At 40.2% G+C, this 56,713-nt stretch overlaps 5 protein-coding genes across 5 annotated transcripts; 1 reads left to right on the forward strand and 4 right to left on the reverse strand.

Moving 5' to 3' along the window:
- Nucleotides 1-299: 299 nt before the first annotated feature.
- Nucleotides 300-2,248, reverse strand: cox6a2 (cytochrome c oxidase subunit 6A2). Its single transcript, XM_030736173.1, has 4 exons — nt 2,109-2,248; nt 1,700-1,766; nt 1,303-1,445; nt 300-1,207 (listed from the first exon to the last, which is right to left on the reverse strand). Exons 2-4 carry the CDS (start codon nt 1,764-1,766, stop codon nt 1,118-1,120), a joined length of 300 nt encoding a protein of 99 aa, XP_030592033.1. The 5' UTR covers nt 2,109-2,248; the 3' UTR covers nt 300-1,117.
- A 3,427-nt stretch (nt 2,249-5,675) lies between these two features.
- On the forward strand, nt 5,676-34,006 carry LOC115784858 (fibroin heavy chain). The gene is made up of 27 exons (XM_030736223.1): nt 5,676-5,830; nt 7,290-7,456; nt 9,331-9,431; nt 14,116-14,195; nt 15,602-15,649; nt 16,106-16,132; nt 16,755-16,814; nt 16,907-16,939; nt 17,087-17,161; nt 17,269-17,346; nt 18,791-18,820; nt 19,086-19,127; nt 20,507-21,550; nt 24,132-24,194; nt 24,303-24,350; nt 24,475-24,531; nt 26,813-26,866; nt 27,153-27,182; nt 27,285-27,344; nt 27,654-27,698; nt 27,982-28,023; nt 28,227-28,286; nt 30,370-30,444; nt 30,710-30,742; nt 31,019-31,057; nt 31,591-31,647; nt 33,745-34,006. The coding sequence occupies exons 3-27, from the start codon at nt 9,421-9,423 to the stop codon at nt 33,747-33,749; spliced, it is 2,196 nt and encodes a 731-aa protein (XP_030592083.1). The 5' UTR covers nt 5,676-5,830; nt 7,290-7,456; nt 9,331-9,420; the 3' UTR covers nt 33,750-34,006.
- A 591-nt stretch (nt 34,007-34,597) lies between these two features.
- LOC115784905 (perforin-1-like) lies at nt 34,598-41,689 on the reverse strand. The gene is made up of 6 exons (XM_030736309.1): nt 41,596-41,689; nt 36,614-37,165; nt 36,383-36,521; nt 36,075-36,286; nt 34,869-35,755; nt 34,598-34,774 (listed from the first exon to the last, which is right to left on the reverse strand). The coding sequence occupies exons 2-5, from the start codon at nt 37,144-37,146 to the stop codon at nt 34,876-34,878; spliced, it is 1,764 nt and encodes a 587-aa protein (XP_030592169.1). The 5' UTR covers nt 37,147-37,165; nt 41,596-41,689; the 3' UTR covers nt 34,598-34,774; nt 34,869-34,875.
- Nucleotides 41,690-42,783: 1,094 nt separating this feature from the next.
- On the reverse strand, nt 42,784-45,055 carry LOC115784983 (perforin-1-like). The gene is made up of 4 exons (XM_030736398.1): nt 44,490-45,055; nt 44,256-44,394; nt 43,935-44,146; nt 42,784-43,666 (listed from the first exon to the last, which is right to left on the reverse strand). Exons 1-4 carry the CDS (start codon nt 45,020-45,022, stop codon nt 42,784-42,786), a joined length of 1,767 nt encoding a protein of 588 aa, XP_030592258.1. The 5' UTR covers nt 45,023-45,055.
- A 5,321-nt stretch (nt 45,056-50,376) lies between these two features.
- Nucleotides 50,377-53,219, reverse strand: LOC115784797 (perforin-1-like). Its single transcript, XM_030736147.1, has 5 exons — nt 53,200-53,219; nt 52,317-52,899; nt 52,083-52,221; nt 51,762-51,973; nt 50,377-51,493 (listed from the first exon to the last, which is right to left on the reverse strand). The coding sequence occupies exons 2-5, from the start codon at nt 52,847-52,849 to the stop codon at nt 50,611-50,613; spliced, it is 1,767 nt and encodes a 588-aa protein (XP_030592007.1). The 5' UTR covers nt 52,850-52,899; nt 53,200-53,219; the 3' UTR covers nt 50,377-50,610.
- Between the last annotated feature and the right edge of the window lie 3,494 nt (nt 53,220-56,713).

The following is a 56,713-nucleotide window of genomic DNA, read 5'->3' on the forward strand; positions in this document are numbered from 1 at the left end:
GCTGTTTTCTTTTAGAAAATTTGATGTTTTTTCATAAAGTACTGTCTAATAGTCAAATTATCCACCATCCAGGCATGCAAACATACCGAATTATAAAAAAATGTATAAATGGGCAATACTTTTTTATATTGTCAAAAGATCAAACCATCAGTCAGCTTGTCACTCGGTATATTTCAGCTGTAGGCTCAAACCCATTTTAAAGATGCATTAGAGTGCAGTCATGCAGTAGCACAGACAGAGCAGCAGGAGAGAGGACGGTTAGAGTTTATTTCCCACCTCAACCAGGAGAAAACAGTAATGTGTATCTATATCAGGACCAAATCAGTTAATGAATGACTTAGACCACTCTATTATATCTACTGAATAGGTAAAACTGTGTTCTTAAAACATTTTTGCCTGATTTTTAATTCCTTTTTCAATGTCTTTAGGGTTTTTATTTGTAGAAAACACTTAACCAGATCAGCTAGGCTAACAAGACATTTACTAAATGAACAGCTGTGGCCAGGCTGGCAGAAACCCTGCATGCTGTATCTTTAAAAACTGGTCTTGCATAAAAGCTTTCAGTTTGGGAAATGGCAGCCAGTAATGTGATGTGGGCTCGAGTAAGTATGAAGCAACATGTCAGTCCAGTGGTCTGGATAGTTCTTGGAAAACAATGCGTCTTTGTGACAAAGTGGAATTTGCGGTTTACATATGATATTTGATGCTTCTCATGGTTTGACAATAGGAAAATATAGATCATTAACAGTCATATTTTCATATTTAAAGCCTGTATATGCTGGATTTTAATGTTTCTGACTTTGGCAACCCTCAGCTGTCACCATGGAAAAACTTAATGCCATCTGCAGTCACACTTGAAATAATTGGCCTATAATAATGAGATGTAAATACGCTTTCATCTCAGCAACACACACATACACACTTATTTTGAGTATTGATTAAATTGAGCAGTACTCTAATTTAAAAAATGAAATAGCACTCATGGTTATACAGCACAAAGTGGTTTTATTCCTGGCCGTCTGCTTGGCCCCTCGGCCGCTATAATTAAGCCAAGTAGACTGCAGACTGGAGGTTGAAGCATGCAGCAGGACAGAGCTGAGAAATATGACTGATCCGCTCAGTGATGAGAGCTCTCGTAGCCTTCGGGGAGAGGATTGGTGTGGGAGTTGTGGAACAGAGTGTGGTTTCCATCTCCCCAGGGAAATTTCTGGAAGGTGACACGTTTTTAGGAGAATGACATTGAAAGAGTAGGTGTTTATAGTTGTAGATGGCTGTTAATTAACACTTGAACCTGAGACTTGCCTTGGTGCGGATGCGCAGATGATGATAAGGCACAAATTCTAGCTGTTCATGTGAGTGCGCCCGAGCCTTCATGTAGGCATTGGCCATGCAGACACCAACGCCAGGAATAGCCAGAACGATGGTCAGCATCTTCCAGGTCTTTGCTGTCCAAAACAACAGAAATACACAAATTAAGCACTTATTAAAGCATGAGGCACCGCAGGAGTAAATCACAGGAGCTGCCTCACTATTGCTCAGTTCCTGTTTATTTGCCAGAGGATGGCTGCCAGCTTTGCAGGCATTACAGTTAATATTCAACTAAAAAGTAAATGTCCCCTCGTTGTAATCTTTCATGGAGGGGCTGGAAATTTGGAGGCTTTGAACCATTATGGTGTTTAGTTATAAAAGACGCGCTGACCTCCTCCTTCTTTGCTTGAATGTGACGCAGCAGCAAGCACTCGACGAGCGGCTAAGGCGGCAGACATCTGCACAGGTGGAACGAGAGGAGTTCAAGAACAACTGCAGATATAAATAATGCACCTTTCACACACCAGTGCACCTAGTAGCACATTGAAGCTGATCATTTGAATTTTCTGTGAAATTTAAGAAGTAAAAATATGCAAAATCTCTATTTTAATATTAAAGAAGCATTCAAATATCAGCTGGAAACAACATACAGTTACATGGTTATTTAAACATGCTTCTTGTGCTCCAGTAGTAACAAACTACAGAGCAGGTTGAGGCAAGGCCTACTACTGTTACTGTATGACCAGAATTATGACAGCCCTGGTCCAGTTAAAATACAGTAAAATCTGGTAAAAACTTACTGTTACTCAGGTAGACAGTGCTCAGTAGTCTGTTTTGTCCTCTTATTTTTATGTTAAATCAGTCCTCCTTCCTCCCTGTTTGTCCTTCAGTCTGTCCTAAAATGAACTCTGCGTCGGACTCCTCCCCATTTCAGTCTGTCACCGGGCCAAGAAACTTTTCTATTTGGGCAAGTGCAAAGGCGGGCTCATATATATGACGGAGGGGATGTGGAGGAGGTGCAGTAGAGGACACTTGACCTGTGTTAAAAAGGCTCAGGGTTTTGATATAAATAGTGTGTTTACTTTCATTTTTTAATTTCCGCCAGAGCACAGCGGTGAAAGTCAGAGAGACACCGGTTCATCTGTGGATCAAAGGCTTAAAGTAGTCTGCAGTTTATTTACAGTCAGTTCACAGCCTTATTCTCCATAGAGATTAGATGAACACTGAGCTGAAATACAGTTGTGGTCAGAAGTTTAGAGACACTCATCATGGGCATGAATGTCATGGTAATTCTGAGCTTTTAATGATTTCTTTGAACTGTTCTTTTTCCAAGGTGGAATGATTGTACAGCACACATCGTTAATGGCTCTAAGAAACAAGAATTGGGTGCACAAGTTTGAATTCATCTATTTAATAACAGTGCTATGAAAAAAATATTTGCCTCCATCCTGAATTCTTAATTTTTTGCATATTTATCACAGTTAAATGTTTCAGATCGTTAGACAAAGATAATACAAAATGCAGATTTTCTAATATTGCTGTTGTGCAAAAACCTCAGCATTTCAGGGACTAAGACCATTAGGTTTCACATGATACTGTTGACCATGCATTTCTAAAATTTTAGCAGGCCGTAAATAGTATGGAGCCAATGAGAATCAACATGAGCCTTCTTTCCACACAAACCCTGATAAATCTCTGCACTAGAATAGCAAGTTTTTTGTGAAGCAGCATCAAGTAAAACTTGTATTTAACAATGCCTAATTGGTAAAAAAAAAAAAAAATCACAGCACCTTCATTAACTGTGTTATGCAACTGCAACATTTAGGTCTATTAACAAAGATGAGAACAATTACAGTCTCATACTGCTATAAAACAGATCCAGGTGCAAGCTGGAAATCACCTGACCTAGCTAATTAGTATTGGCTTGCCATGCTAACAAAGGGCTACTTGTGAATAAAGTTACTATTTGGTGCAGAGATGAGGAACCTTGCAATTGCATTATTTATCCACCAGGTGGTTCCAACTATTCATATGCAACAAACATCAATTTTGAAGCAATTCATAACATAGATTTTTTTTTTTTTTTTAAACTCTGTTACACAAAACCCAAGCGTGCTGGAGCTTCAGAGCTTGAACTGATGGCCGGACATTCTGCTTCAGGATTTTGTGGTAGAGAGAGCAGAATTCATGGTTCCATCAATTACAGCGAGTCATCCATGTCCTGAAGCAGCAAAGCAGCCCCAACCATCACACTACCACCACCACCGTGTTTGACTGTTGGTATGATGTTCTTTTTATGAAATGCTGTGTTAGTTTTACATCAGATGTAATGGGACTCAAGCCTTCCAAAAAGTTCAGCTTTTGTCTCATCAGTCCACAGATCCACAGATATCCACACATCTTAAAGACCACATAGTACCATATCACCCCAATAGAGTACTTTGCTTTTAGACTGCTGGCTTACTTGTGGTTCCTAGGGTATTTAAAAGTAGAAAGAGAGGCAGAGCCTTCAGCTTTCAGGCCCCTGTTCTGTGGAACCAGCTCCCACTTTGGATTCAGGAGACAGACACCTTCTCTGCCTTTAAGATTAGGAAGATTAGGCTTAAAAACTTTCCTTTTTGATCAAACTTATAGTTAGTGCTGGATTAGGTGACCGTGAACCATCCCTAAGTTATGCTGCAATAGGCCTGGGCTGCTGGGGGGTTCCCATAATGCACTGAGTATTTCTGCTTCACGCACCTATTTTCACTCTTTGTGTTTATACACCACTCTGCATTTAATCATTAGTTATTATTAATCTGGTTCTCTTCCGCAGCATGTCTTTTGTCCTGTCTCCCTCCCCTCACCGCTAACTGGTCGCAGCAGATGACTGCCCCTCCCTGGGCCTGGTTCTGCTGGAGGTTTCTTCCTGTTAAAAGGGAGTTTTTCCTTCCCACTGTCACCAAGTGCTGCTCATAGGGGGTCGTTTTGACTGTTGGAGTTTTGTGCTATATAAATAAAATGTAAGAATAAAATTGAAGGCCTCTCAAAGTCCAGCACCCTGAGGCTCTATGAGCAAAAGAAATGGGGAGGATGAGGATTAGTGAGTGTCAGAGTCCAGGAGAGAAAACAGAGCATCCATCAAGAAGATGCCCCCCCAGAAGTGAGCTGCTCCAAGAATGCCTCATTTAGCTGAAGACAGAGCAAGAAGAGAAGGAACTATCATGGAAGACCAAACCTGCATTGGATGTACCACTGACAGATAGAGGAAGTGACTGACATCAAGAAATCCTACCAGTGGCTAGAAAATGCCAGCCTAAAAGACAGCACAGGGGCTCTGATCATGGCAGCACAAGAACAGGCTCTCAACACCAGATCCATAGAGGCAGAAGTAAGAGGGTGAGCAAGATATTTTGTTCACATATATAATTCTGTTCTTTTGGTGTTATTACATTGCTGCCTTTGACATGTAATGACTCAGATGTGCGTTTTTTGTAGAAGCAGACCTGAGAAAACAGCACAAATGTCATCCTAAATCCAAATGTACCCAAACCAGATCTTATATACATACATATACATATAGAGTTTAATTTTGGCCCTAATCTACTTGTAAAACCCTTCATTAATGTGTTAGGTCTTAATTGGTTCATCAGAACTTAAGTATTAAAGGTCAAGAATTGTCATTAGGAGTTGCTGATGAAACGTCCACAGCTTAATAAATCCTCTGAGTCTTCAAAGCTTGCCGTGACACTGAACAACCATTGAGTTGAGCCTCTGATTGAGGATCTGTTAATCAAGCTAATTAATGCCTTCAAAAGCAGGCTATAAAAAGATATTAAGATGCTTTCACTTTGTAATTTCCGCTGTCCAAAATGTCATTAAGAAATGCAGTTAAGGAAGCGGTGTGGAAGTCAAGACAAGATCTTAATGATGAAGAGAACTTTGAGATAAAACTGCACATTTGCTGAAAAGAAAAAAGAAAAAAGCAAAGCAAAAAGCCCATAATGCTGCAAGCCAGGCGTAGGATCTCACACAAGTGGTGGCACACTGATGATTACGCAGAGTCCACGTGGGAGAGTCATCAATAGAAAACCTTAACCTGTGACCTCATCACAAAGGTCAGCTTCTCTAGTCATCACAACAACATCTGGATAAGCCAGAATGGACAGATGGAGTTTAAATCAAGGTCTTTGGCCACAATTAAGAAACATTTGATGAAAAAGAACACCTATTCTGCTGTGAGATGCTTGGCAGCAATGGTACAGAGAAAAAGAATAGACTGTCCACCAGATGGAGTTGTGCTGCTATAAAAAGCAAATTGTCCTTAAACACTCCTTTAAGTCTTCTGTGCTGTTGCTCAGTGGTGGTATACAGTCTCGTTTCAGCACTGGAGGCTCCGTCCTCCTGCTTAGAGTTCATCAGTTTCATTAGAGTTTATTAGACTGCTGGAAGCTTCGTCATGTGTTTGGATTTTGGCTGATTTACCTGCAAACAGCTTGGATGTTGAGTGGTGTTAATTGAGTCTGTTTTACACCTTTGACAGGTAAAATTATCTTTTATTTATTTATTTATTTTTTTTTTTAAATAAAAATATCTCCACAAAAAGGTAGTGTCTCCAGTTTGAATTCTCCCCTCCATGAGTGTTAATTTCACACTCAGTAATAGCTTTGTTGTCTCTGTTTGGACGGCTTCAGGCTGCAGAGCAAACAGCAGCGAGAGCCAGCAGTGATGTCAGCCAGACATGCAAGCATCCTGTCTGAACGTCTAGCACTTGTGTTATTTTGGGCAGAGTTTAGGCGCCATCTCACTGCACACACAGATAGACACAGAGGGTTGCATGTGCTGCAGCTGTGCTGAAGCTCGAGAGGCCAAAACTGCAGTTCCTTCAACCTCAAGAGATGTTATTTAAATCACCCATGGACCTATCAAAACTCCACTTTAATAAATATCTGTAAAGAGGTATTCAAATAGAAACAGAATGTATGCATTATTGAAGTTTATAGATCCAGAAGGGTCTACTGTTGCAGTCATCTTGGCCTCGGCATAACAAAACAGGCCCAAACCAGGATACTAACACCACCCTGGTTCAAATATGGCTTATTCTGGGATGCATTGAAACCAAAGACCTCTAGTTGGTCTCATCCATCCACAAACATGTTCAGATTGCCTTCTTAATTGTTGCTATCCCTATGATATTTAGCAAGGTGCAGAGAAAAGTATTCTTTTTGAAGAATACTCCCCGTGTGAGAGGGGCCTTCACATACATCGCTATGATTGTTGGTCAACCACTCCTGAGGAGGACAGCAATGATCCTGAATTACACAGTCTGTCTGATTGTGGATTGTGGAGTTCAAACTCTCTAGGGATGGTTCTGTAACATTTCTCATCAACAACTCTTCTTCTGATGTTAGAAGTAATTTGCTCATGTCATTGTTCACTTCCTCAAATATGCAAATTTGTAACTGAGCTGTATTTTTTATTTCACTTTCAAATTTGAGGGTCGCACATTTTTTCCCATCACAGATCTGAAATATTAATAATTTCTACCAATAAATATTATAAATCTATTTTATAATATTTGAAATCTAAAAGTCAGGTGTTATTCTGACTGAATTATTTTTACCCACTTATAGGTTTTATTAAAAAAAAATCTCAAAGTGTTCACAAACATTTTTCTGCAGTTCTGTATTTTTCTGGTTTAAAACCATGGAAGTGACTCTAAAGATGTAGAGCTCAGTTTCTCAGCTGGTCCAGAATGAGCTAAAATCCCAACATGAACCAAAAACACTCAATAGTATCACAAAAACAAAACAAAACCCTGGGAGCATGACAGTTTGGCAGATTTTGGTAATGTTCCTCATATTCATTTATATTTTCCTCTACTGCCATCATAAGGTTGATAACTTCAAAGTAGTAATAATGCCATTAGCCGTAACTGCACTAATGGTCAGAATTAGCCAAGTGTCTCTCCAGCATTAAACAGCATCTTTTTCTGTTTGCAGGAGAAAGAACAGCTGCAGCAGAATGAACCAATTCAACAGGTTTTCTGCAGGAGCCCGAGGAAAAGCGCTTTTCAGTACTGTGTGTGGAAACACGGCAGACTAAAAGTGCACAAGACAAACATTTAGAGGGATGTGTAAATAAAAAAATATGAGTAAACATCATAGAGGTAATAGTTTGGCTGACTGAATCCTCTTGTTAATCAGTAGGATTCCACTTATACATGTTTTGCATTTTCACAACAAATGGTTTCAAACCTCCTTGAAACCATTCTGCAAATAAAAAAAAGCCATGCAAACTAAATTCAGGTGTTTTTGACCCTTCCCGACATCCCTTAACACCCACACAGCTCAGTCTGTGGATATTTCCTGCCAAGAGAAAGCCAACTGTTGATTGTATGCAATGCAATAAGTGTGTGTGATGTTGGACTGAAGTGAAGAGAACCCCCGCCAGTCTGTCTCCTCTTTCCCTTGCAAAGCTGTGGGTCTCTTTCTAAGGACTCCTGCGTTCACATGAGAGCGACTCACACCTAAGCTCTTTATTGAATTAAGAACTTCAAGGCTACCATTTGTATCATTAAGCAGGCCAACTCATGAAGTCGCAGGTAGGCAGGCAGAGAATCCAAATCAGGCTTACAAATGATTTTGGACTGGCAATTTTCACCTTTGATTATTGATTATCTTTATGCTGAAAGTATAGAAGTAATAAAATAGGGAATGAGAGATAGAAATGCACCCAAGCATTTCATTGAGGTTAATCAAAATAATTCAAAGTTGAATGCAGCTCACCACTGGAGTTGTATGTAATGGTGATCTATCCCTTTTTCTGACCTGCGGGTGTCTCTGTGCCGAGTTATAAAAGCAGGTAATAAATGTTGATAAAGACAAATGATAGCTTAAGCTTCAGGGTTCTGCTACTGTAGAAGAAACTGAAAGTGTGGAAACACTGCTGGAGAAAGACCAGCTGTTGAATTATTTGGATGAAAGAAGAAACAAACATTAGGTAGCAACTGAACAAGTAAACATACATTTACAGTTCACAATAATTTAAAAGATTAATTAAGAAAAAACAACACTGACATGATTTGCTTTGATTGATTTGCTTTGGATTTAATCAGTAATATTTTATTTTATTTTATTTTATTCACCACCACTACTAGAAAATGTGTTTTGGCAAATTGCAAATCGGATAAAAAATATTGACAATGGGTCAGTAAAGTTCCTCCAGGTAAAATCCTTTGTTCGGTCTGAAAACAGCAGATCTTTCATTGATGCCTCGCCTTTAACAAGACACTGTATTCTTCTTCTTCTGTTTCCATCTCCTGCTGTCCTTTGCATCTTTCTTTGTCAGTCCAACCACCTGCACGCTCCCTCTCATCCCATCTGTAGTTTGTTTTCCTCTTGCCTTGTAGCTCCATCTTTAACATCCTTCTCCCAGTATATCCTGTATCTCTTCTCTGCATATGTTCATACCTACTCAGTCGCACCTCTCTTACTTTATCCCTGAACTCAGGCTGGACAGTTGGCACTCATTCCTAATCCTTTCTATTCTTGTCGCTCCCAATGCAACTCTCAGCAGTCTTGCATTTAATTAAAACTGAAGGCTTAAATGTGAGCGTTCTGATTTGGGGATGGGCGACTTGCTTTCAGTGTGTACCCACAGTTTAATATTATTGTCCCAGTTTCTGGTTGCATAATTCTTCTTTGTAGGCCTTTAGATAATGAAAAAATACAAGCAAAGACTTTGTTTTTTGTGTGTGAAACTCCAAGAGTGAATATGGAATGCAGTCCTCTTAGATTCATACAATTTTATTATGTTTTCCTATTTTAATCATAACTTTGATCAGCACCTAACACGGTTGCTTTATACTGTGCAAAGTACAACAACTGAGGTCTAATATGAGCTAATCTGCTGAGGGGAAATACAGTGCAACCTTTCTCTTATGGGATGAATATGACTGAGACAGGATTGTAGAGTGACTGGATGCTGACATTTGAGCAAACCATGAGAAGCCAGAATTAACCATCAATATTGTCCCGCTAGGACTGAGACAGCAGGGGATTCAGAGTGATGTGAGCAGTGTTTCTTCACAGTGGAAACTTCCATACAACACCCATCACATCAGCAGGTCCCATGTGGACAGAGTGAGTGGAAGGAAAGTTTGTGTGTCTATTATCTGCTGTGTGGATGTTTTCCTACAGTCGGACATAACATGCACACTTACAGCATGAACCATGCAGGTTTTACTATATAAGACTTGCTCAAGGTACATTTTAATTTCACCTACAAGTGGAAATGTCGATGCTAGTAGTCAGTTTTACCTTTTGAGAACCAGCCACATTTTGACAGCCTTGACAACTAAATATTAAATGGCATTATGTAGTAAATTTTGCAGTAATTTACAATAATAACTATTGTTATGTTTCCTGTGATTACCCTCTCACTGACAACAGTGGCTCCAAATCTAGACGTAATAGGTTTGTGGCAGTAAGCCAGTTCCAGCTTTTTTGGCTTTAACATCAAACTAGTTTTGGTGGAAATGTGCCGAAACCGAGCTAGATTAAGGTCAGTTTCCTGATACCTAACAACTTCCTGTCCCCAAACACTTATTTTGAAAAAGTGTGGGAGCTGTATTCCATCATAGACTCACTGATTGAATACATTTTGTGAATGCAATGGGCAGTTTTGGCCCTCCACAATCACTGACCAAACTTTTAACTGAGACACCAGCACAGTCATTCTGTAGGTCTTTGTGTTCTTCTCTTCATGCTACATTGAGCTGAACACTAATATTAAGGAGGTGGCCCACAGTGCTTCACAAGCTGAATGAAGAAGAGCATAAAACCTCCAATAAACAGTGCTGTTCCAAACTGCCATAGCTAAAGTCTATGAAGAGTAAATATACTTCACCAAGGCAAAGGTGTTCATTTCACAAGTATGAGTCATGAAACAGTTAAAGACATCAAATTCAGCTAAGGGGTACACGCTACGTAGACAACCCTTCTGATGATTGATACAGACTTTATTAACCAGGTTAAATAATTGTATGTTTGTATTTACACGTAAAACCACCAAGTTGTGTATCTAATTGGCTGTAATTGTAAAGACTTAATGTCAGAAGTGACTTTAATCTTGTTCAGGTGTTTTTGACTGCATGTGCTCATGCTCCATTGTGTCCCAATCTGTGCTCATGTTTGGTTTCATAGAGAAAATGGAGCAGTGGAGAATACTGGAACAGCAACTGCTTTCCTAAATGCTATGTGACTGCATTTTATTGGGGAACATGTGTCATACGTGCATTTTAATTGCAGCAAATAGTGAAATGGAGACCAAAATTATAACTTTGGGTCTTATAGTGATAGAAGATTGCTGTTTTCATCTGCAGGCAGAGCAGGCATCTATGGCATCAAAAGACGGCATTGATTAAAGTGAAGATTATTTCCTGTTGTGGACACAGACATGGGCAGCTACAGACACAAGTCTTTTTAAAGTCCGCCTGAAGGGCGCATGTGTAGTTGCTGCCTTGTAATATAATGTTTCTGTGGATGTCTGCACGGAGCCTCGCTCTTATTGTCAGATGACGAAAGTTACACCACTTGGACCAGAGTGGATCGTAGCAGACTTGCAGAAACTGTAAGACGCCCACAAGTCATAAAGAGTCTGTAAAAGAGGATTATGGCGGAGGAGGGTGGGGGTTGCAAAGCAGCTTGTAGAGGCATCAGCAAAAGTCAGTAGGCTAAAGTGACTTAAGTAATGGACCCTGTATGGGATTTGCCTAATGGGTGTGTAATAGGATATCAGCTGATCGACCATAATTAAGATAAGACAAATAAAATAAAATGAGTCCTGAATTCAAATCTCAACCAAAGTAGCAACCATTAAAAAGCCAATTGTACAGGCCACTCTTACTTTAGAGATTTTCTTTCTCCTCTTTTGTCCATTAAGAACACATGAGGACAACACATGGGACATTATATGTATATACTGGGGAGCACAGTGTTTTACAGACCACATTGAAAATGCCGTCCAGATGTGTCTCTCCCAACTGAAGTTATATTACTCTTCTCTCAGTTAATGAGCCAAAGCACTTTGCACCACTCGCTCTTCTTTTCAAAGCCTTGACTTCTCCTTGTGATAAACTCATGCTCTTTATAAATGCATTGTTTTAAAGGCACCTCTCAACTATGTAGACAGATAAATATTTGGAGGTGAATCATGGATGAATGAGTCATGAGTCAGACGTGGCTTATGTTATTGTCTTATGCTCGGTACCACCAGGGGAGACGATGTGGTGGTCTGCACATGTGACTTCAGTTTTCCTCCTGTGGCATCTTTTAAAGCAAAACCATCACATGAGGTTCTTCAGTCCAGTCAGATGTTTGCATTGAGTGCTGCCGTGCCTGAGGTTAAGACATAAACTTAAACATTACATTAAAAAAGAAAAAGGCCATCATGCAAGGGACCTCACACACTATATATGATCCCGAGCTTGGCGTTGATATTGCCATGGGTTAATGCTTCTTGTGCACAGTCTCAACAGACTGTAGCAGCACACGCTGCTGTCTATGTTGTCCCAGCGATGGCAGCTGACAGCCTGTTTTAAGCGATTACAATGCTCTTTTGTAGAAGACTACTTAAAATTATACTTTAATTGAGGTTAATTTACAGCAGTACAGTGTGCACACAAATATAATAATGTTGTCATATGTTAACACTGCAATTTCAAGTTTCTTTTTTTAACCAGGATATTTAAACTAGAGGAACAGATTCTGCGTGTGTGCTCCTTTTTCCCTCTTTTTATTAGGAGGTGCAGTATTTGTTCTATAATAACTGACACACTGTTCGACAGTATTTGGCCCAGCTGCGTTTGTGTGGAAAAGGAATGACTTCAGATGTGTCATAATTATCTGGAAATCTTCACTTTCATATATAAATGTTTTCCAGAACAACTGTGCTGTATTTCATTTCAGGCACAAACTACATCTGAATGGTCGCGTGTGTAAGCTATCAGCTTTTTTTCATAGCTGTTCCTCACACATTATGGTGAAAAGTCATTATGGTGAAAACACTGTTTTATGTGTTTCACTGGCCTTCTTCTGAGGTGTTTTGAAAAGCATCCAAACAAAAAGGCATCACCAGCTGGTTTTGGGAGCCTGTTTCCTGGACCTTAGAGCCCAAGAGAGTGGTGGAGAAGGTGCAGAATCAGAGATAGTGAGATTATGAAGCATCCCACCTCCTCAGGCCAATAGACTACAGCCTCGGTATCCTGCAATTGGCAGAGAGGATCCAAATGAAGGACAAAGAGGCAGGTTAAAAAAGAAGGGTGAGCCTTTATATGGTAAAACCGGAGATGAACAAAGAAAAGAAACAACAGCAGAACAAATGCGAAGTACACAGGTGGACTGACAGAAGGAGAAGACCATACACAGAATGGACACGGGAATAGGCAGTCACAAAGGAGGGAAATCAAAGGAAACAAAAACACCTCAGATGCACAAAGAACCACATTAACAAAACAAAACAAAATGAGAAGGAAGGAAGACAAAGAAATGGAAGCAAAGATGAGAAAATATGGAAGCATGTCAATAAAGAAAACAGGACAGCGTATGTGTTCAGGGAAACGCAGTAAAACAAATTCTGTCCGCTCTGCTGTGCACAGCCTGGCTTGGCATATAATGCCCTATATATTTGCATATATTACACACACACACACACACACACACACACACACACACACACACACACACACACACACACACACACACACACACACACACACACAAAAGAAAAGCAAACAGACAAAAAACCAAAACAAAAACAGGTTTAATTTTCAGGCCATGGCGGCAGGAAAAACATCTCAAAAGGGCAAATAGGAAAAATTCAGAAATGCAGAGAGCCAGCAGGAGAAAATAAGAGGCATGCAAGACACAAACTAAGAAGGGAAGAGTAACAAAGAATCGGTGAACTTAATCAGACGCCAAAGAAGGTGGCAAAAGAACAAATAAGGGAAATAAAACAGTCAAAAATTGTGTGAGGATTTAGGCATCAAAATAAAACATAAAGTAAGCTTAAAGAAGGACATGGCACAAACTTGAATAGAGAGAGACCCACACAGAGGGGACCACTGAAAAAAACAACAAAATAACAACTAAGGGTACTGAAAATCCAAGAATCAATATCCAACCTCACAAAAGAAGAAGAAGAAGAAGAAAACAAGGATAATAACAATAAAACCACAGATATTAAAAAGAACATGACAATATTGAGGACTTATACTCCTAAGATTGTCTTTTTAGAATAACCTTATTGCACCACATTGGATTACATCATGCTTTTCATTATTAGTGCAAATGTGTGAGAGATCACTGACTCTTTGGCTCCTTGTGCAAGTTTACAGTAAAAACAGCAGAAAAGTCAGACAGGGTGTTGCCCCTTCAGTCAGAAACAGTTTTTTTTTTTTGCTCGCCTTTATAGACACACTATGTCAGAAAATATTTGATTTTCACTCAGAAAACCAGCCATAGATAGGTGGTGGTAAGTGGGAAAAATCTAAAGGCACAAGTTAGACAATGTATACATTGTCTAACTTGTGTGTGTGTGTGTGTGTGTTTGCGCACACGCACAAATGTGTACATTCTCAAGTAAAGGAAATGGAGCAAAATGGGCCTTTGGCTTTGCCCATTTAGACCGATATGTGTGTTCGGAGGGCAGGACTGTGGGAGTGTATAAAAGCATATAAAAGCGGCTGTGGTGCTTTAAGCTGCAGTTTTGCACCCGTCTTTCTGTAAATCTGTTGCTTCTCTTTAAGTGCTGCTGGTTTTTGCACAGTCCCTCGTCCATCATGCTGGTTCGAGCTCTGCTCCAGACTTCGCTGGTTCTCTGGCTGGCTCAGCAATCTCTGCAAGGCGGTAAGAAACCCTCAGGACAGAGTGCAAGTTTTAACGCTTTAAGAACTATTTTTCTTTTTTTACAATAAAGTTTATAGATTTGTATGGATTTAGATCCATCAGCTTCAATGCAAAAAATCCAAATTTATGTCTTAATTATTGGCTTTGCTGCTTTAAAAAAACAAAAATCACCCCATTCCTTTTAATTTCTCAGTATTTCTTGCAAATAAGTGTTATGCATAAGAATTGCAAAAAGATCAGGCTTACCTAGTGTGACTGATCCAAATTGAACTGTTATAATTCAACTTTGTGAAAGAAATGATTGAATTTAGTTGGAAGAAAAGAAAAAAAATGCTGTACAAACATGCATGCAATTAAATTATTTTTGTCCATAGCTGTCAGGATAAGTTTTATCTTTAGCTGACAAAATAATTAGATCAAAGATTGTATTGTACTTTGGTCCAAGTTAGGCTCCTGATGGATTGGCATCTTTTGTGAGTCCCTGTTACTCACTTGTTAAATATCATGTCTATGAGACTGAGGGAGGAATGTATGGACTTTGGGCTCCAACAGCAGAGTCACTGCCAAGTTGCTTTGGTTCATATGATCTAATTTCACTGATTCAAAGGATGCAATGAAAAGGTGGCAGAGGCAGGTAAAATGTCGCATCCAATTGTGAGAAGAACCAACAGGCTCCACACAGGTGCTGCATTTTTATCTCATCCTCTGGTCCCATCAAATGATATCTATTTGTCTGGCACCTTGCAGTCCAATCAGGTTCAACTAGTCATGAAATCTTCATCTGACATCTGAACTGCAGTTCTCACAAGTTTGACGTCATCTGTTGAGTCTCTATCCCAGTGAGAGTATCAGCATAAAATCCAGCCATCATGTTTAAATTATCTGCATTTTTTAATCATTTGCATACAATGAATTAGGGGTTTGAAAATAAATGCAGAAACCATGATATTTAAAGGTGAAATATCAACATCTTGTCAATAATGCACATAATGTATTAAGTAATCGCTCTTTTTTGCATATTTTTGTACAGATATGGCTGCAGACTCTCACCACCTTCATGCTCTTTTATTTTGAGTAGCTGAATTAGAATTATAGATTTAATTAATTCTTAATTATGATGACTAACAGCATTATTGCTAATATTGCAGTTTTACACAAAAGTATTCTGTAGGTACCGCAGTGATATTGTTATCATGATTTAGTGAAACTCTGATATTGTGAAAGCCCTGTATTGGATACAGGGTCAGGATATTGGTACTCTACTCTGTATAGCAGGTATATCTGTGTAATTAGTATTTAATGCAGTTATATTTTTTCTTTGACCAGCAGTATAGTTTGAGTGTTTGATAGGCTGTAAGGATGGTAAGTATGAAAAACAAAATGTTAACATGTTTTCAATGTTTCAGGAGTTAACCCTCAAAGTGTATCCTGGGGGAGAGTGCTTCCAGCCAGAGGTATTTCATTATACTTATAAAATGTTTATGGTTAGATCAGTGTTTTACCTTAATAATCATAGACTGAATATAAAAGATGGACATAGGCATTGTGACATCACTCAGTGGTTATGGAATCCACGTTTCAAAGCCCCACCATTAGCGTGTTGGCTGCTGGGATGTTAGTTTTTTAGAGCTAGAAGTGACCATGTTTGGAAGAGCGGGTGGAGTGCTGATTTAGCTGAGGCCCATCAGACAGCTACTTATCATTGGGCACCACAGCCCTACCTCCAGCATCCAGCTGGATGATTTATAAAAAGTTCACATCACTCTGTTACAAAGGGGGAAACTATCAGCCGTGACTGAAACTATTTTTCATACCAGGTCAAATAAACTGTTTCTTTAAACTGTCAAATTTGGTCCCATGCCTTTAACTGTTTCTCAGTTGTGTGTCTGTTTTTGTTTTATTTTGTTGAGGTGTGGGCATTGGAGTTAAACCTGGAGGTAAGTCTTTCAAATGGTGTACATTAAATAGCTGGCACACAGTGCAACACAGATTAGCAACATTCTGGCTGATTTATGTTTGGGGATGCACAAATGTCCACATTGTATTTGCACACATTATTTAAATACATATCTGTCTACAAATTGTCACATGTCAGAATATATCAAAATTATTTATGCTACTTAGTGCTTCAGAGGGGCATTTATCCCATGAGTGACGAGAGCTGCTAAATCATGGCAAAAGTCATAATAACAGTTATTTTGGTCAAAATTTCAGTTAACATGATTACTCACTGACTTTGTGAACAACATGCACTGGGTGATATTAAAAAATTATAACATATAATTGCCTTTAAATGTATATAATCATGATGATTTTAATAATGGTTATAATAATGATCAATGGTAAATGGACTAGTTCTTATATAGTGCTTTTCTACTCTGTCTGAGCACTCAAAGCGCTTGATTATCAATGATGATCAATAACCCAAAACAAAATAATACACTCCTGTACAAATGCTGAAAGCACTGCCGTGACCTACTGAAAATTCTTAAACATATATTCAGTATTTTGTTAAACATATAAAGTCAAAAGTGTAAAATAATTGATGTTTCTTCTCAGTTACTGGTGCACTTGGAGCACTGGGGAGCCGATATGGCAACAAAGCAATGAAGACTGGAAGTAGGTTTGATCCACCTAATCTTCTGTCAGCAGCATTCTCTTTAACTTCAGAGAAGTGATATTTATATGTTTATCTTTTTTTAATGTTTCAGTTGGACGTTATTCTGGGGCTCAGCTTGGTGCTGGTGAGCAAATCAAACCTGCAAAAACAATCTCTAGTGTTGACATTATAATGAAATTAGTTGGGATGTAGTAATGCACAGAGTTTGTTTAAAATCTGAATGAACATTCAAAGAAAGTGAATAGTTTTCTTATCTTTATTGTGCCCACAGGAGGTTATAGGTCGCTTGGATTAGGGGGAAGAGCAGGTCTAAAGCAAGGTGGATATGGAAACCAGGGAGCCTATGGTACACTGTTAAACTTTTTTTTTTTTCTCTTGGATTTGGTCAGTCTAGATCATTAAATTAATATCAGTTTATTGGAAATGTACGATTAATCTTTCTTGTGATTTTAGGTGCTAGTCTGGGCACAGGAATGGGGCTGGGGGCTGGACTTACAAATGGACTGGGACTGGGCCAGGCAGGAAAACGTGGTAAGACTTATATAAAAAGAAGGACTTCAAGTAGCAGTGGATACTTTGTATAGAATTTGGCAGTGAATAAAAATGTTTAATATGTGTAGAATCATATTTGACCCTGAAAAGCAAAAATAAAAAGTCACCAGAAGGATATGGGATTCTTGCAAGTTGTTAAAAAGTTGGCAAAAAACTAAAATTAAAATGAAAAAAAAAAGAAAAAAAAAGGAGCTGTTAAAATTTTGTATATTAGCCTAAAATTTTTTGCAGGTATTAAATTTGCAGGCGGTGTTTTTGGTTGACAATGATTTTTTTTTAAGTCACTGGCTCCAATTTTAATGTCAGCATTTTCGTCCTTTGTTATTACACATTTATTCATTCACATTATAGTTGTATAGCTTGTTTATAAAAGTCAGGGCACATAACACATTTTTATTAATTGAGGTCTTTAAAGGGTCTTAAAAAATTATTTTAATTTTTGAAATGGTGAAAGAACGCAGAGGACAGCCCTCTAGTTTAGCTATTTATTTAGGCCTTTACGTGTATGAAAATATCAATATAGGCAGCTATGAGTGAATGTTAGTGGCATCCAGACCCACTGAACACATTTTTATAACATAAAAACTTGATTTAAAAAAAAAATCTCTTCTTAACATTCCTACACTCACACTTAAAAATGCTGAGTTACTGGTATTTAAATGTCTTTATAAAATGTCAGATATATGGATACATAACCAGACCACTCTGAACACTCGGTTTTCTCACTCTTAATGCTGTCTAATGACAGTGAGACTGGAGATCCCTAATATGATTATCTCAGACATGTAGCTGTTAGCACTAAAGCCCCACTCACCTGCTGTTTATGAGAGGCAGCCAATCAGAAGAATGCTGGCTTAAAAAGCTTGTTTCAGCCAGTGAGCAAACTGAGGGGCTGCACCAAGGCCCAGCATAATTTTTGCATAATCACATTATTAATGCAGCCTGTTGTTTGTTTGTTTTTTTTTTTTCTCTTTATCTACAATGATTACCTCAAGCTTTTCCAGAAGTGCTACAGATATTAAGTCATGTTCTCAAGGGCTTTTAACTTCCCAATGTGGTGTGGTGCAAGATTGGAGTTATTTTTAGTTGTGTTCACACCTAGCAGCAGAAAGCCTGGCAGCTTATGTTGCATGCAAATCTTGGCAGAATACCAAGAAGGCTAAGATGCAACGAGATTTATGAAAGGTTGAACTGCTACAACTCACCCCATATTTTTACATCTTTGATAAGAAGTATCTGTGAAGCCTTGCACAGTATCTTCCTGCTTATGAATCTCTGTCAGCAATTTTACTCTGAGCCAACAAGTATTCACTACTATCAAATATTGTACAGCAAGTACCAGGATGAATCTAGCAGACAGTTGCTATCAGTTGCAGGGATCTTTGTAAATAAATATTAACTCTCTGTTTTTGTGACTTTCCAGCTTATGGTGCTGGCCTGGGCACATATCCAGGTAAATAATAAGAATATATTTCCTTGTGCTGTATGCATAAATGAGAGTATTTTCAGTGATTTACACTCACTGCTTGTTTGTTTGATAAATCTGCGCTAAGTGGGACCCTGACAATGTGTCAGTGAACATGATTTATTGGGCAGATTGCATCTCAGCTAATGGATTATGTGTCCTTGTGGTATTGAGAGAAACCCAGGGCATTAGTGATATAACCCCAGTCCTTGATTTATTTAAATATGAGTTGGTCTCTTTATGTCCTTGCCAGGATACGGATCTTTAGGAGGCATTGGCTATCCTGCACGACCAGGTGAGTGAGGTCCCGTTCGTTTAGCACTGAACTGAATGCTTTAGTCCTGTTGCTCTTGCCACAAACCCCATGCTAAGGCTTGATGCAGAGGCATGTATAAACATCAAGCTTATCAGGCTGATCAGAAAGATCAGAGATTGTTTCTCACAAACTGTCTTGCTAAGACATGCCCACATCTTTGATGTAACCACTTTGCAGAGGTTGTGTCTTTGCCAAAAAGAAAAAAAAAAGAACTCTCTGTTACATGCTGGCCTGTGTTGCTGTTGGTCTCCCTTGTGAGTCATGTTTAGTAAAACCAGTGACATTTGCTTTATGGGTTTTACCTGGGCATGTGTCCAAGGAGAAACTGAGTAAAATCTGTGGTATTTTTTTGTGTCTGTCTGTTTCCGTCTCTGTTGTCTTGTGATTCACTGATATTGAGTTCATATTTTTATTTGTCTATCAGTGTTTCATCTATGCTGCATGTTGCATGACTTCCTGGCTCTTTCAGCCTCATCTACAATCTGTAAGTGATTGAGAGTGAACATATGCGCGATCGTTGAGGCAGGCAACTCGAAGTGCGCTGCATTATACATGCCAACGTGCCTCAGTCTCCTCTTGCCACATACCAAACATATCTTCCTAATTTAGCTATTTAAACAGCAATATTTCCCATCTCCCCCTTTGATGTGTCAGTGCCATAGCATAAAAGGTAGATACAACCATTGTAATGTCACCCACTGGTTACTGGCTTCACGTTTCATACCCAGAAGCCGCACTCTTCTTTTCTGCTATTTTTCCAAACAAATTAAGAAATTATTCACACTCATAATTCATTAGTTTTTTTGCCTGTGAGATATAATTTGGTGACACTGGTTCTGGTTCATAGTAACTGTATTATAGTGTCTGCAGTATAAACAGCTATTATGAGTAAAACCTCACTGTATGAATCAGAGATATTTTAGTCCCTTGGGAAATGTTTTTCACTTTTATAGCTTTTGCTGTGGACTGTAGACTTCTGCTCTGGAGCTCCCTCAGCTTAGATCATCAATTTTCTGTCACACACAGATGCTGTGTGAGTCAGGGCATCCTTTTGTCTTGTGCTTGTGCTGCTGTTTTTATGACATTTCAGATTTTGTGACGGAAACAATGTGCTGTCATGTCATATTTTATGTGCCATTACTCTGAATGAATGAGCAGTGCTCTGTGTTTGCATCTGAAGTGTCAGTTTTGTGGATGTTCCCATTTATATTAGAAACTTCAAAGCAAGACTTGAATGAAAATACACAACAGCATCATTTTGCCACTGGCTACTACAGTGTGCTGTTGGACCTCAAAGAAACACTGTTGTCTCTAAGCCAAGAAGAAGTTGTGAATGCATGATGATATCTCTCTGCTAGGTGTGCCTGCAGAACATTTGGTTGGACCTGAGATGGCCAGTCAGGGCCAAGCTGTTCAAGATCTTAACCGAGAAAAGAGCAGAGGTCTAGACTTGTATGGAAAACAGGACAGAATGCACGGACCTGAAATGCCAGACATGAGGAGCAGCAATATAAATGGTCCCATTGCACCTGAACTGCATGCAGGAAGAGAGGTCAAAAGGCTTGATCCAACAGTTCAGCCATCAAGTCTTAGACACAGAGCACCTCTTGATGAACGGAGTAAAATTCTTGAGCTGGGTGCAGATCACGGAGAAAGTAGTCACCTTGCAATAACCAAAAGAAAGGTTGCTCCAAGTCATGAAGCCACTCTGGAAGCTAGAAATCTGAGAAGACAACTGCCTGTTGAAAAAGACAACATCCAAAGTCTGGGTTCTTCATCTCAGATACACAGTAACCAAGACTTCGATTCATCCAATCAACAAAATCAGAGAGTTGAAAACTGTGGATTCCCTATTAATTTCTCTGATGTTCTGAAAATCAATCGCTTTGAACTTTTAGATTCAGAAATCCAAAGTTCAGTGCCTCAGCTGCGTGTCGATGAAGAAGGTAGACATGTTGGTACTTCACAAACACAAAGAGAAAAAACCTCTCGACTACCTGTTCTAGAAGCTGAAAATTTAAGAGCACATGTTCACTCTACTCCAGGGAATCAGAGAATAAGAGAATATTTCGCTGCTGTGCAAGATAGGCAGGGCATCAAAGGACTTGTGGCTAAAAACACAAACAGAATTAGAATCCGTGGAACTGTTATGGTACAACAACGTAGACATAGTGCTACCAATCTTCAAGTACAAGGAGGAGGGCACGATGGAGCAGGGATCCCAGGTGCTAGTGGAACCCAAAGTGTAGGCGTTGCCTCAAATAGAGCAGATGGTCAGGAAGCTCCAGGCTTTATTGGAGATGGTCAGAGTGCTAAACAGCTTTCCCAAAATGAATATGAGATCAAAAAGTCAAAAGCCCCCAATATCCCAGGGCAGACTGGGAGGAATGCCCAGACATCAAGTAAGAACAATGCTTTTTCACCATCTAAATGTCTTTTCTGATTCATATTTGTCTGTTTGCCATTTCTGCATCCATTCTTTAGATTCAATCTTGAGATTTTTGAGAAAGAAGTTATATTTCTGAGACTGACATTGAGATTGCTGCTTGTATATTCTGTATTTTTCCCCATATCTTTAAAAGTAGACTTTAGTTTCCTCTACTAGTTGGCCTTTGAGACTTTGGTATCATGAATTTTGACATTTTTGTGGTACCAGCCGAACAAAAAACTTTACTAAGTCTTTTGCACTATCTCATTCTGCTTTTGTTAAACTACTTTGAACAGAAGCTATACTAGTGATTCTGGTTACTGCTCTAGTAATACCAAAATCCAAACTGGTCAGCTTAAAAAAGTTAAACTAGTTGAACAAAAGCAACAATGCCTGCTGCAAAAGATGGACTAGATTCTTTTGGTGTGGCCAAATGTCCAATTATATATAATTCATGGATGGCAGCTGTTTTCACCCCAATTACGCCTACAGTACCAGTCAAATGTTTGGACTGGTACTGTATTAGATATATATATTAGATGTATTAGATAGTATTAAGATTAAGATAGTGTTTATTTGTCACATGCACAGTTATACACAGTACAATGCACAGTGAAATGTATTTTGTACCTGCAACCATATATACACACACAAATAAATAAGAAGAATAAAAATAAAAATAAGTAATTCACACTATACACTATACTCTATATACTATACACTATACACACTTTTACATGGAATTATAGATTATAATATTTACATTGTGCAATGATAGTCCAGTTAGGGCTCAGAGTTGAGCAGACGGATGGCTTGTGGGTAAAAACTCTTCTTCAACCTTTCAGATTAGATTAGATAGCCAAGTGAAAATACAACCAGGAGCTACTGGAGCTATCCAGTGATTGCCAAGTTGTGTGAAAGCAGTCATACTTGGTGAGAAAAACTTTTGCTTAACTCATGTAAAAGTGGGATTTTTGTCAGATGGCATCAACTTGACCAGAACTCTCTAAACTACAGTGTGAAAAGCTCTGCTCAGATTTAGTGTGTGAATAAACCAGAAAAAAAATTCAGACTGGATTTTATATATAAATTGCAATAATTACATATTTATATAAGTATGAGCTGAATGGAAATCACCATGAAACCTTGGAAAATCTTGAATCCTGGTTTCTGCTTTGGCTCGTTTTGGGATTTGGACCTTTTTGCTCGAGGTCTGTTTGAATGTCTTTGTGTTTTGCTAGTCTGCTTTAACCAGTTACAGGAAAGTAACACATGTGCATCGTACGCCGCTTGGACCAAAATGCATGGCATCTTTTTCTATAAATAGTAAACAGCTGTTTGTTATCTCAGTAGCTTAATGCCAGTCCACTGATAAAATAGCCAGTAGTTCTTGGGTTGCAGTCACCAGTGATACTAAAAATAGTAAATCAGCACATTGAGGTGAAGGAAATTATATATTATATATTATATTTGGACACACACTCCTATTCAAATGAATGGCTGAATGTGTCCAAACCTTTGTCTTGTACTATATAATTTTTGTGTTAGTTATGTTTCATTTTAGTTTCCATGTTATAGTCTCTAGATAACAGTAATGTAAATAGCTGTATCACAGGAAATCTAATTATAGTTACACATAGTTTTTAGCACAACACAGAACTGAAACCAATGCAGATTCAGCCTGATTTGTTTTGTTCTTATGCTGACAGATTGTATAGTCGAGTCAGAAATTTGCATTGTTCTCTGTAGCAGACTTCTGATCATACTTCAGTGAGAGTTGGAAGGTGCTTTGAGTTGTTCTTTTGTTTGGTTTTTTTGTCTCATTTGTATCAAATTTAAGTCTGAAAGAATATATTTCACATTTTTCTTACTATGCCATTTCATTTACTTTCTTTTTTAATTTATACCATTCAATACCATATAGTTTCTTCTGTGGTTTGGGTAATAACATTGCTGGACTCTTTATTAGTTGAGGGTTCAAGGTTGCAAAACCTGAAATAATGGCACATGGCTATGATTCTTGGTACATTTGTACATGGAGGAATTTGTAATCCTGTTTACCTTGATGTAGCATGGCATTGCCTATATTTTAGTAAGTTTAGTAATTTTTATTGTCTTGATCACTCATCGAGCTGTCTGAATGAACTTTTTTTTTTTTTAATCTGTATTTCTGTTCCGTTTCCAAATGCCTCATATTTATGCTGCATTTAATCCAGGAATTTATAACTTGTTTTGCTGGGAGCAAGAGTAAAACATAAAACATAACATATCCCACAATACCTGTAGCTTATTCTGGACATCTCTTGGCTAGGGAATGTTTTTTAGGTGGTCACTGTGGTTTTTAGGACTCAGTTCAGAAAAGTTCAACCCAGTGGAAAAGACCCCAGAAAATATAAAATTCTAACAAAGATGAAGACTTTTGCCTGAGGAGGTTGGAAGGGGATGTCACAGCTGATGGTACCGCTTGTATTGTATAAAAAAAGAAAAGTGAAATGCATTTAGGCCAAAATAAATGACAGGTGGTTTTGCTGAGCTTCTGTTTACCTTCTTCTCAGGTTATATTGGTGGAGCGGGAAGCTACCTGGGAGCAAGCCTGGGTCCTTTGGGTTATGGAGCAGGTAATGCTGGGCAGTAACACATAACCCATGAAGACTAGCTGCCCTTTTTAGCAGATGGAGAGGTAGGTTTACAACTGTGGTAAAAAATTTCCCATGTACTGCCAACAGGTTTGGGACAAGGAGCATATCTGGGCGGAGCAGCTGGAAAACTTGGAGGTAAGCATGTACATTTTCCTTGTTTTTTTCTTTTCTTTGTTTGGAGATAAGAGATTATTTTTTCATCTCATATCTCACATCCCGTTTTTCTTTCTGTTCCTCTAAAATAAATTTTACATTTTAGCCGCTACCGCGCTTGGACAGGGTGGATATCCCCAAGGTGCTGCAGGAAAGTCCACTGGTGAGGCTGCAACAGATTTATTCAGTTTCTGCCTGCCTCGTTTCTCCAGGCTTAAGTGAACAGTTATTTCACAGTTAGTGAACACTTTTAGCAGTGTGCTTTCTTGCCCTGCTAGAGAATAATTTTGATGCCATTTGATAGTACCTTTGGATCTCTATAGAACTGTATATACACCATATGAACAAAAGTACTGGGCCATCTGCACATCACAACTACAGGAGCTGCTCAGCCATGGAAACCCGTGCCATGAAGCTCCCGGCACACAGTTTTTGTGCTGATGTTAATGCCAGAGGATGTTTGGAGCTCTGTAACGCTATGTGGTCTGCCCCCCTGTGGTTGGGTTTCAGTGGTTGAGTTTCAGTGGTTGAATTAGAGTGGTTCCTAAATGCTTCCCCTTTGACTGGGAAGGAAGATATTTAATGAACTGACTTGTTATAACGGTGACAGAATCGCTCAAATCCAGCGAGCTTTTTCACTGATTCTGTCACAAATGTTTGTAATGGCAGATTGAATGTCTATTCAATTCAATTCAATTCAATTTTATTTATATAGCACCAAATCACAACAAACAGTCGCCTCAAGGCGCTTTGTATTGCGAGTAAAGACCCTACAATAATACAGAGAAAATCCAACAGTCAAAAACGACCCCCTATGAGCAGCACTTGGCGACAGTGGGAAGAAAAAACTCCCTTTTAACAGGAAGAAACCTCCAGCAGAACCAGGCTCAGGGAGGAGCAGTCATCTGCTGTGACCGGTTGGGCTGAGGGGAGAGAAAAGACATGCTGTGGAAGAGAGCCAGAGATTAATATCAATTAATGATTAAATGCAGAGTGGAGTATAAACAAAGTAAATAAGGTGAATGAAAAGAAACAGTCTATTGTGGGAACCCCTCCAGCAGCCTAGGCCTATAGCAGCATAACTAAGGGATGGTTCAGGGTCACCTGATCCAGCCCTAACTATAAGCTTGATCAAAAAGGAAAGTTTTGAGCCTAATCTTAAAAATAGAGAGGGTGTCTGTCTCCCGAATCCAAGCTGGGAGCTGGTTCCACAGAAGAGGGGCCTGAAAGCTGAAGGCTCTGCCTCCCATTCTACTCTTAAGTATCCTAGGAACCACAAGTAAGCCAGCAGTCTGAGAGCCAAGTGCTCTGTTGGGGTGATATGGGACTATGAGGTCTTTGAGATAAGATGGGGCCTGATTATTCAAGACCTTGTATGTTAGGAGAAGAATTTTAAATTCTATTCTAGATTTAACAGGGAGCCAATGAAGAGAAGCCAATATGGGAGAAATAGGGTACTTTATTTTATACACCTATGGCAATGAGCCTGAAAACATCTGATTTCAAATATCAAGAGGTGTGGTCCAGTACCTTTGTGCATATAATGTATCTGCATATAAATATGCTAAATCTGTGGGGAAGGGGTAAGATTTTTGCTGCTGGAAGCTTTCTGTTTTCTGTCTAAAGTCTGTTTGTAGACTAAATTCTGTTGGCCAATCATACTGGAGCAGGCTTTGGTTATATGCATGTAAACAGTCCATATTTGGAGCAAAAGAGGGAAGGTATTTGTTGAAATGCAAGCTCGTAGCCACTGACTATCGTCTTACGAAAACTTCCCAAAACACGCTGTCATCTCTAGATTTCAAGTCACCAGATTAGCCAAATGGATTTCCAGATTGCCTTTGAATAAACCCAAGTGTTTCTCTTTGGGTCCAGCCATTGTGCTAAGCTATCTGACTACTAGCTGTAGTTTAAATGTAGGCTGTTTAGAGTTTAACTCACGACAAAATAAATAAATAAATAAATAAATACATAAAAATAAGTGCATTTATGGGTCTCTCCCACAGACCCTGGGATCCAGTGCAGATATAAAAGCCTGTCAGAAAATACTTGAAAATACACTTGATAAGAAAATCAGAATTAATTTGCATTTTGTTGTTAGGGATGTGAATGGAGGTATGGGCTCAAAGCCAGACAGCAGAACAGACAACTACTTTGCCTTGTAAATCAATCATTTGCTTGTCAGTCATGGGAGGGGGTGGGGTTTGTGAGCTCCTCTTTACCTCACTTTCAAGGTCACACAGAAGCTTCTTAGGTAGTTTTTTTTTTCCTTTCAGGTGAATAATTAATTGATAATAAATTAATAAGTGCTTTTAAGAAAACATAAACAAATAAAAACAGTAAGTCATCCACCTTTAAACTGTTCTCTTGTAAAATATAGATCGATTTAAATCTGTACATCTAAGTCATCCCATTAAGTAAACAGTGAATATGTTTTATTACAGGTTATGGTGATGGAGCAACAGGCTATCTTGGTGCCGTGGCAGGGAATGGATTGGGTAGGTGGCATTAAGTTAGAGAAGCATGCGTCAAAGACTATTTAAACTGAGGAAAACTTGAATTGTGTAGTTGCACTGGTATAGGACCATTCTTCACTCTGCCTGCTGTCAAACACAGCCTGAATCAAAGCCCTCACTGACTTGGGTGTTGATATTCAGTTAAGTTGATGGAGTTGGAGTTGGAGATGCTTGTGCAAAAGCTTTGTCTAGTATTATGAATGCATGATTACACTCTTAAATATTTCCTTTCTCTTTGTATGCATCTCAGCATCTCTTCTCTTGACAGGTTACGGGAATGGTGATGGTTACGGAGCTGGTGAGTGAAGCCTAAAAATTAATGGAGCAACATGGGGTCTAAAAGTCAGGCTAGCTCTCAACATATACAACATAATTAGTGCTAATTAGAACTATGTTTCAGGGCTTGCTTACCCTGCAGAGTTAGCCGATGGTGCTGAGAAAAAAGCAGGGAGGAGTGAAGGTAACAATTCTGAGGTGTTATAACCTATTAAAAAACCCATGAAAGGTGATGGCACTAACCTTCAGATGCTTAACCTGCAATCAACAGCTTGACAAATGAAGCTGTCGATAAAAACTGCTTCCTCTGCTTAATGGTCAGTGTGATATTTTATCCACTTGGTGTAGCTGTTGTCTCTGATTTATAGAAGCTGACCAGTTTAATCTGGTGGTTTCTGTCCTGCTCCTGTAGATGCTTATAAAACTATTATCCTGTGAATCAATGACTGAATAGTGTCTGGCTTACATGTTCATGCATGCCTTTTTTTTCCAGCTCTCAGTACTGGAGGCTATGCTGGACCAGTGCAGGGTGGATATGGTGAGACATTTAAAGAAACACTCTTACACATAAACCAAAGAAAGGAAACACAAGTGCTTCATTTTAGTATTGAAAAGTATTTGTTTACCTAATATAAGGCTCCAGATCTCCCACCAGAATATATCTGTTTACACATTTCAGCCAAATCTGTTTAAATTTTCATATGAAATCAACAAACACACTGAATGGAATATAAACCTTGCATTTACCAGCAGGGGTGACATCTACATGTGCTTTGTGAGATGTGTGAAATCTTGACTCAAAAGTCCTCGTACTCTTTCAGGAGCACTTGGGGCAGGCCTGGAACCAACTGGTGGCAAATATGGTGAGCGGTGCTGACAACACCTCGCCCTTCTGTCATGCTATTAGTCAGGCAACTGTCAATGTGGATTTCCACCCATGAGTCAGTCCTGAGGTGGTGGATAGCAAACAGCTTACTGATTACTCATGGAGGTTAAAGGGTAAAGAGAATGATATGATAATGTCTGAGTCAGACTGACCATTTGATTTTATTCCCTCCTCCTGCAGGAGGAGGAGCTGCTCAAGTTCCCTACGGTAATGCTCCAGTGGTTCCTGCTGGACTGGAAGGTAGGAGATGCGCGAGTCTGGTATCTTATTTGCAACCATAATCACTGTAAAATGTTTGTATTGTGCAACATTGTACTTTATATCAAACATTTTTTTTTACATCATAACAAGCTTTACCATGCCGGTGAATGTCAGCTTTGCACTTTTTTTAACATCAGTGCATCACATTAATTACAGTAAGGGAAGTGTACTTTATGTCACTTTCTTCCACATCAATCAATCCATCCACCCATCCATCCATCCATCCATCCATCCATCCATCCATCGTCTTCCGCTTATCCTATCCAGGATCCCGGGGGGGGTGTGCACATATTTTTGTAAATTAAGGAAACACAGACTCAGTGAATTTACTATAAATAGACTAATCAGGTATCCTGCAGACCAAAAAAATTTTTTTTTAAATGTTAACCATAGACTGTAGATAAAAGATGTAAAGGAAAGTTGCTGCCATGAAATCAGCCAATGGTTTCCAAACCTTATTTTGAATCATCAGTTAAACTCATCATTACCATTGTGACCATCACCATGTGGGTTTTGGAACTACAAATGATCGTCTTAGACAAGGGGGTGGTGCACAGTGCACATTAGCTAATGCTGGCAAGCTGCCCTGCCAGATCAAATGAGTACACAGGCAGATATCTGTTAATTAGTACTAAAAAACAGAGTAATGAAAAGTTGGAAATTATCAAGACCACAGACTTCCTGGACCTCCAGTACAATTAACCATTCTGCAATCCATATTTTTGTAAGACGACTCTATTAAAAACGCTTCAACAAACCAATCACGTTAGCAGAGGTGAGCCTCAGCAGGCAGCTGACAAGTACAGGCACCGTTGATGACATCCACCTGTCAGTCTAAGTGGTCACACACCAAACTTCAGATTAATTCAATTCAATTTTATTTATATAGCACCAATTCACAGCAACAGTCACCAGTGTAAAGACCCTACAATATTAGAAAGACACCCCAACAATCAAAATGACCCCTTGTGAGGAAAAACTCCTTTTTAACAGGAAGAAACCTCCAGCAGAACCAGGTTCAGGGACGGGAAGCTATATGCTGCGACCAGAGAAGAGAGCAAATTATTAATAATTTTTACAAGTGTGAATTGTAAGAAAAAAATCAAAGCACAGTTGGTACAGTTGTTATATTACAGGTGGTGTCGCAGCAGTCAGCCTCTCTGACTGTCTGCTCACAGCCTTTTAACTGTTCAACTCTCGTGTTTTAAATGCATGCACATGTGACCTTACTTTAAAGGCTGTAGCTCCTAAACTTTGGAACAGCCTCCGTCATTTTATCAGGGTGGTTGAATCCATGGTGTGTTTTAAATAACTGCTGTAAATAATGTATTCATAGGTTAGCTTCTCCTCTGGTAAAGGTTCACAAAAATGCTTGCATGTTAACCTATAATAAATTCTGCTTCAGTATGTGTATGTACCTATGTGTGTTGGGATATGTTCATTTCTTTCATGCAAGTTTTTCATTAAAGTTGAAGCTGCTATAAAAATCATCATGAGGGAGTAATCCAGCTGTAGAGATCAGAACTATATTTCGTACCTATAAACACAAATTTCCTGTTGTGAATTTGGGCATCTTTTCCAAACTGTTGGCTGCTCCTGGCTCCAGACACAAGAAATGAACTGATTGTTTTCCCAAAGTCTGGAGTGAATAAGCCTATTTTCTAAACTGTTTGATCCATTAAAGAAGTACTACTGCATTTAAGCAGTTAAGCATTACTGGTTAACTGTGCTGCAAACTGGAAGCATGAGTTAAACTAACTGTGGTAACAGGAAATAACACAATAATCACATTAAGTGTCTTCGTGTATGAAAACCACACTTCTTCTTTTGGCCTTCTCCTCATTTTGCATGGACATTTTTCACTTAAAGTTAATGCTGAACAATACAACAAAAACCAAATCAGCCTGACCCCAGCATTGTTGGTGGTATTAAATACATAACTAACAAATCAATAAGGCTTACAGCGTTCTTGTTTTATTGCATCCTGTTAGTTTATCACAATATCACAGCCCAATGAACTTTCAAATATTCAAATTTTTACAATTTTTTTCATTCCCCTCAGGTGATGGTGGCTATCCATATGCTGCTCAGCAGCTCGGTCTTGGTGCTGAAAGTGCCAAATCTGCAAGCAAATATGGTGAGAATGTGTGAGGAGGAAAGAAAGTGTGAGAAACTGAAAAGATTCCATTACTGTGTGGGACTAGCTGGGGTTTTTGTTTGTTTGGTTTGGTTTATCTTTTTGTTTTTTCTAGTTAGTTCAGCACCCCTGAGGTTAAAAGCCTCAAAGATACTGAAAATCAAACTAACCAAAAGCATTGTGAGTGCAAATAAGGCTGCAGGGCTGTTTCTGTGTAATTATTATTGCCACTGTTTAAGTATTTACATGCTCTGTGCTGTTTCAGGTGCTGCTGGAGGATACGGAGCTCAGCAAGCAGGTGCAATTTAATGCACTCTTTCTCCAACGAAACACACACACACACACACACACACACACACACACACACACACACACACGGAAATTGCATTGTATGACTTTTGTCACATGATTACATCATGGTGGTAGCTGCATGACTATAGCAGTAATATGTAATTTTTCTATCTGTACTGCATGTACTCAATCAAAGCATAGCACTGGTGTGTTTTTCAGATACATGTGTCCCCTGTCCTGGTCTTATAAGTGTAATTTCTGTTATGTGTGTGTGTGTTTTAAGGTTTTGGTGTGCAGCTAGGAGCAGCTCAAGATGCATTAGGTAAAAAAAAAAAAAAAATACAGACTTCCTCATTTGTGACCATGTGCCACTCATTTTTGTTTTTTCTGGTTACAATATTTGTATTATCTTCTTGCACAATATTGCGGTAAGAACTGACAGCACACAACACATTACCATGCTGTAAAATGCGCTGATATCTAATCATTGTGTGGTTTTGCATGAGTCTAAATATTAGTGTGCTTTACTTGGTTTCTTTTTAAACATACAAATTGCAGCCTTAGCAAAAGAAACAACATGCGATTTTTAAAATAAACCCTCTACTCACTATTGTTCTTTTTTACTTATTCTGGACATGTACTTTTACTTAAGTAGCTTGCACACTGAAAGTGCAACTGCATGCATTATGGATTATTGTCCTCATCATGAATGGTATAGTGAGACAGCTAAGGCCTCTAACACCAGTTAACCCCTTTTTGCCAAGTTTAATGTAGCTGTGAGAGTTTTTTTGTCTTAGTGCAACTGTTTCCTTCTGAGTGAATTTGTAACACTAAACTATGCTGATCGTTTAACAGGAGAGCAGAACGGCAAATATGATGGTGTGAATCCTGCCCTGGGTAATGGATACAAAGGTGAGAATTTGTTCATGAAGGTTGGGTTAATTATTAAAGTTATTTCCTATCATATATACTGTTTACAGTGTTGGATAGTCAATTTAAACATGGTCAAATAATAAGGTCAGTGTGTGCACACTCACCCTGTGAGTCAAAAGCTCAAGTTTCACGCTGGTGTGTAAAAACTGCTCTTTGACTTGAATGTGTCAAAAAGAGCGGATATTCTTAATATAGTCATCTCAGTCATGTAGTGCTGACATCTGCTGATCTGTTAATCCACTAAATAGAACTTGCTTGCTTGCTGTAGGCTTAAGAAGTGAAAACAACTTGGTTAGGTTTAGAAAGAGAGGATGGTCTGGGTACAACGAACCTCTTCACAAAAACCTGCTACTGAGCAATGATGAACTGACAGACCTGGCTCACTAATGCCACACCAGTGACTAACTGACAACTCAGGGATGAGAATGGGCTCTACCTGTGAGCACAGCAGCCCAGCACAGATGTTCCTGTCTGTTTGTGTGGGACTGTATTAGTCGATCTTTTGCCTGATGGCAAAAGTTCAAATAGAGGGTGACCAGGGTGCGAAGTGTCTGAAGTGATGCTGCTGGCCTTCTTCCTCAGATGGTTGGTGTAGACATCCTCTTGGTGGGTGGGAGCTCCAACTCTACTACACGCTGTGCAGTCTTCATCACACAGTGCAGGTCCTTTAGCTTGGCAGCTGTGCAGCTTCTGTACCACACCGTGATGCTGTTTGTGAGGATTAACTCTTTGGTCTTGTTGGTGTTAAGGACCAGGCTGTTACTGCGTCCTCTGTGGGGCGGTTTGCCCGATAAAGCAAGCTGATGTTTATCCAGGTCAGGTGGGGAACCAGTTTTTCAAAACGCTTCATAACTATTGGTGTTAGTGCTGCTGGCCAATAGTCATTCAGACACTTCACAGTTGTTTTTTTTGGGTAATGGGATGCTGATGGATGATTTCAGGCATGATGGGACAGCAGACTGTTGTAGTGAGAGGTTGAACACCTTAGTAAACCTCCGCCAGCTGGTCTGCACATGCCTTCAGCTCAAGACCTGGCATTCCATCTGTGCCTGCTGCTTTGTTTACATTCACCTTCTACAGTGAAGTCCTCATCTGACTCGTGTTGACACCCCAGTGAGTGGGTGGTGAGATGGAGCAACCCCCCCCTCCCCACACCGCTGTCAAAGTGAAAAAACAAAAAAACCCCAAAAAAAACATCCAGTTTTAGGGCATCAAACGGGTTTGTGTAATTGGATGCTGAATGTAGTGCAGTTTTGTAGTCAGTTAACACCTTGATACCTCTACACATTTTGCAGTGGTTGTTGTTATTAAATTGCTCCTCTATACTCTCTGTGCTTTGCCTCCCTGATACCTCTTTCCAGCTCCCGCCGTGCTGCATTGTAGGCTTGCTGGTCCCCCAGATTTCAAAGCCACGTCACACTCTTTTAATAGTGTCCTTATTTTGCTGTCTCACTATCAAACATGTACTGCAGCTCTGAACTTTACTAGGATTTCCCCGACAAAGGTGCATGGGAGAACGCAAACGTTTGATGCAGTCACAAAGGACATTAGCCACTCTTGAACCCTCCGTTCCCTGATATAAAGTCTGTGTGCCGTCCTGTTGCGCTCATATACCACAGTGAATATTCTGGTGTATTTGCCACCACTGAGTGTACCACCTTCTGCGAGCTCTACCCAAACCGCTAAATTACCACATGAGAAGCGTGAACATATCTGAAGTGTATTATTTCCTGCTGTGTGCTGCATGTGAAAAAAAAAAATTGAGCCTGATTTTCCTGAAATGGTCCAAAGTTCATGAGTGGAAACTTCAGTTTTTTCGACAATGAAGGGCTGCACCAAGGCCAAGCACAAGATACATAAGGACTATTTTGAACTGTGAATCATGCACAGCTGGCCTAATAGAGCCCAAGGATAACCTTATAGGAAATGAGCCTACTGAATGACTTAACAGACTTACTTGTTAAGTTGGTTTTGTTTTGTAGCTTATGTTTGTTGTGATAGTTGTCATTAATGAATCTCCTCCTGATTAATTGTCTTTGTGTTTCTCCCCTTTCCTCTGTGTCTGTCTTTAACCAGGTTAATTCTAACGACCTGGACCCCTTCAAGTGGATCATTACCATGCAGTGTTCAGTGTAATGAGTCTGCAGAGCTTTTCTGTGTGTTTTGCTCTTTTTTTTTCTGTTGTGATGTCTGTATGTCTTCTGTTTCGTTATTCTCATCTACCTTGGCTTTCTCTGTGAATGGACATTTGTAAACCGTGTCTGTTTGTCTCGTTCTTCAGAAACCTGCAGTACCCACGAGTTTTATTTCTGTCAGTGCTGGAAAAAAAAAAACTGGTGGCGATTGATGAACATAAATAGATGTGAAATGCAAAAAATTTGTCTCTTGGTTTTAAAATAATGATTAAAATGATGAGTTTTGCTGTTTTGATCCAATAAATTATATTACCAAATGATGCTAAATAGTAGCTTCTGAGTCAAAAGTCTGAGTTGATCTCATGTTCTCTTTAATAGACACAATGAAACCTCATCCGCACACAGGAAGTTTTACCACTTCCTTTTTCATGTCAGGCAACTGCATTTCTACTGCGTTTATTCTGAGAACAAATAACACACACTAGTGCATTGTGTACATGTTTGAACTGACACAGTAAGCTGCAGCAAAGTGAGTGCACTGACACTCATTCTGCAAACATGTTCTTTCTGGATATGCAGATCAAATTGTATATAATCAGGTGTAATAAGTTTAGAATGACTGAGCCGCATTAGCAGAAACTGTTGCAAACATGGCTACATGCTTTATTTATATATAACTGGCTCTAGAAGAAGAAACACATACATGATCAAACAACAAACGTTTCTTGCCTATCCATGCATTTATTCATATTTATCAAATATATTATATTTTATATATTATAAATATCAATCCAGCATAAAAAATTGCAGAAATTGCACAATTGATTTACTATACAGAGATATGATTGAGAGACAGGATATAGTTTTGAAATTTTGCAAGATAATATAAAAGAATGACTCCATTGCATCTATTCAAAGCCGATCCTCTTCTGTTAAGGTTTTCATGCAAACCTTTCCATCGCTTCTTCCTCCTGAAAAACAAACAAATACAAAAACAAATGAATGACTTAACCCTCCTGACCAGGTAAAAATATTCTTTCCATTTAAGCCTCAGCAAAGACATACATGCTTGTTATTTCTTCTCATACTTGAAACGCCCAGCAGTAACACTGTGGTTTTTCCATGAGCTCGATTCATCCACAAACACACCCATCTTTGACAGGATGGCCTTTGGAATGGGATGGGCATGACGGGACACATACAGCTTCTTCAGACTTGAATTCATGGGAGTGGGTTTATAGTCCATGCACGACTTTCCACTCAGACTCGGAGCACATTTCACCTCGCTTTTGTAGAACAGCCGTCCATGCTGCAGAGGACAGATATCCTCTTTGACTCCGGCAGTCAACACAGGCTCGCATGCTCCCAGCAGGTCATCATCCCACTTGCTGTCTTCATCCCAAACTTCAAATCTCACTTTGTCATTTGATGACAGATCCTGCGTGCCCAGATCGATGGTCATGGCCCAGTGTGGGTTGTTGTCGTTATTAATGACAGGAGTACGTTGAAAGTTCTTTCCGCCAAAGGACACCTTCACGTATCCATCTGTAGCTGTGGTGTGGTCCCCCCACAGATCACTGGCCCGCTGTACAGTTATGATGACCCGTGCCATGCCCTTACGGGTTGGGCAGCAGTCGTGGTTCACAGCAGGGTCATTGTGGCACTGGCAGACGCAGGAATCTCTTGGGTCACTCTTAATGCCCACCTTACAGTTGTCACTGCAGTTTCTCCACAGGCCTTTCTCCAGGATGTAATGGCTAATGGCAGAGCGCAGGTTTTTTCGGACTTTGGCTGTGGTAGGTAATAACTCATGAAGGGAATTCAAGGAATATGATACGATGTCTGGATTTTTTGGTAGTGTATCGAGCCATTCCTTGTAGGCTGCTGGATTTTTGTCCGCCGAAAAGAGAAGATCTGGCTCTGTGGTGTGCCCACCTTTTATGTCTGTGAACCTGTAAAAGAGAGCAATATTTGAAACAGATGTGCCAAATCAGTTTCACTGGGGCTGTAAATTTTAGCGTGAGTAGACGTTACAAAATACATGAGTCAGCCATAACATTAAATCAACTGACAGCTCAGGCATTCATGTGGTCCAAAGTAGCCTTAACAAGCAGGACAATGCAACATCACGTAACCTCAGGAACGGCTCAAGAGCTCAACAAAGCACTAGGGGAGCACTTTTTGCTATCCCAATCTAGTTCATCATGGGGGAGAGAATATTAGGTAGTTTTAATGTTGTGGCTAATCAACATATAATAAAATCTTCCGTACCTGTCAGTGAAGAGGCTGGAGAAAGAGTTCTTATTTTCCAACTTTTGTGAATCTTTCTTGCAGTGTTTCATTTCGGTTTTTATTGTGGCTTTAATACTCGCTGATGCCTCTGCTTCCAGACACATCTCCACTTCCTCCATGCTGAGTCCCTGCAGGCTGGCCTGACAATCCTTGATGCTGGTCACAGAGTTAATACTTCCGCCAAGTTTTACCTAGGATGATACATTTAGCCCATTTTTTTTTTTTAATTACTTATAATAGTGCCAATTTTTGTTGATTAAATACCATCATTAAATATTTTCCTTTACCTTTGTGATGTAATGGGTGCCAAAGTCCTCAATCAGTTTGTAAAATCGTTGCTTGTATTCTTGGGTGTACAATTTGGGAAGCTGTTTCACTGCATTGCGAAATTCTTTGTGCAGCTTTGGAGTATTTGACACTCGGTAGCTGCAAGAAAAAATACAAGTAGTATAGTGTCGGAGTATAAAACAAGTGTGTAAGACTATCATACTTATTTCACAAAGAGTAGAGTGCCTTACCTGTAGTACTCACACAACACGCTCTGGCTTGTGAAGCTGAATTTGTCACTCTTTGTTTTCTCCATGGAGTACTCCGCCACTTTAGAATTGGTACCAGCCAACATAACAGAGGCGCTTTTGCCTTTTACTTCAACTTCTAGATCAGTCTTCCAGTTGTTTTCCACAGAAGACACACTGGAACTAACCAGAGACTCACTGGATTTGTGAAGCTTAGTGGAAACTCTCGCGCTGCAGGACTGCTTTGCCCTCCAGTCCACCACCAACAGGGGCAGCTTTTGCATTTTGTTCTCAAGATAAGGGTTGCTGCACAGCATGCATGTTTTATCTTTGCGTTTCCACAGATTCATGTCGAGCACAAAGGCTCCCTTACGTTCCATTTTGGTGATGTCGAAGCCTTCCCCGGCCAAATTGGTTCCCGGAGCAAATTCTGCATCTGCACACTCTTTTGGTTTCCCCTCTGTGCACGACTGATGTGTACAGGGAGGGAGGGACAGCATGAGACCAGCACAGATCCAGATGTTCATCAGAAACATTTTGCTGCTGAGGTGGAAGCTAAAAAAAAAAACCCAAAGATTTTTTTGTTGAATTAACATATGCAAGGAAATCAATCAATCCAAGGTCTCACCTTTGAGTCTAAAGATCCTGACACAGAATCTCCTTCGTCGTTCACCAATATAAGTGGATATCCCCAATATTTTAGTCATAATAAACACTTCTTTAGTCAGCTATAATAATATCTGTTATCTTGCATCCAGCCTGTCTCTCAGGTCTTTTTTAAGTATGTAGTAAAGTTGTATATTTATAGCTTATGACATTTGTAGACTACAACAGCATTTTAAATAACTTCCAGTCTGGTTTGTGCCCCTAAATAAAGCATATTGATGGCTCTAGATGAGATAGTCATAATTTAATCTTGATAGATGTATCCTGTGCTTTACCGGCCTGCAAAACCCTGTGGTTTAAAATCTTATCATCAAAGTAGATGGGTTTCTGTTCTGACTGATAACTTTTTGTCTGCCTTTGAAGCCTTTTGTGGTGTACCTCAAAGTTTCATTTAAGGAACAATTTTCTTTATTTCAATAAAATGTTAACTTGAGTTTTCGATGTTACCAAAAATCAAAAACACAGCTGTCCTTGTGGTAATATAAATGTACCAATTGTATTTCCTACTTCGTGACACAGACTTTCTAAAACTACACTCAAGTTAACATTTTGATTTTAAAGAGAAACTGGGCAGGACGATCTGACTGTCAAATCACTAAATACTTTCTTTGACTAAAAGTGAATAAAATAACCCTCGTCATATTATTCAGCCTCTCAGCGTTTATGAGTAGTTTAACCAGCACTGTTGCCATTCTGAAACATTTCTCCACAAATGACAAGGCGTCACTCTACAATTAGCTGGATCTTTTTTCAAAATAACTCTTTTTACAAGTATTACTCTGTGTCATGACTGAGGTTTGTTAAGAAGCAAATCTGATTTTATTATTTTGACTATTTTGCACTGACTGGCACAGGCGTGTTCCACCTAATACTCGTGCATATGCAGTACTGTCTACAAATCTTGAGCCACCACTCATTCCTTTATATTTTGTTTCCAAGGAGCAAAATACACTGCCTGGCCAAAAAAAAAGTCGCCACCTGGATTATGATCTGGGGTTGTTGCAGTTGGTCAGGTCCAGGTTCAGCAACATCATGCTGACCTCAAAGAATGAGGACAGCTGTCTACCTGAATATACTGAATGACCAGGTTATTCTATCAATGAATTTTTTCTTCCCTGATGGCACAGGCATATTCCAAAATGACAATGCCAGGATTCATTGGGCTCGAATTGTGAAAGAGTGAGACATCATTTTCACACATGGATTGGCCACCACAGAGTCCAGACCTCAACCCCATTGATAATCTTTGGGATGTGTTGGAGAAGGCTTTGCGCAGTGGTCAGACTCTCCCATCATCACTGCAAGATCTTGGTGAAAAATTAATGCAACACTGGATGGAAATAAATCTTGTGACATTACAGAAGCTTATCGAAACAATGCCACAGCAAATGCGTGCCGTAATCAAAGGCAGTCCAACAAAATATTAGCGTGTGACCTTTTTTTGGTGGCGACTTCTTTTTTGGCCAGGCAGTGTAGTTCTCTAGGCTTCCTGAACGTCTTTCAAAATTTTTCTTTGGACACTGGCTGCTTTTTTCATTCACTTTTAGTCCAGTCCTTGAGATTTATGTCTTATTGGAGTGTTTCTTGGTCTTTTTCTTTATATTTATATTCCTTAGTTTTGGACTCTTATCTACTTCTGTTCATGGGTTCGGTTTATAATATATTTCCCGAGTCCCTGTGTAAAGTTTTTGTCTGTTAGCGATTCTGTGATTACTTACTCTCTGTTTTATTTTATTAGCCTTTTGTTTTGAATGTGCTCTTTAGTTTTGTTGCCCTTGTCTTGTTTTCCCCAGTGAGTTCAGTTGTGCTCCTTGGTGTCCCAGCCTCAGCTGTATTTGTCCTCTGTCTTTTCCAAGTTCCCCAACCATGTCCTTCTGTTCTCCCCTGTGTCAAGTTAACCTTCGTTTCCCAGTCAATTGTGTCTTCCTGTTTAACTGTGAAACTTTTGCTTTTATGGCTTGTGTTACATTCACATCCCCCTGCCTCATTGTCTATAGTTTAGTCTAAAGTATTTTTCCATCAATGAGGTGATTCTCAAAACTCTCAGGTGAAAAGTTATCATGTCTCGGCATGGTGTGCAGTGTGTCATTAAAAAATGTGAGGAAACTGGACAAGCAAAGGACAAAAAAAAAAAGAAAATAAACTATCTACAGCTGATGAACAGTATCTGAAAGTCATGTCAAGCAAAGACCTGAGATAGGCATCTGGCCCTTCACCTGAACAATCTACTGTCTGCCAAAGGTGCAAGACTTTTGCACAGCGCAGTAGTCAAAATGCGCAGGTGATCAAACATTTCCCATTGCAGCTCTCCCACACTGTGCCGTACTCCTCCTGTTTGGTCTTTTTTGATGTATTGCAGTTTTAAAAACCATCCATCCATCCATCCATTTTCTTCCGCTTATCCGGGGCCGGGTCGCGGGGGCAGAAGCCTAAGCAGAGAAGCCCAAGCTTCCCTCTCCCCAGCCACCTCCTCCAGCTCATCCGGAGGGACCCCAAGGCGTTCCCAGGCCAGCCGAGATACATAATCTCTCCAGCGTGTCCTGGGTCTACCACGGGGCCTCTTCCCGGTGGGACATGCCCGGAACACCTCACCCAGGAGGCGGCCAGGAGGCATCCTAATCAGATGCCCGAGCCACCTCAACTGGCTCCTTTCGATGTGGAGGAGCAGCGGCTCTACTCTGAGCCCCTCCCGGATGGCCGCACTCCTCACCTTATCTCTAAGGGAGAGGCCAGCCACCCTTCGAAGGAAACTCATTTCTGCCGCTTGTATTCGCGATCTTATTCTTTCGGTCACTACCCAAAGCTCGTGACCATAGGTGAGGGTAGGAACGTAGATCGACCGGTAAATCGAGAGCTTCGCTTTTACGCTAAGCTCCCTCTTCACCACGACGGACCGGTGCAGCGTCCGCATCACTGCAGAAGCAGCCCCGATCCGCCTGTCGATCTCCCGTTCCCTTCGCCCATCACTCGTGAACAAGACCCCGAGATACTTAAACTCCTCCACTTGAGGCAAGAACTCGTTCCTGAGCCGGAGATGGCACTCCACCCTTTTCCGGCTGAGGACCATGGCCTCAGACTTAGAGGTGCTGATTCTCATGCCAGCCGCTTCACACTCGGCTGCGAACCGTTCCACTGCGAGCTGGAGGCCCCCCCCTGATGAAGCCAACAGAACCGCATCATCTGCAAAAAGCAGAGATGAGACTCTGAGGCCACCAAGGAAGAAGCCTTCCGCCACCTGGCTACGCCTAGAAATTCTGTCCATAAAAATTATGAACAGAATCGGTGACAAAGGGCAGCCCTGACGGAGTCCAACACCCACAGGAAACAAATCCGACTTATTACCGGCTATACGGACCAAGCTCTCACTGTGGTTGTACAAGGACTGAATGGCCCGCAACAATGGGCCAGACACCCCATACTCCCGCAGAACCTCCCAAAGGACACCCCGAGGAACACGGTCGAATGCCTTCTCCAAGTCCACAAAGCACATGTAGACTGGTTGGGCAAACTCCCACGCACACTCGAATATCCTTGAGAGGATAAAGAGCTGGTCCAGCGTTCCACGACCAGGACGAAAACCGCATTGTTCCTCCTGAATCCGAGGTTCGACTAACGGACGCACCCTCCTTTCCAGCACCCTGGCATAGACCTTACCGGGGAGGCTGAGGAGTGTGATCCCCCGAAAGTTGGAGCACACCCTCCGGTCTCCCTTCTTAAAGATGGGGACCACCACCCCGGTCTGCCAATCCAATGGCACTGCCCCAGATCTCCACGCGATGTTGCAGAGGCGTGTCAACCAAGACAGCCCTACAACATCCAGAGCCTTCAGGAACTCAGGGCGAATCTCGTCCACCCCAGGGGCTCTGCCACCAAGGAGTTGTTTAACTACCTCAGTGACCTCACCCCCAGTGATGGTCAAGTCATCCCCCTCATCCCCAGACTCTGCTTCCACTACAGAAGGCGTGTCAGTGGGATTCAGAAGGTCCTCGAAGTATTCCTTCCACCGTCCGACTATAGCCTCAGTTGAAGTCAGCAGCACCCCCCCCCCGCACTATAAACAGTTTTAAAAACCTGAATTGTAATTTTTCTTATTACAAAACCATTTAAGTCTATGTGCCTTCCATGCTCTGTATTTGCACTGGAGTTACAGCACAACAGCTGACTGAACATTTAAACGTACTGCTTTCACAGATGCAATATGACTAAACTCTGCCACACAATTGCCTCTGCTCAACATATGAAAACCCCCCCACATGTGGTTGCATGTATTCAGTGGAGAGAAAGAATATATCGATGGAAGAACATCAGCAAAGACTCACCTTCAGCTTGACGGTTCACGGTGCAACTATGAAACTGACAGCAGTCAGCATGGATATCAGTGCTTACTGTTTTTAAGTCACAAAAGCGGGGTGGGGGTAGGGGTATGAGGTGACAGTGGTCTTTAAGAGAGCAGAGAGGAAAAAAATGGTGGTTTGATAGTTTCAACTGAGATCAGCAAACCCCGGACAAGTGGGAGGAAGCAATGGTCTATTGACAAAGACACACAGATAGTGACAACATGAAAGCCTGACTGGCTTTCCAGTCAGTTAGGAACCAGACACCACAAACCTATCATTTCTCTGAAGTGGTGGGGGGCGTTCCTGAGAACTGGAGACTGTCACAAAGCGTTGATTAGTTTCTTAACTTTGTAAAAGTAATGTGGAATTAAATCACAAACATTTATGGCAGGAGAATGTTTCAGCAGTAAATAGTGACAAAGAAAAAGAAAGTAATCGATAGAAAAACAAGGCGGGGCCTCATAAACATCAGAATAAGACTATTTCTTAAACTTTATTTTTAAATGGTAACGAAAAGTAAATGTAAGTTGCACAAATTCATAGAGAACACACCACAAAAATTACAATGTAACAAGAACATAATGCGTAAGGCATGGACTGGTTAAAATGTACATATATCAGCTCTGGGATTTATATGTATGCATAAAAGAAATGCAAATATAAAAACAACTATATGAAAAAGGAAACCTATGAAATACAAGAACTCTACATGAAAAATATCTAAATAAAAAGCCTTATTGTTCCCTCGCTATCAAGAAACGGGAGTCACACATTATATAAACAGTCAACAAAGTGACTGTGAAAATGAGCAAATCAGGTTACTGTGTGTTAGAAGTGCGTCTGTGTAAGCTATAAAAATGAACAAAGCTTGTTAAAATAATACAGATGTAGGATTGTGAGCAAAAGCAAAACTGAATGAAACTTGGATTTCAACAACTGCATGAGTTTCACTATGATCACCTGGATTACATTTATGTATTCTTTTTTAGATTTTTAAAATGGGATAGGGGTCGTTTATGATGAATTTTGCTTAAACTAAAGCTTCAATAGAGACCACACTAGGAAGTGAGAATCTCATATTTGACCCTGAACTGGATAAGTGGAACAGAATGGATGGATGGAAAATCTGCTGATACCTTTAAGCTTTAGTGAAGCCAATTTTTCATCACATTACACCAATATTACATCATACTTGAGACTCCCGGCAGTAACACTCTGGTTTTTCCATGAGCTTGATTTGTCCACAAACACCCCCATCTCTGACAGAATGGCCTTTGGAATAGGATGGGCATGACGGGACACATACAGCTTCTTCAGACTTGGATTCATAGGTGAAGGTTTATAGTCCATGCACGACTTTCCGCTCAAACTTGGAGCACACTGCACTTCCCATTTGTAGAACAGCTGGCCATGGTTCAGATTACAGAGATCCTGTTTGACTCCAGCAGTCAAAACAGGCTCGCATGCTCCCAACAGGTCGTCATCCCACTTGTTGTCCTCATCCCAAACTTCAAATCTCAGTTTACTCGATGACACATCCTGTGGACCCAGGTCGACGACCATGGCCCAGTGTGGATTGTTGTTGTTATAAATGACAGGAGAACGCCGGACTTGCAGTTTGTTAAAAAACACCTTCACATAGCCATCTGTGGAAGTGAAGTAGTCTCCCCAGAGTCCAGTGGCCCGCTGTACTGTTATGGTGACCCGAGCCATGCCCTTATGAGCGGGGCAGCAATCTTGGGTCACAGCAGGGTCATTGTGGCACTGGCAGACACAGGGATCCCTCGAGTCGGTCCTAATGCCAGCCTTACAGCGATCGCTGCAGTTTCTCCACAGGCCTTTCTCCAGGATGTAATGGCTAATGGCAGAGCGCAGGTTCTTCCAAGCTGAGGTATTTACAGGCAGTACTTCATGCAGAGAGTCCAGGGAATATGACACAATGTCTGGATTCTGTGGTATTGTGTTCAGCCATTCCTTGTAGGCTGCTGGATTTTTGTTAGCGGAGAAGAGAAGATCTGGCTCCGTGGTATGGCCACCCCTTATTTCAGTGAACCTGTGGAGGACAGAGTTGCTTCAACACCGGAGACAGAAGTAGATCAAAACAACGCCAGAGATGTTTGTCTTCAAATGCAGGGAGATAAATAAAACTGGTAACACTTTTATTATACTGTTATTGCCTTGCATGAATTTGAACATCTTATTTCATTGATTTGAGCAAAAAGTGGGTTTTACACATGGAAGAGCAAGTCTCGCATCTCTGGTATAAGGAGTGCTAATTAATGAGAAATTTGTGAGACACATTTGAGAAAACTCTTACATACCTGTCATTGAAAAGGCTGGAGAAGGCTGACTTACTGTCTGTCTGCTGTATGTCCTTTTTGCAGTGCTTTGCTTGAGTACTTATTGTGGCTTTAATACTTGCAGATGCCTCAACTTCCAGGCACATCTGCACCTCTTCAGCGCTGAGCCCTTGAAGGCTGGCCTCACACTGTCTGATGCTGGTGACAGACTCAATACTTCCCCCCAGTTTCACCTGGAATGATAAATTCAAACACAATGTGCAGATGTTACTTTGAATAATTTCACAAATGACTGATGAAATTGCACTTTGCTTTAGGAGCAATCTTATTACTCTGGTTCACCTTGGTGATGTAATGGGTCCCGAAGTCATCAATGAGTTTGTAAAACTGTTGTTTGGTTTCTGGTCTGTAGGTTTTGGGAAGTTTTTTCACTGCTGTGTAAAATTCTCTGTGTAACTTTGGCTTCCTGGACACTCTGTAGCTGTTTTCAGTGCAAAAATTAAACATCAGAATTGCATTTCACCATCTGTATCTTGATAAGAAGGGAAGAGTGCAGCAGAGTACTCATCTTCTTACCTGTAATACTCACAGGACATGCTGTGGCTTGCAAAGCTGAATTTATCATTCTTTGTTTTTTCCATGGAGTAACTAGACAGCTTTGAATTGGTGCCAGCCAGCATCAGTGAGGCACCTTTACTTCCCACCTTAAGATCTAGATTCATCTTCCAGTTGTTTTCCACAGAGGAGACACTTGAATCAACAAGAGAATCACTGGATTTGTGAAGTTTAGTGGAAACTCTCGCGCTGCAGGACTGCTTAGCCCTCCAGTCCACCACCGACATGGGCAGCTTTTGCTTTCTGTTCTCCATGAAGGGGTTGCTGCACAGAATGCATGTTTTATCTTTGCGTTTCCACAGATTCATGTTGAGCACAAAGGCCCCCTTACGCTCCATTTTGGTGATGTCGAAGCCTTCCCCAGCCAAACTGGCTCCTGGAGCAAATTCTGCATCCGCACACTGTTTCGGTGTCCCCTCTGTACACGACTGATCCGTAGAGTGAGGGAGGGACAGCACGAGGCCAGCACAGATCCACATTTTAACCAGAAACATGTTGCTGCTGGGCTGAGTATATTTATTTAATGCACCTGAGGCACTGACAGCTGAAAAGGAAACATTTTCAAGTGAGTAAACAATGAAGTGAATCAGTTCATTAGTACACAAGAAGTTCTGAAAGACCACATATCACTTGTGATTAAACCTGATCACAGATTTGATTTAAGAATGACCCAACAAATGACTTGACCCAACAAACTGGCTTCACCCTCTACTCACCTTCTTATGTGTGTTCTTGCTGCACGACTGCATCAAACTGAGCATCCGTGTCACACTTTTATCGTTAAAGAATAAGACCAAAGGTTGAATTTAAATGATTGGGTTGTTTTGCAAGAAAACCAGCTGATGAGTGGTTTAACAGTTTGATTGCCACAAAATGAACCTGCAGTTTCTCACATGTGGCTGTGAACACTGGTCAGAGCTGAGAGGAAGAGAATGCATTTCTTGTAAGTGTTTCAATGTGAACAAAATATTCATTTATCAAACTAAGATCAGCTTGATATTAAATGAGAATAAATTGCACATGAGGTAACAAAATAAATAAAATCAGGATAAAGGTGAAGTTTTGGGCAGACATTCAGACAGAAGTGGAACCAATTCAAACATAATGGAAATATTTTTAAAAAAAAATCATGTTCTTCTTTTGTTATTTCCTTTTCTTCAGGAATGAGTCAGTCTGAAACCTGGACCACACACAACAGGACCACATGAGCACCTCTGTGAAATACACCCCCCCTACACCCCCCTCTGTGCAACCCACAGAGGGGTGTGTGTGTGTGTGGGGGGGGGGGGGGGGGGGGGGGTGTATTTCACAGAGATGCTAATGTGCTGTAGAAAGCTACGCCTTTATTAGGTGCTTGCAGTAGCAGACTTGTTGACCTGTGAAACCACTGCTACATGTTTTTTTTCTTTTTAAGGTGTGAGTATACTTTTAGGCCCCTTTTACACGACATGGTTCAAAATGAAAACGGCACAGTTTTGATGCATTTCAGCCATCATTTTCACTCCGTTTAGACCAGAACGGAGTGAAAACGATGCATTTTGGAAACGGGCTCCGGAACGGAGCATTTCTGAAACACTCTGGCCTCCGTCTCCGTGTAAATGGACGAAAACAATGCTTTTTGGAAACGGGGGCACTTGCACGTGCACACTATAGTTGTGGCTCCTACAGCCACACTGCCAACTTGTGGCCTAGCAATAGGAGCTGCAGCGTTTATAGTGTTTTGCGTTTCCGTGTAAATGTAGATTGTTTCTGAAACGTTTCCTTGTAAACTCGTCACTTTTTGGAAATGGCAAAGGCAAAACCACACTGTTTCCATTGCAAATGTTGTTGTCTATACCGGATCCTCATGGGGCAAAAGGCAGGGTACACCTTGGGTAGGTTTTCTGTAGCAGGACTAACAGAAAGACAGAAAAACATTCACACCTACAGCCAATCGATGGATTTGCACCCAGAACCTTCTTGCAGTACTGCTAGACACCACACCACCGTGCCTCACATTTACTTTTACTGCTAAAGGAAAAATACTTTCAAACTCTAGTTCAGGAACGTTTGAGTAAGGATATGGCTTTAATCTGTACTTTCACATCAATGAGAAGAGGCTGCTGGCACTTTAACCCTCTGAACTCTAAGTTTTCATGGCTGACAACCCCACACCTAATGCTGACCCTTACTCTAACCCAAGGCAATTTGAACATGTAATTTATGTTTTTATTACATTTTCTTCCAAGTTTTGGCAGCCAGGAAACAAAGAAAGTAATTATTATTACTGACACATATGAACAACTATTTACATTTTTTTTCACAAAGTTTGTTCTGGGCTTCTCCAAAATACAGAATTAAGGTTATAACATATCATGATTTAGAGCTCTGAGGGTTAGAGAAACCTCAGAATCAGACACAAAAAGGTCAGGAACCTTTTGGTCCAATGAGAAGTTATTCAGGTTTCTTATTGCTTCAGTCTAACCCTGGAATATATTATTCTGCTCTACTCAAGACCCCTGGAAGCATGGCTGAATAAAAAAAATGAGTAAAAAAAACCCCCAAAATATTCGTAAATGGTTGTCAATAGGTTTTGTTTAGATCTCACATGAAAAATTAAAAAAGGAACAAAAAGACATTTTCCACATTGGTGACCAGTGATCGGCGGGATTTAGCTGAAGTCAAATGACATTCCAAGCCACTGGAGCAAAGAAGACACAAAATAAATCGAAATAAAAAAAATTAAATTTCTGCAACCCTGCAGCAGCTCCAGGTAGGGGTCAGCAATCCAACCAGGCTCTAGAGCACATGCTGGAAACAAATCTTCATACAGACGTTCCATTTTACTACTTTATTATTATTTAATATTTTATCATTACTGTTTAAAAGTTGCACATTTCATATTTTTTATTTATTGATCTAACATATATCTTTTCAAAATGGCCTTTGACTTTTACCTCCCTAAAGCCTGACAGGTGTTCCTCTTCTGATGCTCTTCTGCTGATAAACCTAATCCTGGAGCAGGATGTGTGAGCAGCCTTCATTTGTGGCCTTTTTTCCTTGTAGCTGGATTTTTACAAGACTTTCTCCCTTCAAAACAGCCCGTGAGGACTCTTGCATCAAGGACTGTTCATCTGACCTCTCTGATGCATTAAAGTAGTTTTTTTCAGTAGGAATCACAGGAACTGATTTTGCCATTATTCAAATATATATTTCCCCTAATTTACTGGGCATATTCCACACTCAGCCATAGCTCTAAAAAACAGTCAAGCTTTTGAATGCAGGACCAGAAATGAAAAGATTTCACTTTCAAACTAAAATCAAAGGTTTGTGGTTCCCCAGACCTACAATAACCTTGATTTGGGTCACTGGGTTAAAAGCAAATTTTAATGAGAAAGTTTACTTAAGGATGACTCCTGCAATTTTCTGAGTTATGATTTTAATGCATATGTTATATATTCTCAAAAATCATAACAAAATTCCACAAACAAATGAAAAAAATAAGTAGAGGTTTAATTATTCCTGCATGAGAGTACTAGGTTTATTATCATCATAATCTTGTGTGTTTATTGCATCAAGATCTTTCCAAGCATATCTGAACAATGAATGTACAGTGTTGCATACTGTGAACACCCACAAAAGAGCAAAATGTGTTCAATACACACTCATGAGGAACACCTGTTCAACTACTTGTTAATCCAAATATCTAATCACCCAATCACATGGCAGCAACTCAATGCATTTAGGCATGTAAACACAGCTGAGATGACTTGAAGTTCAAAGTGAGTATTGAGAAGAAAGGTGATTTGTGTGACTTTATGTGTATCCACTGGGATTTTCCTGCAATACCATCTCTGGGGTTTACAGAGGATGATCTGAAAAAAGAGAAAATATCCAGTGAGAAGGGGTTTCTGAGGAAAAATCACCTTGATGATGCCAGAGTTCAGAGGATAATGGCCAGATAAACACTCATTACAATGAAGATGTGCAAAAGATCATCTGTGAGCTAAAAACAGGAAACTGAGGCTACAGTTCACGCAGGGTAACCAAAATTGTACAACAGAAGATTGGAGAAACAGTGCCTGATCTGATGAGTCTCAATTTCTGACATTTGGATGGTAGGGTAGAATTTGACATACACAGCATGAAATCTCCTGCTTTATATCAATGATTGAGGCTGCTGCATGTGGTGTAATGGTGTGTGGGATATTCTCTCAGCACACCTTGGGCCCCTTAGTACCAACTGAGCACTGTTTAAACGCCACAGCCTACCTGAGTATTGATGCCGACCATGTCCATCCCTTAATAACCACAGTCTTCCCATCTTCTGATGGCTGCTTCCAGCAGGATAACGCACCATGTCCCAAAACTCATATAATCTCAAACTTTTTTTTAACATTATGATGACTTCAGTGTAATCAAAAGTCACCAGACCTCAATCCAAAAGAGCATCTTTGCAATGTGATGGAAGGGGAAATGTGCATCATGGATGTGATGCTATCATGTCAATATAGACGTGTGTGAACTGTTTTCCACTGCATTTTACATCTACAATAACAGCTTTATTTGTATAGTGCTTTTCATAACATTCAGTTACAAAGTGCTTCACAGGTTGAATGAGAGCAATACATAAGTATACATGTAACGAGCAAACAGACACACAAACAAACAACTATATAATCAAATACACAATACATACACAATTCCATACCTGCAAATAGATGTAAACAATGGCCTGGAATTACACAGAGAAGATTAAGGAAACAAGGGAAATTTGTTTCAGAAAAAAAAAAGTCACAAACTCGGCCGACCTGATAAGCTGATTAAAATTGGGGCTCCATAACAAGAAAAGCACAATCTCCTTTGGTGTTAAAATTAGAATGCAGAACAGTTGGAGACTCTGATATAGGTCTAACAGGCAGGGGCCTGTCCATGTAGCATTTTAAATGTCAATAAAATGATTTTAAAGTGGAATTTTACTGTGAGCCAGTGAAGGCATGCAAAATAGGTGTGATATAGGAAGTTTTTGTTAGCAACCTTACTGATGTGCTCTTCACTAATTGGAGACGGGCTATGGAGAACTGAGATAAGCATGTGAAAATGAATTAAAATAATAAAAGCAGGAGAAAATTACATTGCATGAAAGTCTGAAGTGACTGAATGACAATAAAGGTTTGATTTTTGCATTTTTTTGGTTTGATTTAAGAGGTGAAGCTGACTGAACTTAGATAAGCTGTCAGGGGCAAACACAAGAACCTCAGTTTTACTTTTTCCATCTATCTGTCCACATTACATATATTTCATATGTATGTATCCAATATGTACACCCCATATACATTTCATACATAAGTATGGAGGAGTGTTGACCTAGAGGAGAATAAGAGGGTTTATCACTGACCTTAACCCTCCCTGCAAGTTGTTCCCCAGGTGCTTTCTAGCTGCCCCCTGCACCACATGTTGTGCTGTGTGTGCTACAGTACCTACTGCATGTATGATGGGTGACACGCATATATACTGCATGTATATGTATGTGACAAATAAAGTTGTTCTAAAATCAGCAATTGACTTTGAATATCACCACCATCATTTGTGGTGCTCACCAGGGTGCTCACCACAAGGACTATATATAATATATAATCACAGCCCCGGTGCAAGATTCTACCTAGGCTTAGCTCACCTCACCAGGTGAGGTGAGTCACCTAACTAGCAAGCAAACATGCTACCACTAAAGAACAACATCACTCTGAACCATCAGAACTGCATGTGGCTCATCTTTTCACAGCACGTCCTGCTGCACTGAGCCCAGCACACGTTCACTGAATAAACTGCTGGATGCCACAGTCATGCAGTAGAACCTGAGAAGTGGACAGGTTTGTCCAAGAGGACACTGTGCCATAAAGACCATGAGGTGGCAAGACCCCGTGCGGAGAATGCATACACACCGTTTGGTCCGTGGGCCTTGATTTTTATACGTGGTTTAAACTACTTCTTCTTTAGGCTGCTCCCTTTAGGGGCTGCCACATGTGGTTTAAACTAACATCAAGAATATAATAAAAAATCTGCTGATACCTTTAAGCTTTAGTGAAGCCAATTTTCCATCACATTACACCAATATTACATCATACTTGTGACTCCCGGCAGTAACACTCTGGTTTTTCCATGAGCTTGATTTGTCCACAAACACCCCCATCTCTGACAAGATGGCCTTCGGAATAGGATGGGCATGACGGGACACATATAGCTTCTTCAGACTTGGATTCATAGGTGAAGGTTTATAGTCCATGCACGACTTTCCGCTCAAACTCGGCGCACACTGCACTTCCCATTTGTAGAACAGCCAGCCATGCTGCAGGTTACAGAGATCCTCTTTAACTCCAGCAGTCAAAACTGCCTCACATTCTCCCAACAGGTCGTCATCCCACTTGTTGTCCTCATCCCAAACTTCAAATCTCAGTTTACCCGATGACACATCCTGTGGACCCAGGTCGACGACCATGGCCCAGTGTGGGTTGTTGTTGTTATAAATGACAGGAGAACGCCGGACTTGCAGTTTGTTAAAAAACACCTTCACATAGCCATCTGTACCTGTGGTGTGGTCCCCCCAGAGTCCAGTGGCCCGCTGTACTGTTATGATGACTCGTGCCATGCCCTTACGGGTTGGGCAGCAATCTTGGGTCACAGCAGGGTCATTGTGGCACTGGCAGACACAGGGATCCCTCGAGTCGCTCCCAATGCCAGCCTTACAGCGATCGCTGCAGTTTCTCCACAGGCCTTTCTCCAGGATGTAATGGCTAATGGCAGAGCGCAGGTTTTTTCGAACTTTGGCTGTGGTAGGTAGTAACTCATGAAGGGAATCCAGGGAATATGACACAATGTCTGGATTATTTGGAAGTGTATCCAGCCATTCCTTGTAGGCTGCTGGATTTTTGTTAGCGGAGAAGAGAAGATCTGGCTCCGTGGTATGGCCACCCCTTATTTCAGTGAACCTGTGGAGGACAGAGTTGCTTCAACACCGGAGACAGAAGTAGATCAAAACAACGCCAGAGATGTTTGTCTTCAAATGCAGGGAGATAAATAAAACTGGTAACACTTTTATTATACTGTTATTGCCTTGCATGAATTTGAACATCTTATTTCATTGATTTGAGCAAAAAGTGGGTTTTACACATGGAAGAGCAAGTCTCGCATCTCTGGTATAAGGAGTGCTAATTAATGAGAAATTTGTGAGACACATTTGAGAAAACTCTTACATACCTGTCATTGAAGAGGCTGGAGAAGGCTGACTTACTGTCTGTCTGCTGTATGTCCTTTTTGCAGTGCTTTGTTTGAGTACTTATTGTGGCTTTAATACTTGCAGATGCCTCAACTTCCAGGCACATCTGCACCTCTTCAGCGCTGAGCCCTTGAAGGCTGGCCTCACACTGTCTGATGCTGGTGACAGACTCAATACTTCCCCCCAGTTTCACCTGGAATGATAAATTCAAACACAATGTGCAGATGTTACTTTGGATAATTTCACAAATGACTGATGAAATTGCACTTTGCTTTAGGAGCAATCTTATTACTCTGGTTCACCTTGGTGATGTAATGGGTCCCGAAGTCATCAATGAGTTTGTAAAACTGTTGTTTGGTTTCTGGTCTGTAGGTTTTGGGAAGTTTTTTCACTGCTGTGTAAAATTCTCTGTGTAACTTTGGCTTCCTGGACACTCTGTAGCTGTTTTCAGTGCAAAAATTAAACATCAGAATTGCATTTCACCATCTGTATCTTGATAAGAAGGGAAGAGTGCAGCAGAGTACTCATCTTCTTACCTGTAATACTCACAGGACATGCTGTGGCTTGCAAAGCTGAATTTATCATTCTTTGTTTTTTCCATGGAGTAACTAGACAGCTTTGAATTGGTGCCAGCCAGCATCAGTGAGGCACCTTTACTTCCCGCCTTAAGATCTAGATTCATCTTCCAGTTGTTTTCCACAGAGGAGACACTTGAATCAACAAGAGAATCACTGGATTTGTGAAGTTTAGTGGAAACTCTCGCGCTGCAGGACTGCTTTGCCCTCCAGTCCACCACCGACATGGGCAGCTTTTGCTTTCTGTTCTCCATGAAGGGGTTGCTGCACAGAATGCATGTTTTATCTTTGCGTTTCCACAGATTCATGTTGAGCACAAAGGCCCCCTTACGCTCCATTTTGGTGATGTCGAAGCCTTCCCCAGCCAAATTGGCTCCTGGAGCAAATTCTGCATCTGCACATTGTTTCGGTGTCCCCTCTGTACACGACTGATCCGTAGAGCGAGGGAGGGACAGCACGAGGCCAGCACAGATCCACATTTTAACCAGAAACATGTTGCTGCTGGGCTGAGTATATTTATTTAATGCACCTGAGGCACTGACAGCTGAAAAGGAAACATTTTCAAGTGAGTAAACAATCAATTGAATCAGTTCATTGGCACATATCACCTGTGTTTTAAACTGATCATGGATTTGATTTGTCAAATTCAGATAAACACAGTTTGCTCCTTTTTATTTTAAGAATTTTTGCTGTCATATTTAACACAATATTAGATTCAAATGCCTTCTTCTGGGGGCATTCATTCTTAGTCCACTGAAGGTGAAGTATTTTCAGAGCAGTTAAATAACTTTTCAACCCAACCCAACCAACTGGCTCAAGCAACTCTACAGTTGAAACTACTCACCTTCTTGCGTGTGTTCTTTCTGCACAAATGCATCAGACTGTGTGTGTGAGTGTCAAAATATTGTCTTTAAAGACAAAGAACAACGGATGAACATGGCGTGGTAGCAGAGGTGTGAAAAACAAGTAGGCAGGCGGTTTGATTGACAGAAAGTGAACCTGTTTTTTTTTCTCACGTGTTCGTGGACACTGTTTTAACATATACAAAATCTTTATCAAACTAATATCAGCTTGACATTAACTTGCACATGAATTGTACATGAGGTAACAAAAAGCATAATAAAATCAGGATAAAGGTGAAGTGTTAACCAAACACTCAAACAAAAGTGGAAATGAATTAAAACAATCATTTTCAATTCTTCAGAAATGAGTCATTCTGAAACCTGAACCACATGGTTAGCATGACATGTGAATTGTCCAGACCAGAGGATGACCTTATTTTTCCTGCAGTACAGGTGTACATTTCACAAGTTGCTTGCCGTAGAGTGGGGGGGTGAGAGTGAAGGGGTGGTGTGAATCATGCAGATGTTCTACAGTTCTCTTATGTGAGGCATTCACAGGACGTCACCTGCTGCTTTTGAGCTCAGCCCTCACATTAAAGTGGTGTGATTAGCGTATCTGACTACTTAACAGTGCAAGATTCAAAACACTTTACCAGAAGCCCAGTCTAAAAACATTCATTCACCTAGCTGTCTTCTTCCCTGCTACCTTTTCATAAGCACACCTATTAAACCACTGCTAAATTTCACACGTCTTAGCCAATGGATGTCTTTGTAAGCTGTGAGTATACTTTTATTCCATATGAAAAGCTGGAGCCTATCCAACAACTATTTACATTTTTTTTCACGAAGTTTGTTCTGGGCTTCTCCAAAATACAGAATTAAGATTATAACATATCATGATTTAGAGCTCTGAGGGTTAGAGAAACCTTTGAGTCAGACACAATAAGGTCAGGAACCTTTTGGTCCAATGAGAGGTTATTCAGGTTTCTTATTACTTCAGTCTAACCCTGAAATATATTATTCTGCTCTACTCAAGACCTCCTAGGAGCATGGCTGAATACAAAAATGAGTAAAAAAACAAGATACTCATAAATGGTTGTCAACAGGTTTTTCAGATCTCACATGAAAAATTAAAAGAATGAACAAAAAGACATTTTTCACATTGGTAACCAGTGATCTGCAGAATTTAGCTGAAGTCAGATGACATTCCAAACCACTGAAGCAAAGAAGAAACACAATAAACCTAAATACAAAATTAATTTCTGCAACCCTGCAACAGCTCCAGGCAGGGGTCAGCAATCCAGCCAGGCTCTAGAGCACATGCTGGAAACAAATCTTCATACAGACTTTGCAGCCTTCATTTGTGGCCTTTTCTCTTTGTAGCTGGATTTTTATGAGACTTTCTGCCTTCAACACACCCCTGCGTACTCTTGCATCAAGGACTGTTCATATGACCTCTAAGGTAGTTCTTTTTATACCATGTCAATAGGAATCACAGAAACTGAGTTTGCCATCATTAAAGTCTATATTCCCTATAATTTATTTGCATATTCCACATATTCAGCCAGAGCTCTAAAATACAGTCAATACTTTGAATGTAGGACCAGAAATGAAAAGATTTCACTTTCAAACTAAAATCAGATCTTTAACATAAGCAGTTTTTTTCTTTTTTTTTAAAGCAGTGTTCTTTCTTTGATTTAAAAACAAAGTCGGGACGCTAATATATCTTTAATTCTTAAAAAATCAAAGCCTCCAGAAAATTGTAGCTCTTACAGACCCATCTCATTACTTAATGTAGATTTGAAAATATTGTCCAAAATTCTGGCAACACATTTGGAAAACATTTTACCTCTCTTAATAAAGGCAGACCAAACAGGCTTTATTAAGGGCCACAACTCCTGCAATAATTTCAGATGTCTTTTAAATGTAATTCAGTTGTGTCAGCAGCAGACCGTGGATGGTCTTGTGGTCTCTTTAGACGTAGAAAAGGCGTTTGACCGTGTCGAGTGGCTGTACTTGTTCTATACTCAGTTTGGGTTGGGTCCTAATTTTATCAGATGGATTAAAGTCGTTTACAATTGCCCCTTAGCAGCAGTTATTACAAATGGGTTTAGGTCTAAAAATTTTGAGGTAGGAAGGGGAAACAGGCAGGATTATTCACTCTTGCAATTGAACCACTGGCTGAAGCAATTTGTGGGGACCCCACTGTATTTGGAATTAAAAGGGAAGCTGGGAATGTAGAGTTGTTTACCCAAGGGCATGGCCTCAGATTTCAAGAAGTTTATTTTATACCCAGAGAATGAGCCAAACTGATTAATAATTGTGATGACTCTGCAAACTGAAATAGCTGGTCTGGAAAGAAATAACAAAACATCATCGGCATATAAAGAAATTTTGTGGGCCTCCCGATCAGTGTTAAGTGGTCTCCTGCAGGTTTTAATATCTTGGTATATTTATTACACCTTGCTTCGATCAGATGTTCAGAGCAAACTTTATTCCACTATTTGACAAAATTAAGCTAGATCCTGAATGTTGGAATTACCTTCCCATATCTTGATTAGGTAGAATTTCACTTCTTAAAATGACTATTCTCTCTCGCTTGCTTTATCCAATTAAAATGATTCCTATCCTGTTTACTCAGAGATGGATCCAAAAACTAAAAGGCTGGTTTAGTTCCTTTATTTGGAGCAAAAAAAGGGCCTTCATAAAAACGTCAACACTACAGCTTCCAAGACATATGGGAGGTTTAGACCTTCCAGATCTCAAAAAATATAAACTGTGTTCTCTTCTCTTATATACTCGAGAGTGGATATTTGGAAATCCATCTACAGTGTGGCTGGATATAGAGGCCTCACTATGCAGCTGCCCTCTTAAAAGTCTGCTTTTTCTTAAAACTATGAAAATGATAAATAAATGCTGTAACAATCCAATTACTGTTAATACAGTCAAAGCTTGGAGACCAACTCAACATATTGAGGGGAGATCTGGGAAAACATCCCCCTTTACCCCATTTGTCCATAACCCTGATTTTGTTCCGGGTATGCTGGATGCAGGTTTTGGGGAATGGGTGGCTAAAGGTATTTCCTCTTTTGGTTGTCTCTTCAAAGAGGGGATTCTCATGTTGTTTAATCAAGTTGTAGAAGCCTTTGGGATAGGAAAAAATAATCTCTTCCGCTTTTTTCAGATAAGAGATTTTGTTAAAAAAGAAACAACGTTACTTGAGGACACTGAGATCTCGGGCATTGAAAAGCTGTTTTTTTGGAATTCATTAAGTGTCACTAAGTATGTGTTACAAAACATTAAAATGTCATAAGTCTGACTCATCAATAACTCTGGCTCAGACCTGGGGAGAAGAACTGGATACCGAGATCACAGAAGAAATGTGGAGCAGTATTTGGAACTATTTGTAATCGTTCCTGGGCTTTACAACTTAAATTACTGCATAGAGCGCACTTGGCCCCAAACCGAGTGTCTAAGTTTAAACCAGGTTCTTCTCCACAGTGCCCTAAATGTAAA

Source organism: Archocentrus centrarchus, chromosome 8, assembly GCF_007364275.1.
Source record: "Archocentrus centrarchus isolate MPI-CPG fArcCen1 chromosome 8, fArcCen1, whole genome shotgun sequence".
Lineage (NCBI taxonomy): Eukaryota > Metazoa > Chordata > Actinopteri > Cichliformes > Cichlidae > Archocentrus > Archocentrus centrarchus.

What these genes read in the sequence shown, in the direction of transcription:
- LOC115784983 (XM_030736398.1), bottom strand. Translation starts at nt 45,022, where the DNA reads ATGTTTCTGGTTAAAATGTGGATCTGTGCTGGCCTCGTGCTGTCCCTC. An exon ending in ATGTCCTGTGAGTATTACAG is followed by an intron (nt 44,395 to 44,489) that starts GTAAGAAGATGA and finishes CACTGAAAACAG; the next exon opens with CTACAGAGTGTCCAGGAAGC. An exon ending in TCCAGCCTTTTCAATGACAG is followed by an intron (nt 43,667 to 43,934) that starts GTATGTAAGAGT and finishes TGTCCTCCACAG; the next exon opens with GTTCACTGAAATAAGGGGTG.
- LOC115784858 (XM_030736223.1), top strand. An exon ending in TGGGGCTCAGCTTGGTGCTG is followed by an intron (nt 16,940 to 17,086) that starts GTGAGCAAATCA and finishes TTGTGCCCACAG; the next exon opens with GAGGTTATAGGTCGCTTGGA. An exon ending in TCCTTTGGGTTATGGAGCAG is followed by an intron (nt 24,195 to 24,302) that starts GTAATGCTGGGC and finishes TACTGCCAACAG; the next exon opens with GTTTGGGACAAGGAGCATAT.
- LOC115784797 (XM_030736147.1), bottom strand. Translation starts at nt 52,849, where the DNA reads ATGTTTCTGGTTAAAATGTGGATCTGTGCTGGCCTCGTGCTGTCCCTC. An exon ending in GGACCCATTACATCACCAAG is followed by an intron (nt 51,974 to 52,082) that starts GTGAACCAGAGT and finishes TTATCATTCCAG; the next exon opens with GTGAAACTGGGGGGAAGTAT. An exon ending in TCCAGCCTCTTCAATGACAG is followed by an intron (nt 51,494 to 51,761) that starts GTATGTAAGAGT and finishes TGTCCTCCACAG; the next exon opens with GTTCACTGAAATAAGGGGTG.
- cox6a2 (XM_030736173.1), bottom strand. Translation starts at nt 1,766, where the DNA reads ATGTCTGCCGCCTTAGCCGCTCGTCGAGTGCTTGCTGCTGCGTCACAT. An exon ending in TTCAAGCAAAGAAGGAGGAG is followed by an intron (nt 1,446 to 1,699) that starts GTCAGCGCGTCT and finishes TGTTTTGGACAG; the next exon opens with CAAAGACCTGGAAGATGCTG. An exon ending in ATCTGCGCATCCGCACCAAG is followed by an intron (nt 1,208 to 1,302) that starts GCAAGTCTCAGG and finishes GTCACCTTCCAG; the next exon opens with AAATTTCCCTGGGGAGATGG.
- LOC115784905 (XM_030736309.1), bottom strand. Translation starts at nt 37,146, where the DNA reads ATGTTTCTGATGAACATCTGGATCTGTGCTGGTCTCATGCTGTCCCTC. An exon ending in GTGTTGTGTGAGTACTACAG is followed by an intron (nt 36,522 to 36,613) that starts GTAAGGCACTCT and finishes TTTTTCTTGCAG; the next exon opens with CTACCGAGTGTCAAATACTC. An exon ending in TCCAGCCTCTTCACTGACAG is followed by an intron (nt 35,756 to 36,074) that starts GTACGGAAGATT and finishes TCTCTTTTACAG; the next exon opens with GTTCACAGACATAAAAGGTG.